This window comes from Bidens hawaiensis, unplaced genomic scaffold (genome assembly GCF_021521415.1).
Source record: "Bidens hawaiensis isolate Kalapana, Puna unplaced genomic scaffold, B.hawaiensis_p1.1 tig00008933_1, whole genome shotgun sequence".
NCBI lineage: Eukaryota > Viridiplantae > Streptophyta > Magnoliopsida > Asterales > Asteraceae > Bidens > Bidens hawaiensis.
Window position 1 is genome coordinate 91,172 of NW_027491648.1, and position 71,659 is coordinate 162,830.

The following is a 71,659-nucleotide window of genomic DNA, read 5'->3' on the forward strand; positions in this document are numbered from 1 at the left end:
GGTAAAAAGAGGTTGGGTCAGACCTGCACCAAAAAGAGACTACGCTGGTGTTTTTAATGAAACGTCTGCGATAAAACAAACACTCTGCTGAAGCTCTTGTATGCGTGATGTAGGCAGAAAAGCTCCTGCAAATCTTTTTTCAGAAAACAAACACCACCTAAGGCATTACATTTGATTAAAGTAACTGCTAACTAGCATATAAATGAAACAATGAAATATTAATTTCGGTCAAAATAGCCAGCAATCTTTATACTCGTCGTTATTATTATGATTATTGTTTCTGTTGATTTGTAATAATTATATAACTTTCTATATGTAACAACACATTAGCATTTAAATGGTGATTACAAATTACAAGCACCAACCATGGTGCTTTGCCACTAGAAAAAGCTACCAAATTACAAGCACCAACCATGGTGCTTTGCCACTAGAAAAAGCTACCAAGGACATTTGTAGGTAGAATAAAAATATTGGAATGTGAGTTTTTACCAGCAGCCATGTTACAAGTTGATAAACAAATTATGTACCCGTACTATTGTAGGTCCGGTTCAATATTTGCTTGAAAAAAGAATTTTGCAAGCTTTATGATATAGTGTCCAGTTACATGTGTAGTGATCAAATTCGACCTCGTGTTCTTGGTTAATAATTTACATGATGTATGTATGTCACTTGTTTTAGTTGTGGGATCGGTCGATTGAAAACCGCTATGACAAACTTAAAATAATTTGATGGAAGAATTTATATAGGGGTGTGGAATTGGAATCTGAAGTTTATTGCTTGACTAGCAAAACTGACTTTGACAAAAGCTTTAATATTATTACATAAATATATAAAAGAATGTAACCAACCAACCATGCATGCTTTGAACAATTACCAAATGTTAAGATTTTGCAAAAAGGAAAACTTGGTAAATATTAAATAAATAACAAACCAGGTCCTGCATCTCTTACTCTCTAGTCAAAATTTTAAGTTGACTTTGATTAGTCAAATCATTGACCAACTTTTCTAGAGGTCAACTTATCTCCATACAGTGTAATCTTCCAACAATCAACTTGCAGCATAAACACAGAAATCTTCTTCAACACAACTAAATATATGTATAAAAACATTAGTACAACAATGGTTTTTAACTGAGCCCAATAAGTAAATGTTTATAAAACAAATGATTGTTACCTTTAAATTTATTATCTTTTGTGATTATCCCAAACGTCTCAGCGGTTTCACGGATCATGATTCCACTCACACCCTTAAAGACAGCCATTTTACAATCCACAACTGCAACAAACAAAGATAACAAACCACAGATTAATGTAACATAAAGAAAAGTAAATGTATATCCATACATAGAGATAAAATACTATGAATTTAACCTAGAATATGTGCACCATGAAGATCCGCACCAAGAATACATTGAAGCATTTGGCTTTTCCTGCAAGATTCATCATAATTACAAAAAGATTCAAACTTTCTTGAATAAACACTAAAATCTAAATAAAACCAAAAAACAGAATTCTTACCCGACACTTTTTAAAAGTTTGGCCATGTAATCTTTCCACATATCATGCATCGGTTGAAACATTTCAAACCTGTAACAAAACACAAACAAAAATGTTTTAGAAGACCTGAAACAACAAAAGGAGGGAAAATATAACTGTCATTTTGATATTTTACTTATGATGATCTTGAGGCAAATCTAATGATCCGATTTTCTTGTGTTGCTTCATCGACATGTGTTTTTTAGATCTCTTTGAATGGCTTTGTAAAACTTTTGAAAGTTCCATTTTGTGTTCTTGCACTTTATTATCGAGATTGATCCTATTATCAATTTTCATTTTTCTGGAGCCTTGCATGTAATTTTGCGCAATATCGCCATTTTGCAAAAGTTCATGTAACATCTTGTCCATCACATTTACCTGCATATGTTTATAGCATACTGAAATAATCGGTTAACTCAAACTATATAATAAACATGATAAAATAAAGTAAAAGATATAAAACCTCAAGATTTGGCATTGCTAATTTCTCATGTACAGGGTGAGAGAGTGGAAGATATATAGGATGATCTGGTTCTGCATCTGTATAATTGAATAATAATAATAATAATAATAATAATAATAAATGTATGTTTTATTACAATAGATACATAACACTGTTGTTTGTTTGAAGGACAGTTAAGCTTGTAATTTGTAAATGAACCAAAGGAACACGAAAGGGGCATGTACGTGTTCATTTGTTCAACTCTAACCGAACAAACGATCAAACACGAACAATAACGAAAGTAGTTTCTTGTTCGTTTTCATTTGTTCAACTTTAACCGAACAAACGATCAAACACGAACAATAACGAAAGGAGTTTCTTCTTCGTGTTCATTCGTTCAACTATAACCGAACAAACGATCAAACACGAACAATAACGAAAGGAGTTTCTTCTTCGTGTTCATTCGTTCAACTATAACCGAACAAACGATCAAACACGAACAATAACGAAAGGAGTTTCTTGTTCGTGTTCATTCGTTCAACTTTAACCAAACAAACGATCAAACACGAACAATAACGAAAGGAGTTTCTTGTTCGTGTTCATTCGTTCAACTTTAACCGAACAAACGATCAAACACGAACAATAACCAAAGGAGTTTCTTGTTCGTGTTCATTCGTTCAACTTTAACCGAACAAACGATCAAACACGAACAATAACGAAAGGAGTTTCTTGTTCGTGCTCATTCGTTAAGAAAACGAGTGTGTTCATGTTCATTTATGTTCGTTCGTTAATGGAATAAACGCACGGTTCATGAACAAACATAACTTAACATAGATGAATGAATATCATTATGTTAAACCTAAAAAAAGTTTATAAAATTAGACTAAAATGTAACTGGTGATATTTTAATTGCATAAATCTATAAAAATTGTAAGATTGTAACAGGCCTATAAATATGAATCGATATGTAAACAAACATTAATGAACGTAAACGAACAAACATAAGCAAACAAACATAAACGAACATGTGTTCTTGTTCATCCGTTTAACTAAATGAACCAAAAGATTTGTTCATGTTCTTTCGTTTATTAGATAAACGAACTTCCCGCCGAATGGTTTACTGAACGCTAGGTTCATTTACATGTCTAAAAGCAATAAACAAGATCCATACCTCGTGCAGCAGTTTGCCCTGTGAAAGAGTATTTGCCTGCAAATGCCAAAAGCACCATCATTTACAAAACGTTTGATTAACACGATCATCTTTACTATTCAACCAGTTAATCATTAATGTACATCATATAGCCAAAGGTAAAGCTTAAAATACGAATAAACTAGATATAAAACAATGTAAATAAAAAAGGGTTAGCTCAAAACACCTTTCTTAGATGGAGTACTCGCAAAATCTTCAGCTCGGGTTTTTTCAAGAAACCTTTTATTATTTTTGTTTTTCTGTTGTAGCTGAAGCTCGTGTGCTTCTCTCCGTGCAATCGCCTCAAAAGCAAGATTGGTTGTCATCGCAGCATACAAATATATTTAGTGTATCTACATACAGCAACACTACATAATCAAATCATATGCTCCTACAATAACTTAATTCATATAACATCAAGAGGGTTGGTTGGATGTTGGATAAAGATAGTATTTTTGCGGTGAATAACCATATAAACCTCTGATAAGATTTAACAAAGAACAAACAATTAATTATATAGATTATTGAAACTTTAAATCCCTAACCCAAATAGGATTGGTGATTTACCTTCAGAAATTTTCGATTTTGATTTCAATCGCGTATGTGAATTTACCCTAGTCCCTGCAAATTAGGGTTTTTAGAATCGGGAGCGGACCTAGATAGTGTGAGTCGGTAGGTTCGAGGTATTACGGGTCTCATGCATACAACATGATTTTGGTGTGATGACATCAAAACCGGTTAGTTTGAAATTTATTACAGTTGAAAACCGATTAAACGTCAGACCGAACCGGGTTTCAAAACCAAACTGGATTATTATCTTTAATAATCGGGTTTAATCTAAACCGGATTGGACTGGTTCTGTTAACTTTCTTTGACTCGAAACAAATTAATTTAACCCAAAAACCGATTTAGGGGGGGTTTGGGTCAACTTATAACTTATAAACTTTTTGAAAAGTTAATAAGGTGTATAACGTATGGATTTTAATTTATGGTGAAGGCAAAATAGAGGGGTTTTGAAAAGTTAGGAATATGTAACTTATTAACTTAATGAGTTTAATTTACCTATTACACATCTCTCAAACCCCGTTACACTCCTTTTAAAAAAGAGTGTCAATTTTGGTTTTCCCCAACATATAAGCTAATCCAAACATTCTTTTAAAAACCTTTTTTCAAAATTTCATATTTATAAGTCCTTTTAATCAAAAGTCCTTTTTCACTTAAATAAGCAATTCCAAACACACCCTTATAAGTTCATAATATTGACTTGCCCAGGCCCAAATTTAGAATTAGACTTTATTGTTACTTGGCATCCAACAAATTTATCTTCATTGTTACTCGTTGACATCATAAAAGTACGAGTCTAACCCGAGTCGAGCCAGGGTGAGTTCGAGCTCAAGCTCGAAATTAATCAACGCAGCTCAACTAGGCTCAAGCTTGATTTTGATGCTAAACAAGCTTGGGATGAGATTGGCTCGGCTAGAACAATGAACAAACTCAACTCAGTTTGTTTCAAATCAAGTCTTTTAACTAATTTTATTCGAGCGGACTACAAGCTTTTTGAACAACTCTACGTGAAACTTATATTTAGACTACACTGTGTTCTACCCTGGAACATGTAGATTCTTACAATTCAATTTTTTGTGTTGATGATACTTCACATCAATATTGTATTTCTAAATAAAAAAGGCCACATTATCTTAATAGACTATAACTTTGAAAAATGATTTTCTTTTCCATATAGACTATAATTGTCATTTAAATACAATAACTTTTTTCTAAATCTCTAATCAAAACAAAATCTCAAAATCCAGCAAGTCCAAATTACACAACTATATCAATGGTCAAGAACAACATAGTTACACCTTCTGCATACTGCATTTCAACTTCTCGGCTTCAAGCTCTTGTTTTAACGTCTCAACTCGTTCCAACAAGTTTATATTCTCCTGATACAAGAATCACCAATCAGCTCTGTTATATTAATATCACACAAAAAAGTTTTACAAATATATAGAACGATAAAGTATATATACCTTTTGCAGCATATCTAGCCTTTGGATCATATTATTATCCCCAACATTCTCCTTAACCTGTTAACAATACCACCAGGTTAATCATTTCAAATAACCTAACATGTGTTTTTAATGAAAATGTACATACTCTTTTTAGCTCATTCGTACACTTGGTTGCACGTTCTTCCGCTTCATCAAATCTGAGTCTCCATTCTGCAGATTCATCAACTGCTTCCCTGTTTGCAAGATCAAACTGCATTCTGCAATAATTCAACAAACAATCTTGATTGCTATATGAAATCGATCGGATTTGGGATTATGAATGTTACTATTAGCTTCATTGATCAATCATATCCAGTAAGTATATGAAGCAGTCAAACAACAATGTTAATTGCACAAAGAAAGTTACTCGTTTCTATTAAGAGTGTCGTAAAACTCGCTACGCGCTAGGGGGACAAAATGTGATTTTACATGATCTTAATAGTTTAGGTAATTAGAACTTTAAAACATATAGTGCAATCCTTCAACTCATATTGTAAGCTATAAAGCAACTTCCCTCCATGGTTTTTAAATGACCATACCTTTTTCATACGTTAATAATTTTTTTATTAAAAATTACACCATAAAACGAGGATATTGTTCTCTTTAATTTGAGAAAGGTTATGCTAGTATGATAGTTTCTTTTTTAATTCAAAAATTAACATGTTACATGATTACTTGTGTTTACAGTGTTTGTGTTCCCTGCCGCATTGCGTGGCATTAGGGTTGTAAACCAACCGAACATTCAGCAAACAGTTCGTGAACCACTCGGCAGGAAGTTCGTTTTCATTCATTCGTTTAATAAATGAACGCACACGAACAAGAAATTTGTCCGTTTAATTAAAGGAGCAAACAGAGGTTGCGTTCGTTCATTTGTGTCCGTGAGCGTTCGGTAACATGTTCATTTATGTTCGTTAGTTAAAGGTCTGTTTTATATTTCGTTTAAATTTTATAAATTAGTTGTTTATGTTTAGTTCGTTTCGTTTATGGTTTGTTTTTATAAAGTCTTGGTTTACCTAACAACAAATCTAACTTGTGCTTCGCTGACGTTATCAGAATAAAACCGCCGATTGGGGGATGATTATGATTATGTTTTTGTAAACCCTAATTTCCAGATTCAAAATATCAATACAATCGAACAATGACAAGTAATTACTAATTAATTACCTCAGTAATTCAGTTTCATTGGAAGTAATTTGGTAATCAATGGTCCAAAGCCTCAAGTAGACGGAGATCCCAAGGGCCATGACGATTAAGACACCGATTAACAACGGCCTTCTGGTTATCATCATAGATAGATTGAGATCCAATTGCAGCTTCAAACAAGTGCTAACATGAGTGGTTAGATTAGACGACGGCTAACGGCGGAAGGAAGAATGATAACATCACGGCTGATGTTTGGGTAGTAGTAGTAGTAGAGGAAGCAGACATGACATCCCACCAACAAATCCTTACGCTTTGTTCCCTAGTAAATAATTATTTTATTATATGATTTTTCATTAATCTCGTCTATCATCTTCCTTATCGTGTTTCTATTTTTTAACATCTGTTTACACTGGTTCGTGACTAGTAGAATGTTAACGTTATTATTACTTGTATGTCGGAAAAAACGCTTTTGATCGGAAAAGTCACGTTATATTGCTAGAAAACTCAACCGGAACACCGTCACCACCACTTGATCACCACCTACAGATTTCGACGATAATTCTAGTGTTCTGGTGACCTCAATAATTTGAGGTTTTACTATAAAAGGGTTTCTAAATGTCCTATTCAAGGTTACAAAGATTTTATGACGAAAATTTTGAGTTTTATTATAAAAAATGTGAGTTTTCCGGCAAAAAACGTTTTTCCGACAATCTGCAATTAACGGCGTTGTTTTGTTAGTCGCGGGCTGTTGGAAACAAATACGTTTAAATATGGGACCGTCAGCAACTAATTCGTTAGTTAGGAACAACATTGACCAAAAATTGATAGTTCAAATTAAATAAAGCCAATATACTTTTTTTTTCTCTTAGGTAATTTCATTAAAAATTTAGGATAAAGTTAATTTTATAACCAATTTTGTTTTAATTTATGTTAATGCATTTGAATTATGAATTATAATATTAGTTAAACAAGTCAGATAAGTGCAGTTTTTCCAAATTTTTAAATATTATGATGTTTGGGCCCTTGGGGTGAAGCTTCTATCGAATAGAGCATCCTCGCCCCTTGGCCAGGTCTATAGGTCAATTGCAATAGCAAGGTCCAAGGGATGCAAATTTTGATAGGTTCCAATGATAGAGCTTTGGTTATTGTGACTCAAGTCATAAATCCTAAATCAAAATAGGGGTTAAGAATTAATTAAAAAATGAATTTTCATTGTCACATAGTAAATCCTAAGTCCAAATGGATAACTATAGTTTGACCATTTCCAACCTTAAATTCCACTTATACGTTCTTATAGTCACTTTGGTTGATACCATAGTTCAAAAGTCGCTCTCATTCATCATAAAATTCTTGTCTTGTCTAAGTTTTATCAGACTGCTTGTTTGAAAAACCATAAAATAATTTTAATATGAAAGTTACGATTATCAGATTATCCAGGCTTTTAAAACAAACTTCCCCAACATTAATATATTCATATTTTGTATTGACATGCCTGCATTATACTAGTAAATTAAAAAGTTGTTTGAATCAGGGCCAATCAAGAGCCGAGTCAAGGCTGTAGAAGTTATAACCCGGCTTGGTTTAAAACCAAACCGGCTCAGCTCGATTTTGAAACCGAGTTGAAAATCGGAGCTCGAGCTCGACTCGGTTTAATAAATAAATTTATTATGAATACTAGGTTAAATACCCGTGTACAACACGGGTTTAACAAATTTAATTTCATATGTCCAAAATATCAATAACAAAAAGCCATGATAAATAATTTTGCTTATTAGACTATATGGTATGAATGCATCCTTGCTTCCCATTTTAAAAAGTCATTTCATCACTATATCATATCCACTCCACTCCACTCACTTTCACAATACGAAGAAAATAATCATTAATTCACCACTTCTCTCTCGTTTCAAATAAAATATTATTATTTATGTAACTAAAATTAAATTAAAATTTAGCATAACTAAACCAATGCCACATAAAATATTACCGATTAATTAAAATTTGCATTGATTTATGTAAACATTTAATTAATAAAAAAAAGGTGAATTGGCTTCAAATATTACCGGTTATTCTTCTTATTACTACTACTACTATGATTTGTAATTAATGACAACTCATTGTTCCCGTCAGTTGGTTAAAAGACACATCAGGGGCCACATCACTAAAAACGAACGGCTTGTTAAAACGAACGGATTATTTTTTGCCATTTCAATAGCTGAGACATATCATTGCCAATCGAACATAGTTTGAATTATTTGAAACCAATTCTAAAAAAAGTTACAATTAACCTAGAAGTTCCAACACACAAATAGAAAATAAAAATCATAGAGTATTGAAATTAAATGTTTTTTCCGTATGAACATATAGGCTACCCACTAACAGATTACCGCTCAAAATAAATAAATCTCGAAATACCATTCAAAATAAATAAATATCTAAACATAGTATTTCATGTCTTACAATACCTTTCGAATATGGTATTCAGTTCAACATTAAGGGATGACAATTTAAATAAAAACATTGATTATAATATAAGAGAAATTTAAATAAATAACATGTATATCAAGAAGATTAAGAAAATAATAATCAAATTTAAAAAAGCAAGAAAGTTGATTGAAATAGATTACTTGAATCTAGTCTCCATTATCCACGAATAATTTAGGTGCTGCAATAACATCTTCATATTCATCAATTGGAAGTAGATAAGGGACTAACACCTGCATATAATTTTTCATCTACTCATTAAAACCAACATCACATATTGAATCACAAAGATATAAATAGGCCAGTTTGTTTCTCATTATTTCCGAACTCCTTTTGTAAAGAAGAATCAAGAAGCTATCATGGCGAATCAATAAAACGCATTACAAATATTTGTTAATTTCATCTAAGAAATTAGGGAAATTACAATCTGTTTTACGTTCAGATTGATAAAAACTGAACAATATTATGAAACCACGGAAAATATTACTCAGATTTAAGCAATTTATTGATCATGTAAGAAAATCAATCAGAGGCATGGGCACGAACAGATTCATGGTTTATAATACAAATAATATTCAAATTTAAAATTAATAATCTTCCAGAATCTACATCTCTTCAGGGTATATAAACCAAGATATTCAAGTTTAAAATTATAACTATGGCTTATTAATTTAAAATTTTGAACTGATTTCACTCAAATCCCAATCCAACGCCGTAAAACATACACTTAGGGTTCCACAACCCAAATTTCCAACTAATTTATTCTCCAATCATGAGTTATCACACACATCTCATAGTCATAATTCCAGAATCCGGATGTAACATCGATATTAAAAAACTAATTATTATTAGTAATGAAATTTGGGAGTGATGTTTTGGTTAAACAGTATGTTGAAATGGGTTGCAGTTTGACATTATGGTATATGGTATGTTTTCTAAATCCTAATTATACTTTAATAACAATATATGTAATTTTACAATAACAATCAATCTAGAAGTTGAACACAATAACTAATGAATTTGATAATTTCCTGTAAGCTTCAGAATATCAATTGTTTAGATTAGCAATTGCATCATCAAGTTGAGCATCAATATTTAACTTCAAGAAACAAAAGTATATAAAACATCACTTCAAAATAAACCAGTACAATGATGTTTAGAAACAAAAATCACTAAAGCATGTACGATTACTAATGCATTTAATAATTTACCTGAACAATTTGACTTTTGAGGATACCAATTGTTTCATCAAGTTGACCGCGATACTCATTTTCAAAAAATAAAAATAATCAATCAAGAGCATAGAGATGAGAAAAATAACAAAAACTTGACTGTTATGATTCAGGCACTATTCTATATAAAAAAATACATATTTGTATACACAGCTAAACCAATAATGATCGTTACACAGTCCTTTAAGGTTTATACAATAGATTAAATTAACTAATTCAGAAATACAACGAATCAAATAATTTTTAGTTATAATGGTAGAAAAAAGGTCAAACGTGATCCAAAACACCATCCCGATGTCACACGCTTAATCGTAAGTCCGTGCTTAGTAATTAAGTACCTCAATGTAGAACTGAGATTTACAAATTAGCAAGAGTAGTAAACAGATACTTATATTGCATAATTTTTTTAAATGATCAATAATTTTACAATTTAAGAATATGTTCCAAATACAATGCCAGATCACTACCCTTTCTCTAATTTCGTCCTTAACATCACAAGCCAAGCAATAAACCAAAAAAGAAACACTCAAAACATAATTTTCAGGAAGGTATTTAAAAGAATATTAACAATAAATCTGATGAATATAGAGACTGATTGAATTTACTTAACTATACATAACACCAAACATCAATTCAATCTCCATCGAACAACTTCAAAACACAAAATCACTAAGCAAAATATCCAAAATTAATAACAAACTAACAAAAATTGAAAACACATATGTAAACAACCTTAGAACATAGAGGTAAATAACAAAAAAAATTGATTGTTATAATTCAAGTACTATTATATATTGAAAAATACATATTGTGAACATACAGTAATCCAAATTGGCTAAACCAATAATGATTGTTACACAATCGTTTTAAGAGTTTATACAATTAATTAAATTATACAATTCAGAATTAATCGAAGACTCTAATTAGCAACATACCGTCTGAAATAAAAGATTTCGATTGAATAGTCACCGATGGCGAGGAGCATGTACTTCGACGGAGACGGAGATGAAACTGGAAAACTTGGTCGCCGGTGATTTTAGAGTTTAGGAATGAGGTTTGACAGATCTGAAACATTAGGAAAGAGGCACAATTGATTTAGGGTTTTGCAAACATTGATGAATCTAATTGTTTGGGTGATAACATCATATTCGGGTTGGATAAGGGATCCGAACCGGCGCTGTGAAAGGAGAATTGTGGGAGGCGGGAATTAGAGAGCGAGGATAGGCCAGATACAGGACACTTAGCAAAAACAAACTTTTATTTATTTAATAGTAGAGATTCAAACACAGTTTAATTGAAATTGAGATATTTAAACACTCGATTTGTAACTTTAAACTGCAATATGTTAATTGAATCAACTAGTATCATCTCGGTCTTCCGATCACTCTTCTCCTCCGCCACCATCCGCCGGTTTCTCATCAGACGAAGAGCTCTCGCTCAGGATTTTCCGGTGGTTGTGACATCAGCACGTTTATGTTGTACGATACTGGCGTTGTTTTGCCGGTCGTGGATTCCGGTGTCTGATGAGATTAGGTTCATTTTGCTCTTATAAATTATGTTGTTTGACCTAATTATTATTATTATCATTATTATTATTATTCTACTAATTGGAGTGAATTTTGTTATGGAAGGTTTAGGTTATGCGATTATTTATTGATTAGAGATCATAGATGATGCTAATTGCTATGAAGCTTTTTAGATGTTAATTAATTGACTTATGTTACTCATTTTATTGTGAGATATGACTGACTTACAAGTTTTGCTTATGTTTTATAGGATGTATGTATTGCAGTAGTTTTTCTAAGCACCATGTAATTACAAAATCGTACACCGAGGCTTATAGATCAGTTCTTAATTGAGAGGCATTTCATTATAGTTCAAGTGGCTGAGGTGCACGTTTACTTAATCCTCATTGTTGATCTTTGTTTGGAGAAAGTTTTGTTCATTAAGATATGCATTTCTCATTCATTTGCCACTTGACTATTTGATAACTTACTTGTTTGATTTTGGGATATATCATTTTTTTAAAAAGGTTTTCTTGTTCACTTTTTCAAATCTGCGGTTTGAACCTACTTTCTTCTCTTCAAGATTGTTATGAACTCTGCCTTGGAGCCATATCCTCTATAATAACAAATTTCTGGAATTGTAAATTAGTAGAATTTAGAACATGACAATTATAAAATTAAGTTAGGAATTAGCGAAATAGAGTATTTTTCAATCTCTCTTTCTTATCGATGAAATGAATAGTTTACGGTTTTCACCATTTCAGTATTTTCTAATCTCTAATTTACTTAATTTTCTATTTCCAGGGGCATCTTGATCGTCGTTCATGGACTGAACGAGCATAGGTTAGCGATCGCCTATTTCAACACTGAACTATTATGTGAACATATAGTAAAGTATAATCATATGCATAATTGGTCATGTGATGCATATTTACAGTGGGAGATTTTGCAAGGCAACTTAATTCACATAACTTTGGGGTATGTGCAATGGACTGGATAGGTAGGTATGTTGTGATATATTTTTCTTATCCGATCGCAACAATTTAAATAAAAATATAAATTTGTCTATCATGTAGGTCATGGAGGTAGTGATGGATTGCATGGATACGTGCCTTCACTTGATCATGTTGTAGCAGATACTGTAAGTCGACTTCTTCTTGCTATACCTTTATAATATGCATTATACATACACGTGTATGTATATTGTTTATACACATGTTTTGATTCATTTATCTTTCTGGTTGTTAGGGATCTTTATTGTAGAAGGTTAAGTCAGACCACCCGGGAACACCGTGCTTTCTTTATGGGCACTCGACAGGTGGAGCTGTGGTTTTAAAGTTTTGCTTATGAAGGTCAAAGTTTGACTTTAGTTTGACTTATGAAGGTCAAAGTTTGATCTTTATTGTAGAAGGTTAAGTCAGACCACCCGGGAACACCGTGCTTTCTTTATGGGCACTCGACAGGTGGAGCTGTGGTTTTAAAGTTTTGCTTATGAAGGTCAAAGTTTGACTTTAGTTTGACCAATTATGAATGAGACATTTGTTCATGTTAGATTGTTTATTAAATAAATGAAACATACTAACATGTTTAAAGGCCTATGAAATTTGGTCAACGGTCGACCCAGGACGTACACTTATTCACTCTTTTGGTCTGTTACTTCTCAGTATCTTTCAAAGTGTATGTTTTATTTTTATTCTTTTTTGTGTTTTCAGGTTTATAACAAATATAGTTTTGGTTCATTTACAGCCCTAAGAAAAATGATTCTGAAATCTGAATGATGAATTTCAGGTCGAGGCTTTCGATAAGAACCACTGGTGGGGAAAAATGGAGGAAATGAAGAGGGGAGGAGATACAGAACTGATAATAAAGCATTTCTTCAGTAGAAATGATCAACAAAATGTTTCTGATATGGGCATATCAGCTAGGGCTTTTATTGTAAGTGCCACATTTATTTTCTTCAAATGATCAACAAACTGTTACACCATTGATGTATTTATATTCTCTTTGTGGAAAGAAAGCCATGCATATAATAAAGGGAAGGCACTTGTGGTGAGCAAAGTCCCATTACCAAATTACCGAGCAGATCTTGATGATCGTCATGGTTCTGCACAAAAAAAGGTATAACAAGCTGGTTTTTGTTTGCATTTGGTATTTTGACTAATGCAAGATTACATGCTAGTCTTATTTATGAATTTATATCATGTTTTCTAGATACACATGCCTTCAGAAACTGAGAGAAGAGTTGAAAATCTGTTGGATAGTTCATCAGGGACACAAAAAGTTGGCAAATTTTCTGGTACATCCGCTCAGAGTGCTATACAGTTATCTCAAGAATCAGACAAGACGGCTGGCGTGTCGGTTCTGGAGACGGATAGTGCCAAGAAGGCACTTAGTGTTGAGCTAAAAGAAAGGCAGGATAAGCAGAAGGTACCTATATTGTAGAGGTGATAAGATGGTCAGACTGGGTGGGTCAGGTGACGGTTCAAAATGGGTTCAGGTTGATACGGGCCATTTCTAAGGCCTGTAAACGAACCGAATGTTCAATGAGCTTTTCGTGAACTGTTTAGTGGGAAGTTTGTTTATTTTATAAACAAACGGACAAGAACAACTTTTTTTCACATTATCTTTAACTGGTTTTAGCTCAGTTATGCTCTTTCATCTATGTTCAGTCATGTTTATTCATTTACGTTTGTGAACCACTCCTTTGTACTGTTAAGAAACAAACACAAACACACATGAGCTTAACGGACGAACATGGACAAGAAAAACATGTTCGTTTAATTTTTCGTGTTTGATCATTTGTTCAGTTGAAGTTAGATAAACATGCTCTGTTCGTGTTCATACGGTTCGTTTACAAGCGTACATTTCTTAATACGTTTCAAAACGAGTCAGGTCCAGTTGACCTGACTTGTAAACACTTATTATGTTTTTATTTTATTTTTCCTAAATAATCAATGCTCTTGTTAAAATTACAAAAACTATATTTTCACCAATAATAATTTGTGTACACAAATAACAATTAAGGAAACTAGACTTTGGAGATGAACACCCATCTGACCCATATTGTGATTTGACCCATCTGATTAGCCCATTCAGAATTTATCACTAATGCTATATTGTATCGTGTTCTCAACATTCTGGTCATGTTTAATAATTTACAACCTTGTAGGAATCTGATGCTGTTAAAGGCCATGTGTTCGTTCAGAGAGAAACTTCCTGCAAACAAAATGAAATCCGAGTTTTTAAAAGCTGTTGCTGCGAACCAGGTTCTTATAATCTTATCAACTTGTTGGCTTGCATTATTATATAAGAAAATTACAATCTATTGAAGTTGTTTATATTTTTGTAAATTACGATACAGGTATTAGTGGTTTCTGGAGAAACAGGGTGTGGCAAAACTACACAGCTTCCTCAGTTCATATTAGAGGAACAGATATCATCTTTACGTGGGTCCCACTGCAATATTATATGTACCCAACCCCGCCGTATATCTGCAATATTTGTTGCTGCTCGTATATCTAATGATACACAAGGGGTAAATCCGTAAAAAAACTTCCACCTTCATCACTCTCACACTCTCTTTGCCAAAGTCGTCTTCTCTCAAAATTGACTCCAAATCAAATCTCACACAGCACACTAAAACGCCGTCGTTTATTAATGGCGGTTGCCGTTGATAATCTCAACAACAAGCCTACGCCGCCGGTATCTTCAACTCTACAGTTCGCATTCGGTAATGTTCTCGTGTTCATTTTGTTGTTAATCGGAGTCCTTGCGTTCTCGATCCGTTTATTTTCGGTACGTTTTTACTGGATCTATATATCGGTTGATGCGTGTATGATAACTGATGTGTTTTGGTGTGGTTTTGTTGTTGCAGGTTATTAAGTATGAGAGTGTGATTCATGAATTCGATCCGTATTTCAATTACATAGTCACTCAGGTTTGATTCTATTCTAGCTTTTGTTGATTGATTTAGTTATAGTTAATTTATTAGGGATGATATTAACATGCTTGATGTTAGGGATGATATTTTGTTAGGTTATTGTTTCAGTTTAACAATTTAGGCCAGTAGTTTCATGTATTTCGATTGAGGCATACTATCAGTTACATGAGAATTTGAATTACACTGGATTTGAGTTATTGAGTATTCAATGGTGTGATGTTTGCATGCTTGATGTTAGGGATGCTATTTTTTAGGCTATTGTTTCAGTTCAGTAATTTAGGGCAGTAGTTTCATATATTGAGATTGCGGCTAATAGTATTTGTAGGTTATGTTCAAGGATGTGATATTTACATGCATGATGCTAGGGATGATATTTGTTAGTTTATTATTTAAGTTTGATAATCTAGGGCAGTACTTTCATATATTTGGATTGCTGCATGTCATTGTTGTTATTTGGTATGAGAGTGTTATTCATGAATTAGATCCGTATTTTAATTACAGAGTCGCTCAGGTCTGGAGTTTAGGTTTTGTAGACTGATTTGGTTAATTCATGTTTTGCCTGTTATGATTCACTACTTTGCTGCAATTTGAAGGATGTAATTTGTACATTCAGGATGTTAGAATTGATTTTTGTTAGGTTATTATTTCAGTTAAATCAGAATTTGAATCATACTTTAGTGCAGAGACAATAACTGTAGAACAAGAATAGACAGATTTGGTTAGGAATTCCTTGGAGGGGCTAATTGTAGGTTATGTTCATGACCACACTAGTTGAATTTTAAAGACAAAACATGGTCTATGACATATTTTGTCTTATAGTGCAAATGAGAGTAAATGGTGATGTGAAATTCATGTAGTTTAGTGGTTTTCTCTTTCTTTCATGTTTCTCATTTGGTACCTCTTGTAGCCACATAACTTGTGCATTTTTTTAAGGTTTTCCATGATTAAAAGCTTCTTCGTTAGGGTTTGTATAGAACCACAACTGTGACCATGATGTGAGTTTGGGGAAAATAAGTTTCTGAGGTTTCAAATTTCCAATCTGTGTGATCCTGGAAGTTATTTTGAAACATTTTGATGTAACTAGTGATTTGAAACATTGAAATGCGTTGTTCTTGTTCAGTTATTGATTTTATTAATCACCTTCCATGACTTTTGAATTTTCTTTACATACCCCTTGTATTTGTTTATATGATGCATGTTTCTATGTCATGTTCATGACTCTTTTTATCTTGCAGTTTCTTACAAAGAATGGGATATATGACTTCTGGAATTGGTTTGATGATCGTACTTGGTATGCGGATAGTTTTTTGTTTCCTTTTATGTTATTATGACTCGTTAAAGTAATTGACACAATGCCTTTTACCTATCCTAAGGTATCCTCTTGGACGAGTCATTGGTGGAACCGTTTACCCTGGGTTGACTTTGACGGCCAGAACAATATGGAAGTGCGTATTCAAGAACATATTTTGTTTTTAGTTATCAATATTACAGTTAATTTAGAAACAGTTCTTATATTCAGGGTGCTTCAATCCTTGAATATTCCCCTGTCTGTAGAAACTGTGTGTTACAGCCCCAGTATTCTCTGCCTTTGCTTCATGGGCAGCCTATTTTTTGACTAAGGTTTTTTTCTATATGACTGCTAGTTTGATTTTATGTAAAAATAATTGGTTCTGGATTCATTTTTGGTCTTAAATAGTACTGGAATCTCTCAATCATTGTCACTTTCTTTTATTCAGGAAGTTAAGGGAACGGGCGCTGGATTGACTGCTGCAGTTCTTCTTGCCATGGTAATCATATAACGGGTATTTGTAATTGTTTATTTGTTCCTTTTTATGATTTTTATGCGTTGATGTATGCTGTAAGCTCCATGTTATTGACTTGTATAGAAGTTTGAGACAGAATTCCCAGAATTTTCTGTTCCTTTCACCTTTTCTTTCTGGATGATAATCTTGTTTCTTTCCAACCCTACCCTTTTTTATACTTTTCTATTTAAAAAAAATCAGGTAGCAACTGACATAAGATGCAAGTCAATGACATATTGATCAGTATTCGTTTACCTTTATTACTAATTAAACATGTAAAATGTAGCCCAAAGTAGCATTGCATGATATTCTTTCCATGTAAGATGTAGCCCAAAGTAGCGTTGCTTGTTACTCTTTCCCTTGAGTTTGCTGAAGTGCATCTCCTTATCTCATACAATCATATACTTATTTCTTGAAACCCTTTTTCATCTATATCGAGTGTACAATAAACTAAAGGTTTGGTGGAGTGATATGAGTTCATTATTGACAAACTAAACTACTAAGTTATTTTGTTTCACATTTTCATACGCTTATGTAGAAATACAGGTAGACTTAGAAACATGATATAAAGTCGCAAGAGAAGTAAGATTATAAAGTCTTTGAAAATCCAGCAAAGCTATACTTAGAAACATGATGTTCAATTTAAGATTCAAAATAAGATGCAATGCTAGCTTTGTGCGTCTTATTGTATAATTTGGCAAGTTTAAATCACTAAGAGGAAATTTTCCATTATCGTTCGTTACACAGATTTTTGACTCGTTTTTTGTTGTATGTGATTTTGTTAATGACCCTTTATTTGTGTTTTATTCTAAATCCTACAGGTGCCATCCTACATATCTAGATCAGTGGCCGGGAACTATGACAATGAAGCTGTTGCTATCTTTGCTTTAATCTTTACCTTCTACCTCTATGTTAAGGTTGGTTATTAATACAATTATTCAACTTCACATTTTCCTCTGTAATGAAAAGATGAGTGTCAACTCTTTTAACACTTGGGTATTGCTCATGCTGCTTGAGTATAATTGGAACACAGTGATGCGTATGTTAAAGCTAATTCCTAACTTTATTTGCAGACTTTGAACACATGATCCCTCTTCTATGCAACATTAAATTCCATTGCATACTTCTACATGGTAGACTTAGAATTCTTTCTTTAAAAAAAATGATCTGCTTTTCAACTATCCTATTTTTTATTTTGCATATTTTCAGGTCTGCTCTTGGGGAGGGTACACTTTTATCATTAATCTCATACCAATGCATGTGCTTCTTTGCATTGTGGCCGGTCGCTATTCGTCTCGGTTATACATCGCCTATGCTCCGCTTGTAAGTATATGCTTATTTATTCTTATGCTTATGCTTATGTTTATAAATGCTTATGCTTATGTATTATTATGCTTATGCTTATGCTTATATAACCATAAGCATATATATAATTATAAGCATAAACATAATCTTATGCTTATTTATATAAGCATAAGCATAAGCATAAATATAATCTTATGCTTATGCTTATAATTATATATATGTTTATGCTTATATATTCTTATGCTTATGCTTATGTTTATATATGCTTATGCTTATGTTTATATATGTTTATGCTTATATATTCTTATGCTTATGCTTATGTTTATATATGCTTATGCTTATGTTTATATATGCTTATGCTATGCTTATACTTATGTTTATATATGCTTATGCTTATGTTTATATATGTTTATGCTTATATATGCTTATGCTTATGCTTATATATGCTTATGCTTATATATTCTTATGCTTATATATGCTTATGTTTATATATTCTTATGCTTATGCTTATGTTTATATATGATTATGCTTATATATTCTTATGCTTATGCTTATGTTTATGTTTATAGGGTGTGGTTAAAATAAGAAGTGGAGTTTATCTAAGAAGTGTAAGAAGTAATCTGGTGCGTTAGATATGTTGATCTGACGGTGGATATGGATAGTGTGTTTTTTGTTCGGTGTGTTTTATTTTAGTTGTGGTGTGTTTTTTGTTCGGTGTGTTTTAATAGATATAGTGGTGAAAACACACTTTCTACACTTCTTAGGATAAATCTACCTCTTATTTTAACCTTGCTCTATGTTTATATATGCTTATGCTTATGTTTATATATGCTTATGCTTATGTATTTTTATGCTTATGGTTATGTTTGTATATGCTTATGCTTATGTTTATATATGCTTATGCTTATGTATTGTTATGCTTATGCTTATGTTTATATATGCTTATGCTTATGCTTATGCTTATGCTTATGCTTATGCTTATGCTTATGCTTATGCTTATGCTTATGTTTATATATGTTTATGCTTATATATTCTTATGCTTATCTTTATGTTTATATATGCTTATGCGTATATATTCTTATGTTTATGTTTATATATGCTTATGCTTATATACTCTTATGCTTATGCTTATGTTTATATATGCTTATGTTAATATCAGGTCACACGAAATGGGATTGCCTGAACCGTCCTAGAAGTCAGCCACCTCCTCGACCAAAAGCTTGCTTGGCTACCACCGGTGAGAATTCAGATCCGATCGCCACTCCAGTTTATATATTTTTATGCTTATGCTTATGTTTATATATGCTTATGTATTATTATGCTTATGCTTATATAAGCATAAGCATAAGCATAATCTTATACTTATGCTTATGTTTAAATAAATTATGTTTATTTAAACATAAGCAAAAACATATATAAACATCAGCATACGCATAAAAATACATAAGCATAAACATATATAAAATAAGCATAAACATAAAAATACATAAGCATAAGCATATATGAACATAAGCATAAGCATAAAAATACATAAGCATAAGCATAAAAATATATAAGCATAAGCATATATAAACATAAGCATAAGCATAAAAATCCATAAGCATAAGCATATATAAACATAACCATAAGCATAAAAATACATAAGCATAAGCATTTATAAACATAAGCATAAGCATAAAAATACATAAGCATAAGCATATATAAACATAAGCATAAGCATAAAAATACATAAGCATAAGCATATATAAACATAAGCATAACCATAAAAATACATAAGCATAAGCATTTATAAAAATACATGAGCATAAGTATAAAAATACATGAGCATAAGCATATATAAACATAAGCATAAGCATAAAAATATATAAGCATAAGCATATATAAACATATGCATATGCATAAAAATACATAAGCATAAACATAAAAATACATAAGCATAAGCATATATGAACATAAGCATAAGCATAAAATTACATAAGCATAAGCATAAAAAAATACAAGCGTACGCATGAAAATACATAAGCATAAGCATAAAAATACATAAGCATAAGCATATATAAACATAAGCATAAGCATAAAAATACATAAGCATAAGCATTTATAAACATAAGCATAAGCATAAAAATACATAAGCATAAGCATATATAAACATAAGCATAAGCATAAGCATAAGCATAAAAATAAATAAGCATAAGCATAAAAATACATAAGCATATATAAACATAAGCATGAAAATACATAAGCATAAGTATATGTAAACATAAGCATAAGCATAAAAATAAATAAGCATAAACATATATAAACATAACCATAAGCATAAAAATACATAAGCATAAACATATATTAACATAAGCATAAGAATAAAAATACATTAGCATAAGCATATATAAAAATAAGCATAAGCATAAAAATACATAAGCATAAGCATATATAAACATAAGCATAAGCATAAAAATACATAAGCATATATAAACATAAGCATAAGTATAAAAATATATAAGCATAAACATAAGCATAAAAATATACATAAGCATAAGCATTTATAAACATGAGCATAAAAATACATAAGCATAAGCATTTATAACATAAGCATAAGCATATATAAACATAAGCATAAGCAAAAAAATACATAGCATAAGCTTATATTAACATAAGCATAAGCATATATGAACATAAGCATAAGCATAAAAATACATAAACATATATAAACATAAGCGTAAGCATAAAAATACATAGCATAAGCATATATAAACATAAGCATAAGCATAAGCATTTATAAACATAACCATAAGCATAAAAATAAATAAGCATAAGCATATATTAACATAAGCATAAGCATAAGCATAAGCATAAAATACATCAGCATAAGCATATATAAAAATAAGCATAAGCATAAGAATAAAAATACATAAGCATAAGCATATATAAACATAAGCATAAGCATAAAAATACATAAGCATAAGCATTTATAAACATAAGCATACGCATAAAAATACATAAGCATAAGTATATTTAAAAATAAGCATATATAAACATAAGAATAAGCATATATAAAAATAAGCATAAGCATATATAAACATAAGCATAATCATATATAAACATAAGCACAAGCATAACAATACATAAGCATAAATATAAAAATGTATAAGCATAAGCATAAGCTTAAAAATACATAATCATAAGCATTTATAAACATAAGCATAAGCATATATAAACATAAACATAAGCATAAAAATAAATAAGCATATATAAACATAAGAATAAGCATAAGCATAAAAATATATAAGCATAAGCATAAGTATATACAAACATAAGCATAAGCATAAGCATAAAAATACATAAGCATATATAAACATAAGAATAAGAATAAGCATATATAAACATAAGCATAAGCATAAAAATACATAAGCTTAAGCATATATAAACATAAGCATAAGCATAAAAATACATATGCATAAGCATATATAAACATAAGCATAAGCATAAAAATACATAAGCATAAGCATATATAAACATAAGCATAAGCATAAAAATACATAAGTATAAGCATATATAAACATAAGTTGTAAGGCCCCGTTCCCGGTGCCTCACTTTAGCGTCGGATTTATTCATAAACACAGTTCTACAAATCAGCGTTTATTAAAACTTTCGCGGAATATAAAATTTTAACCGTTTATTACAAAACATTTAATCTTTTCTTTAAAACCAACTTAAAACGTTATATTTAAAACATAATTTCTTCTTTCTTCAGATGCCAGCCACTCAATCCATGCCATGTGCAATCCTCATACTAGCTCTATAATCAGTTCACCTGCGTGCATACTAAAAGTCAGCTATGCTGAGTGAGTTCTAGTTAATCAGGCGACACACAATACATACGTATATCATACATACATTCATATCCGAAGATACATATCCATATTTAATTAGTTACCCTACTACCATACATACATACATATTTACGATCACTAACCTCAGACTACCGAGAGTACGTTCATAGTCCGCCGTCTATACCTGTACTCAAGGTCGTGAACACGTAAAAGGTCCACAGTCCTTACCTTTGTTCACCAATTATGGTACGTGCAAGGTCCAAAGTCCTTCCCTGTACCATCCTATATTGACAACACGTACAAGGTCCTCAGTCTTTCCCTTTGTTGCAACCTAAACCATAGCACGTACGAAGTCCGCAATCCTCCCCTATGCTACCACAACACAAATATAGCACGTATAAGGTCCACAGTCCTTTCCTGTGCTGACGCCTATCTACAATACGTATACGGTCCGCAGTCCTTATCTACGTTGACGTCTATACCTATAACACGTATAAGGCCCACTGTCCCTATCTACGTTTACATCTATCATCTATATCACGTATAAGGCCCACAGTCCTTAACTACGCCATCACCCGCCAAGTCTATGTCCAACAGAAGTTAGAGGGATTCGCCATCCTAACTTGCTACGTCGGACGTAGAACTCCCATACCAATCCTGTACCTGCATACACATACTCCACATATACAATTTATAGCATAAGAACACTCTAGGCGTTCTTTACATCATTCTTTTAACAACCATACCCCTTGTCGATACATGCAATATCTGAAGATCGTTCACGCCCCGACAAGTGTTCATTTGTAATGTTCATGCGTCTTCCATATATAATATTTATACCTTTATTTATAACCTGACAGTACGCGCAATATCCGAAGATCGTTCGCGTACCGACAAGCAATCATTCATATCTATCACATATATCACATATGGCATACAATTATCACTTAGGATAAATGTATTAACAAACACATCGAGTATGCACACAACCCCGAAAAACATAACAAGGAATGGGGCTAGAAACTCACTTGGATCCTGTTTCTTTCTTAGTTAATAGTTAATCCTTTCTTTAGTTGAGCTCTGCTAACAGTATATAAGTTACACGTATCAATACTCGTCTGATCTAATCTAGTGGCCTAGTATTAGCTTACTTCTACTTAGCATTATTACGGTTTTTCCTTTATTTTAACATTCATGTATTTTATCTCCTTAGGTCCTTACGATGCATGCCATCAAGTGTATACACGTATATGTATACATTTACAAGTCGCCAGGTATCCGTGTCTCAATATAAGCGAACTTGTATATATAAGCGAACTTGTTATCAGGCGAACTTATATGTGGCGAACTTAACCAACAAGCGAACTTAACGTGCATCAGCTACTGGTTTGATTTTAACAACATTCAAACCTTGATATGATGTTAACCATTCCCGTAAACGTTCCCACATCCATTTCCGGATAAGTCTTAACCCGGGGAACCATAAAGTTTGGACCTTTAGGCTGTTCAATACTAGATCTAAAGTTTATTTTAAGCGAGCCGTTCATAACCATGAGTTCGTTAAGTCCATTTTAATCTTCAAGTTTGCAACTTTACGATTTGTCTAGACCCGATCTATCATCCTACCGATTTTCATGTAAATCCGTTCATGAAAAGTAAACATTTTTAACAAAAACGTACCTTTTGAGGTTTTTGTTTGAAATCACTCGAGATGCTCAAAACCATATCAAACGAACTCGGATTTGAGTGATTCAAGCGGCCACAGAATACTCTCGCCCCGATCTACAAACCCATCAGCTCACCTTTGCCGGAACCCGCCGCTACAGTCGTCAGAATAGTGTAACAGTGGACGGAAATCTTCATTTTGAGCTGCTACGGTTTTGCTGATAAAAACCGTATTAATTCTCTACTAACTCAAGCAAACTTTTCTATTATAAACAAATAATATATTAAATATTATTTTTAGAAATTTCGGGATGTTACATAAGCATAAGCATATATAAACATAAGCATATATAAACGTAAGCATAAACATAAGAATATACAAGCATAAGCATATATAAACATAAGCATAAGCATTATATACATGTTTATGCTTACTTATATGCTTATGTTTATATGTGCTTATGATTATATATTCTTATGCTTATATATGCTTATGTTCATGTTTGATTGTTTGTTTGGATAAAGTTAAACAAGCTTTGTTTGGTTCATTTACAAGTTCTCTCTGATTTTATTTTCAGGTTCAAGACCTGAGTTTAACAGGTGCCAAGTCTTTTATTAGTTGATGAAATCCATGAAAGAGGAATGAACGAGGACTTTCTTTTAATTATTTTGCGGGATCTTCTTCCTAAACGTCCCGATTTGCGATTATTATTAGTGACTACTACAATTAAAGCCGACTTGTTCTCCAAATACTTTGAAAACGCCTCGACTATTCATATCTCGGTACTAATATTGTCATGTGAAATATACTTAACCTTTGTTATTTGGTAAATTGCAATCAAACTATTATATTTATATTACCAGGGTTTGACTTTTCCTGTGCAAGAGATGTTTCTTGAAGATGTGCTCGGGAAGACTCGCTATGCAATATAATCCGAGGCTGATAATTTTCAGGGTTATTCAAGGAGGAAGAGGAGATAACAGGAAACTAAAAAATTGACCCCATAACTGACAAATTTAAGGTATTATATATATATATATTGTAACATCCTGTTTTCTGATTTCGGTTAATAAACGAAATATGAGTTATTATGAGTCGGGCTAGCGTTGGGTAAATGGATATGGGTTATGGACTTGGGTTATAAAAGAAGGAAAAAGACCATGGGCTTAAGCCCCTGATCCCTAAATATATAAACCATAATCACCATTTATTTCCTCATTTACACATATCTCTTACACCACCTAAAACACACACTTAAGCTCTCTCTCTAGTCTCTCTCTCTCTCTAGCCGAAATCACCAAGGAAACCGATTCCGATCCAAGGTAATGATAGTATGTTATTGTATGAGCTTTAAACCGTTAGATTTAAACACGAAACGACGAGCCGACACCGTTAAACCGTTTACGTCACGAGATCCGGGTGGAACCGGGTATAAACCGAACCTAAGACGAGCTTAGGGATCACCCTAGCTTAGATCTGGATCGAACGGGACGAAAAACGGTGAAAAACGAGTTAAAACTCGTTTTTCCGGCGACAACGTCGGAAAGGCGGCGCCGGAAAAGGGGAATACGAGGTAAGAATGTCAGGGAATGTTCTGACATTCTCTGACCTAACCCTAGTTCGCTAATGGAAACCTAATGAATTAAAATGCATTTCGTCAGCTGATTCGCTAAGGAAATATTAACGAACTAGCTGTAGTTCGTATCCAATTCGTTAAGGGAATAAGATAACGAATTACCCTTGATTCGTTACAGTCATTCGTTAACAGTGATAACGAATTAGAAGGACTGGTTCGCTACTTGGACTGGTTCGCTGCATGGACTGATTCGTTAAGGGTCTAATTCGCTACAGGGACCAGTTCGCTAAAATAACCAATTCGTTAAAGAACCAAGTAACGAACTAGAAATCTTATGAAATGACAGAACAGTCTCTGGACTTATAAAAGAATGGTTTAATTACAAAGAAGCCCTTGGACTTTTTAAGTTAGTAAATTTAGTGATGATTCAAAATTCTAATGGAAAATGTGTTAGCTCGACCCCAGCCAGGGGCTCTGCCCCTTGGACCCTACTAGGGGCTGCCGCCCTAGACCCCGCTGCCAGGGGCGCTGCCCCTGTACCCCCGTTATTTGAGGGTTATAATTGGACTAGAAATACGATATGGATAGTAATAGTAATTAATACGCGTAATTGTTATACAGTTAGTCGTGCACGGCTAAAGAGGGGAATAACTGTAAACGGTGAACGCAACCGCACTGAGGTGAGTTTCTAGCCCCACTTCCTTGTTATGTTTTCGTGGCTGTGTGCATACTCTATGTGATAGTTAATACACTTACCTTAAGTGGTAGGTGTATGCCTTATATGATTTATGTATGATGGTTGCTTGACGGTGTGAACGATTTTCGGATATTGCATGTACCGTTAGGTGGTAGATAAAGATATGATTGATATGTATGATGTAAGATATGATGTATGTATGAATATATATGATGTATGTATAATGTATGTATGATATGTTGATGGTATATGAACACTCTTTGGAGATTGCACGTATTGTCAAGGAAAGTATGTAAGAACAGGTATGGTACGCCTGCATGAAACAAAGGGACCAGACCCTAATAATATCTGTGATGATAGGGACCGGACCCTAATAATATCTGTGATGTTTGGGACCAGACCCTTTATAATATCTGTGATGTTAGGGACCAGACTCTTATAATATCTGTGAGGTTATAGGGCGGGAGGCTCTTTAAATAGGAATGGATAGTTATATATGAAGAGTAAGTATGATTAATGTACACCCCTTCGGGCACGTGTGCAAGTATGAGAACAGATTGTATGTTGTATGATTAACTAGAACTCACTCAGCGTAGCTGACTTTTATTATGCACGCATGTAAGTAGATTGAGGCAGCTTGCATAAGAGAAAGCTCATGGCATGAACTTGAAGAAGCTGGCATCTCAAGAAATGTTATTTTAAAGACAATGTTTTATGTTTTATGTTTAAGACGAGAAAGGATGGTTATGTAACATAATGGTTTGAATGTTTTAATATTCCGCGAATGTTTTTATTAACTCTGATATTTATGAACTGTGTTTATGAGTAAATCCAACACCAAAGTAGGGCTACCGGTAACGGGGCCTTATATATATATATATATATATATATATATATATATATATATAGGATCGGGTTCATTTAAGAAGTTTTCTTAGTGCGAGAAGTGCGAGAAGTGATGACAACCAATCATATTTTTTCTTTTTATTTTACATTTAAATTATAAATAAGGGCACATTGGTAATCTATCTTAAATTTATATATGGTAACTATTAATTGTTGGAGTTTCAATTATTTTTTATTACTTTGTTTAGTTATATTCTGTTTATCTCAGATCAACTAAACAAGAACACAAAAACATCCACGTTCACAGTCCCAATTTTCTAGCACTACCATCGTTATTTCGATATACAGTGGAAGATTAGTATAAAATGAAAGATGTCTAATTCGGTATTGATTTCAGCACTAGTCGATTATGCCTAATCTTTTTATGCCCTAATTCAAGATCGTAATCTTATTTTATCCCTAATTCAAGCTCGGATTTGCCTAATTGAGTATGCCCTACTTTTATCAGGCTAATGATACATCGAATCAATCTCAGCAAAATCAAGTTTAATTCAATTCCTTTACATCAATTTCAGTTTTGTAAACATTCGTTTTTGGCTCAATAGGTTGATTATGTTCACATGTATAACAATCTGGTTATTATTGCATTACCATTAATTTGATTTTTATTCAAGATTATAATTTAAAAAGACATTTAATGTGAATTCTTTTTACTTTTCTTTTTGATTTGTATTGAATTTCCCATTGATTTCTATTCAAATTTTTAAGTTTGATAATACCGAAATCAAGATTCATAGATTCGTTAAAGTTATTATTACCCAATTCCATATAGTCGCAACTTCAATTTCATGGTAATTCAAGCGGGATATTAAGTTTCACCTTATATTTTTATGTCTAATATTGTGTAGTTTATTGTAGTTTTTTATTCCATTGTCATGTTTATTCTATATTTACACCATTGATGTTATTTTCATATTAAATATTGTAGGAAGTTAGTTATGTTGTGTAGGATATATATATATACACACACACACGTTGTCTATGTGTTTCTATTATATTCTGTTAACTAATATAGTTAGTTGTATTGTTTATGAAATTAATCTATAGTTGGTTAGAATTTTTTGTTCAGTATGCATGTTCTTTATGACTTTCAACCATGTTAATTAAGTAGCTATGTAACTGGTTATTGTATCTCATGTAGGATATATTTAACATATATTATGCTTGTAATAAGTTCTGTTATACATAACACTTGTATATACAAGAATTGTTTCTTTTATCTTAGCGTGTATTTGGTATGTTATTTTGAGTAAGTAGTTTTATTATTCATGAGAATAAATATTTATTTGTGTCGTATGTTTTCAACAGATGCAAGCATGAATCTAGTAAATTGTGTATGTATTTTTGTTTATTGTGTATGATGTGCATCTAGGACTTTTGACCATGTTAACTAAGATGCAGTTTATGGCTTATTGTATGTTGTGTAGGATTTGCGAAAGTTCAAGGACAAAGTATATTAGAAGATACCGAATGAACAAGCATATAACAAGTCAAATGTTATTCTAGATTTGTTTTCACCCTAAACAAGAAACAATCACAGTTGTTGCACCAAAAGGAATACAATGTAGAGGTTTTCGGTGCATGTCGTCGCATGATTGGCCTGGCGAAAAAGCTACAGAGAGAAGCAAGAAATCAAAAACGTTTTATCAAACATGCAATCAATATACAAATGATCATTACACTCGCAAATGCAAGAAAAAAGGAAAGAGACGAAACTGATTATCCATCAGAATAATTATAGTTTTAACTTTTCATACTTATGACATTAACTTACTATCAACTGTTTTTTGGGTTTTTGTTTGTGTGTGCATATGCCTTTTTGTTTTGAGTATTATTTGTTTCTAAATATATGACATTTATGCCATACCATCATATTATGTAGTATTTTTCAATTATACTTGAATTCATTGATTTCATATTGTATAATCGTATATAAATCAAATAAAAAACAGAGAAAACAGTGTTAAAGTTAATGGTCAAACTTTGTAGGTGTAAGACCAAATTGCAGTAAGAATTATTTTGTAAAGTGAATAATTTGGGTACTATTAAGTTAGGATAAAATGCAGAAGTATGTATTTCAGCTGAAAATTACCCAGGTGAATTGTAGGATATCTTACACATAAAAAAAATATACCCTACATAGTCTAACACAGATTATAGGTGCAATTAGGTAGTAAATATTGTTGCAGTGCAGGAACAATTTGTTGCAGTGTAGGAAAATATGTTACGGGAAATGAACCTACCCTACCAGAATGCATTATTTTGATGCATTAATAAACACAATACGTAGACACAAACTTTGCAGTAATAGTATGAATCCATCGCATTAGAAAAATAACTTTCAAACAAAATATAAAGTGCACACTTTATCAAAGTTCTATAAACAGGCCATAAACAATTGACTATGTAGTTTAACATAAACAAAAAGATGATTTAAATATACCGGGAATAAAAAATAATATCAAAATGTTCTTAGTCTCATTCTTTTTTTATCGCCTTTCACCATGAATAAAATCGTGTTTCTAACCAAAACCTCCCCCTCTCTAGTTTGGCATGCTTTCAAATACCAAATGTCTTCAAATCTGTTTTTAAGGCAAAACAAAACAAATTAATTCACTATACAACTTTAATTCAACAACCTACACATAAAGACGACATAGTAACTCAACTGAACACAAATGTATTTTTGCCTATATTTTTAAAAACACAATTTAACTATATCAACATACCACTTACACAAATTACTGTCCACTTCAACAATAGTACAAAATAACCCACATCTTTAGAAGACCACAAAAACAATTTCTAATATTCCCTACATAGATAATAATGACCTAAACCAAAGAAGAGTCAGATTATTCATATGTTTAGATTACATAACAAAAGAACATATTTTCCTACACAAATTAGAACAATTAGGAATCTATAAAACACCTACACAGAGCATCATAGGCAACTAACAAATTATTATTCTACACAGCCAACTGTAATATGCATACATAATACCGACACAGGAAACTGTAATGTATAACCAATTTTCATCTATAAACGTATGTCGGTACGTATGTACCTACATACGTACGCCGTACACTTCATGAATGCATACTCATCATCAGCAACAACCTAATCATCCTATGCATCATTCAATTCAATCAGCCACTTAAAACACTAGCCTTTTCATATCACGCTTTCGCCTATTCAAAAAGGGCTTCAAATTTTGAAAAATAAATCAACTTTAAAAATTTAACCTAAATTTAATGACCATTTTTTTTACAATTGCATGTTAAATTCAGCTTCAATGACAAGATGATTGATTCCCACGAAGCGATATTAATGGCGAACAGTTATGTATGTACGCGAAGCGTACATGCATGACTGTTCGTATGTAGGTACATAGGTCTGTATGTTCATTTGATGTTCGCATGTAGGTACTTATGCACACATGAATGTTCGTATGTAGGTGCGTATGTGAGTATTTAATGTACATGGTATGAACGTGGATACGTAGGCTTGTAGGTGCGTACGGACATAGGGATGTCCGTACAAAACAAAAAAAAATTAATAAAAAAATTAACTGTTTAACATACATTACAAACACTAAATTTCAACATATAAATCAACTTACTATGACCTGCAGAGCACAATCAATGTTTAAATGCTTGGTGTAAGAACCAACAAACACACAATATAATGCCATGTATAGTCTTACACAGAATGCAAACCGTGTGTATGGGTTGAAATAAATACAACACTCCCAAATATTGTATTAATACTAACTACACAAAAACACACACACACACACACACACACAGATGTTTTGACTTTGTAAAATGAACTAAAACATGACATCCAAAGGAAAGAGTAGAGAATTACTCAACTGCGAAGCATAAACAACACTTATTGCTATCAAAATAGAGGCTTGACCAACTACGCCAACACCTACTACTCAAATAATACCTACACAATCTAACAGTACGTGTACCCTTTGTCTAACCATGATTTAATACTAACCCATACAATAAGATGTATAGACCATGAATATAAACAAAATACATGACCTATAAATAATACTAAAGCGTCAACTAGTTACATTACACCACATGCATGTTCTTCAAAAATTAAGCAACCACAACATACATTACTTACAACACATACATATTTTCAAACTTTTAAAAACAACACATGAACCTACTTACAATCATGTTTTCACTTTGTATTTTATCAAAAATAAAGCTAGCTTCAAGAAACACAAGATAATTATACCGTTTTTATGTGTAGGGTGCTATGATGAATTACAACTAAATTAGATCAATGTGTATGCGATATTTACTTTATATGCTACATTTATTCAAGAAAACAACACAATTTATTCAACATACCTTTAATTTCTTGTGTAGGGTTCGGTGGTCGAAATAACCCCAATTAAGCTTCATAATCCAGTTTGTACACAACAAAGATGAATGATTGCTTCTTATAAACAGCTAAAGGAAATCAATCGATTTTAAACTCCTCAATTTGGGGTAACAATTTCATATGGGAAGAGGATTTCACACCGAGTAGTTATGTCGATCAGTTTTGGAGTGAAAGCAGGATGGTCAGCCGTTTCATATTATAAGCTACACAAAACTGACTTTTTTACCCTTTTTAGCATAAAGTATCTGCTCAAATGTTCAAATTATTTACAAAAATGCCATCGTGTAACATAAACCATTGATTTGTGTAATGAATGGTTGAGATTCACTTCTCGCACTTCTCGCTATTATATTACTTCTCGCATGAACCATCCCCTATATATATATATATATATATATATATATATATTATCTTATTAGTGTTAAGACTGATATCAAGCTAATTTTGGTGTTGTAGGATGCTGACATCAGCTCAGTATACAAAGACTATAGTGCAAGTACCAGACAGTCACTTGAAGCTTGGTCGGTTCACAAACAGACTTGGGCCTTGTATGTGTTATGCAAATACATGCGTTTATACTTTATAGTTAGATACACATATTGATGTATGCATATATATAGACACATATGAGTTCATTTTATTGAAGCTTTTGTTTTTCCAAAACTTTTATACATGTAGAAGCAACTATTGAGTATATCGAAGGTCCAGGGGCAATACTGGTATTTCTTACAGGATGGGATGAAATTTCAAAGCTGTTTGACAGTGTCAAAACCAACAATTTTATTGGCGATCCTACAAAATTTCTTGTTCTTCCTTTTCATGGTTCAATGCCTACTATCAACCAACGTGAAATCTTTGACCGACCTCCTTCTGCATGAGGTTTGACTTTCCTACTATTATGATTATTTTATAAATTTTTTTTATTTAAACTATTGTTCACTCACTTAAAATATCTTTTTTTTATAGGAAAATTGTTTTGGCGACTAACATTGCTGAGAGTAGCATAACCATAGATGATATGGTTTATGTGATCGATTGCGGGAAAGCAAAAGAGACTAGTTATGATGCTTAAACAAACTCGCATGTATGCTAGCTACCATCATGGATATCAATAGCTTCAGCACATCAGGTATCTACCTATAAACGAACCGAGCGGACAGGAACGAAAGTTCACGTCTTGTTCGTTCATTAAAATTTGCTTATGTTGGTTTGTTTATGCTCGTTAGCTTGCGTTTGTTTAAGTTGGTTTGTAGATATATTTATTTTAATTTATTAGGCCTGTTATATTTTAGTCTAGTTTAATGAAATAAAAATATCACTCGAAATTTTGTTTAATTATATTAATTGTTTACTCTCAAACGATTTTTGTTCTCGTTTACTTACAATTGGTGTTTGCTTAGTTGTATTCTTTCATCTAGGTTCGTTTGTTTACTTATAATTGGTGTTTGCTTTCATAAGCGAAAATAAACGGGTCGAGATTGTCACTCTTGTTTCTCATGTTATTATCTGGTGGTATTGACAGAGAAGGTGTCGTGCGGGGCGAGTACAACCTGGAATATATATATTATATCCAAGAATGGTTCATGATGCAATGCTTCAATATGAGTCACTTGAAATTCTTAGAACACCTTTGCAAGAACCGTGCTTACAGATCAAAAGCTTGCAACTTGGAGCCATTGCGTCCTTCTTGTCCAAAGCACTTCAGCCCCCAGATGCACTCTCACTTCAAAATGCTGTTGAACTTCTCAAAACCATTGGAGCTCTAGATGATGCAGAAGAGCTCACTCCACTTGGTATGATGTTCAATATTTGTCATGTTCATTTGTCACCACTAGTGGTGGTAGATTCATCGGGTTGGGTAACAGGTCAAACTGGTAAAATCTGATGTCTAGTTGGGTTGACCCGGAACACTTTTTTGCTTAAACTTTCTATTTATGTACATTATTTCTAATAAAATTACAGATTTACAGGTGTTGTGTGTCGTTAGTCGTCCTTTTTTTTAATAAAATGATAAGAAAGTTTTGTAGAAGGGGGGGGGGGGGAGCTAATCGTGTCGGGCTTGGGTTGATGATTTGGTTTCTTCTAAGGGTGCCGAGTGTGCATGAGTTGATTTGGGTCCGTTTTGGGCTTTTGGTTATTTTGGTTGTGTCAGTTGTGCTATAAATTTTTGGGTAAAAAATTGGACCACAATAATGAATTTGGACTTTTGGTTTTGTCGTTTTGTTTTGTTTTTGGTATATGCAAAACTGAAACTGAACCAGAAATTTAGTTTTTGAAAAAAACTCAAAACCAAACCATCGGTTTAGTGTTGGGTTACACTAGGTTATTTCAGTTTGGTTATGTCGGTTATGTCGGTTATACTCACTTACCGGGTAAAGGTAGTTTGTTTTGGTGTCATGCACATAATAACATCTGGCCTTAACAATCTAAAAATCTACCCGTTCCAGTAGTCTCTTTTATGAGCAATTTTTTATTAACCTTTTTTACTTTTTAAAGATAAAAAACAACCCAATTTTGACCCATTTCTAGTAAATGTGTCGAAATTGCTTCACCAAGGTATTTGGTTTATTAATTAAAAAATTTATATACATGAACATGACGCCATTTGTGCACTCTGCAAGTGGAGCAAATATCGGGAAAATGCTTCTTATGGGTTCGATTTTCCAATGCGTTAATCCCGCATTAACAATCGCCGCCACACTTGCATCTCGCAACCCTTTTGTTCTTCCAATTAACCGGAAAGAGGAGGCTGATGAAGCAAAAAGATTCTTTGCTGGTGATTCATGCAGGTCAGAATCTTCTAGAACCATCTGATCATACAAGTCCTTATCATTCTAGAACATTTGGTTTCATTTTGTGTTTTCTGCGGTTTATGCAATAACCACATTGCCCTTCTTAAAGCATTTGAAGGGTGAAAAGATAACTAATATGTAATCTTTAAATAACTAATATCCCACATTGCCCTTCTTTGTGATTCTTTATTATTTAAATGACAATCTTTATTATTCTTTAAGAATAACTAATATGTTTATATATGCTTATGCTTATATATATATATGCTTATGCTTATGTTTATATATGCTTATTGGATGGTTAAGATGATCATTCTCTCATTTTAGTTTTATTGGCCACACATATTATCATTTTTTCATTTTCAACTTCCATTTTTTCATTTTAAAATTTTCGCTTTCTCTTTCACTAAACGGGGCTAGCAACGACTTATGCGGTTTTGGTTTTCCATTGGCGTGACTAGTTGTGATCCGTGGAATTATTAAGCAGGTGAATCTCTCATTCTACCATCAATATAGTGAAAAAAATATTAATCATCGCGTTCTTATAAAAATTCTAATTTACATGATACACATGTGTACTGTAACTCGCAACTGTTAAAAATAATAAATAAATTAAGAGTTAGTTGAATTTATTATTTTATATTGGGCCTAAAAGGGGATTGTTGGATGGTTAAGATGATCATTCTCTCATTTTAGTTTTGTTGGCCACGCATGTTATCATTTTTTCATTTTCAACTTCCATTTTTTCATTTCAAAATTTTCGTTTTCTCTTTCACTAAACGGGGCTAGCAACGACTTATGTGATTTTGGTTTTTCATTCGCGTGACTAGTTGTGAACCGTGGAATGATTAAGTAGTTGAATCTCTCATTTATACTCAATATAGTCAAAAAAATATCAATCATCGTGTTATTATAAAAATTCTAATTTACATGATACACATGTGTACTATAACTCGCAACTGTTAAAACATAATAAATAAATTAAGAGTTAGTTGAATTTATTATTTTATATTAGGCCTAAAAGGGGCATGTTGGATGATTAAGATGACCATTCTCTCATTTTAGTTTTGTTGGCCACACATGTTACAATTTTTTCATTTTCAACTTCCATTTTTTCATTTTAAAATTTTCGCTTTCTCTTTCATTAAACGAGGCTAGCAACGACTTATGCGATTTTGGTTTTTCATTGGCGTGACTAGTTGTGAACTGTGGAATGATTAAGTAGTTGAATCTCTCATTTATACTCAATATAGTCAAAAAAAATATCAATTATCTCGTTTATATAAAAATTCTAATTTACATGATACACATGTGTACTATAACTCGCAACTGTTAAAAAATAATAAATAATAAATAATAAATAAATTAAGAGTTAGTTGAATTTGTTATTTTATATTGGGCCTAAAAGGGGTATGTTGGATGGTTAAGATGATCATTCTCTCATTTTAGTTTTGTTGGCCACACATGTTACCATTTTTTCATTTTCAACTTCCATTTTTTCATTTTAAAATTTTCGCTTTCTCTTTCACTAAACGGGGCTAGCAACGACTTATGCGATTTTGGTTTTTCATTGGCGTGACTAGTTGTGAACCGTGGAATGATTAAGCAGTTAAATCTTTCATTCTACCCTCAATATAGTGAAAAAAAATACCAATCATCGCGTTTTTATAAATATTCTAATTTGCATGATACACATGTGTACTATAACTCGCAACTGTTAAAAAATAATAATTAATAAATAAATTAAGAGTTAGTTGAATTTATTATTTTATATTGGGCCTAATAGAGGCCTGTTGGATGGTTAAGATTACAGGTGGCAAATGGGTTGGGTTGGGTCGAAACGGGTCATGGGTCGGAACGGGTTAGGGTTGAAACGGGTTAGTGTCGAAACGGGTTAGGGTCGAAACGGGTCACTTAGAAAAAGGGTTGTTTTGGTTCGGGTCGGAACGGGTTAGGGTCAACAGGTTCGGGTTGGAACGCGTCAAGGTTGGAACGGGTCAAAACGGGTTTGGGTCAAAACTCGTTTAAGTGATTTTTCACTTCGTTTCAGCACGTAACAGCTCATTTAAGCGATTTTTCAGTTCGTTTCAGCGGTTAACAGCTCGTTTAAGCGATTTTTCAGTTCGTTTCAGCGCGTAACAGCTCATTTAAGCGATTTTCCAGTTCGTTTCAGCGCGTAACAGCTCGTTTAAGCAATTTTCAGTTCGTTTCAGCGTGTAACAGCTCGTTTAAGCGATTTTTCAGTTCGTTTCAATCCGTAACAGCTCGTTTAAGTGATTTTTCAGTTCGTTTCAGCGCATAACAGCTCGTTTAAGCGATTTTTCAGTGCGTATCAGCGCGTAACAGCTCGCTTAAGCGATTTTTCAGTTCGTTTCAGCGTGTAACAGCTCGTTTAAGCGATTTGTTAGTTCGTTTCAGCGCGTAACAGCTCGTTTAAGCGATTTTCCAGTTCGTTTCATCGCGTAACAGCTCGTTTCAGCACGTAACAGCCCGTTTAAGCGATTTTCAGTTCGTTTCAGCACGTAACAGCCCGTTTAAGCGATTTTTCAGTTCGTTTCAGCGCGTAACAGCTCGTTTAAGCAATTTTTCAGTTCGTTTTAGCATCTAATAGCTCGTTTAAGCGATTTTTTAGTTCATTTCATTACGTAACAGCTCGTTTAAGCGATATTTCAATTCCTTTCATCACTTAACAGCTTGTTTCAGCATGTTTTTGTTTCGTTTTTGTCGACTATTCAGTTGCGGTTAATTTGTCGATTTTTTTTAACGAGGACAACGGACGAAACGTTTTAGTTTTTTTACATTTTTTGTCTTTGTTTTATTTTTTTAGCTATGATTTTTTTATTATTTTTTTTGAATATTTTTTGATGGTTTCTACTTTCTATTAAGATCAAAATCCCACAAAAAAAATTCAAAAAAAACAAATAAAAAATCATAACTCAAAATATAAACGAATAACGAAAAAAGTAAAAAACTAAAATATTTTCGCCGTTATTCTCGTTCATAAAAAAAAACCGACAAATTAACCGAAACCGAAATGTCGACGAAAACGAATCAAAAACCTTAATCGACACGTCTAGTGCGAAAACTCGAAAGAAACCAAAACCCAACCCGTCCAGTGCTAAACCTCTTGTCGGCACGAAAGCTGATCCGAGCCGAAACATAAACCGATATCGTTCCAATCTAAAACCCGTTTCAACCCAAACATGTCATTTTTCCTTAAGAGTCTAAGACACCACATCGACCCATGTAATTAAATTTGTCAACCCATTTTGACCCAAAAATAAGAATGTGAAATTTCAAGTGACCCATTTTGACCCATTTAATTAAAACCTATGACCCAAATCAACCCATTTAAATTTTAAAACAACCCAAATTGACCCATTTGGAATGGTTTGGGTCAAGGTTGCCACCCGTAGTTAAGATGATCATTCTCTCATTTTAGTTTTGTTGGACACACATATTACCAGTTTTTCATTTTCAACTTCCATTTATTCATTTTAAAATTTTCGCTTTCTCTTTCACTAAACGGAGCTAGCAACGACTTAGGCGGATTTTGGTTTTTGAATATTTTTTGATGGTTTCTACTTTTTATTAAGATCAAAATCCCTCAAAAAAAAATTCAAAAAAAACAAATAAAAAATCATAACTCAAAATATAAACGAATAACGAAAAAAGTAAAAAAACTAAAATATTTTCGCCGTTATTCTCGTTCATAAAAAAAACGGCAAATTAACCGAAACCGAAATGTCGACGAAAACGAATCAAAAACCTTAATCGACCTGTCTAGTGCGAAAACTCGAAAGAAACCGAAACCCAACCCGTCCAGTGCTAAACCTCATGTCGGCACGAAAGCCGATCCGAGCCGAAACCTAAACCGATATCGTTCAAATCTAAAACCCGTTTCAACCCAAACATATCATTTTTCCTTAAGAGTCTAAGACACTAACCCACATCGACCCATGTAATTAAATTTGTCAACCCATTTTGACCCAAAAATAAGAATGTGAAATTTCAAGTGACCTATTTTGACCCATTTAATTAAAACCTATGACCCAAATCAACCCATTTAAATTTTAAACAACCCAAATTGACCCATTTGGAATGGTTTGGGTCAAGGTTGCCACCCCTAGTTAAGTGATCTATTTTGACCCATTTAATTAAAACCTATGACCCAAATCAACCCATTTAAATTTTAAACAACCCAAATTGACTCATTTGAAATGGTTTGGGTCAAGGTTGTCACCCCTAGTTAAGATGATCATTCTCTCATTTTAGTTTTGTTGGACACACATATTACCATTTTTTCATTTTCAACTTCCATTTTTTCATTTTAAAATTTTCGCTTTCTCTTTCACTAAACGGGGCTAGCAACGACTTATGCGATTTTGGTTTTTCATTGGCGTGACTAGTTGTGAACCGTGGAATGATTAAGCAGTTAAATCTCTCATTCTACCCTCAATATAGTGAAAAAAAATATCAATCATCGCGTTTTTATAAAAATTCTAATTTGCATGATACACATGTGTACTATAACTCGCAACTGTTAAAAAATAATAATTAATAAATAAATTAAGAGTTAGTTGAATTTATTATTTTATATTGGGCCTAATAGTGGCCTGTTGGATAGTTAAGATGATCATTTTTTCATTTTAGTTTTGTTGGCCACATAGTTTACCATTTTTTCATTTTCAACTTCCATTTTTTTATTTTAAAATTTTTGTTTTCTCTTTCACTAAACGGGGCTAGCAACGACTTATGCGATTTTGGTTTTTTATTGGCTTGACTAGTTGTGAACCATGGAATAACTAAGCAGTTAAATCTATCATTCTACCCTCAATATAATGAAAAAAATATCAATCATCGTGTTTTTATAAAAATTATAATTTACATGATACACATGTGAACTATAACTCGCAACTGTCAAAAAAAAATAATAAATAATAAATAAATTAAGAGTTAGTTGAATTTATTATTTTATATTGACCAAGGGGCCAGTTGGATCATTAATATAGTCATTCTCTCATAATGATTTTATTTTTACAACCGTGGTTACCAATTTTTAATTTAAAAATATAATTTGTTTATTTTAAAAGTGTCTCTTTCTTTTTCACTAAACGTGGATAACAGCGACTTGTGTGTTTTTGGTTTTTACTTGACGTGACTATCTGCGAATCGTGGAATGATTTGGCAGGTGAATCTCTCATTCTACCATCAATATAGTGAAAAAAATATCAATCATCGCGATTTTATAAAAATTCTAATTTTCAAGATACTTCTAAGGGTGTCGGGTGTGCATGAGTTGATTTGGGTCGGTTTTGGGTTCAAACCGAACCACAAAATTGAAAATTCGATTAAACGGCTTTTTATTATCGTTCGATTTTGGGTTTTAATTTTTGATTTTCATGATGGGTTTGGTTCGGTTTTGGACTTCTGGTTATTTTGGTTTGTTAGTTGTGCTAAAAATTTTTGGACAAAAAATTGGCCCAGAATAATGAATTTGGGCCTCAAATGTTAGCCTAATTTTTTTTATATTGTTAATTAATGGTTGGTTATTACACGTTTGTGGCAATAAATTTTCAGGCTACACCATTTATTAACTTTTTTTTATAAATTACTTTAACATTTCAAAAATAAAAACATGATTTGTAAATTCAATACCAGAAGTCGTTAGGGATGGCAATGGGTCGGGTTTGGGTATTCCCAAACCCATACCCAGTTATTAAAGTCCATCCTAAACCTTTCAGGTTTTAATTAGGTAATTACCCGTCGGGTCTCGGGTTTTCCCATCGGGTTTTGGGTTTTATATCGGGTTTTGATAAAATACCTGTCGGGTAAACACGCTTGTGTAGGGGGAAACACAAGAAGGAAGATCCTCAAGAAAAAAGTTAATAAGGAAGCCCCGTAAACATTCTTACGGATCCTCAAGAAGGAAGATCTACATTACGACCGGCCGATATACTTGTTTTTGGGTGTAGGGGGAAACACGCTTGTGTCGACCTCACAGGAGTGTCCCCTCTTGTTGGGATTAGGGACACTGGATTTGTAGCAGGCCAGGCAGCATTGAAGGCGGCATCGGGCAAGGTTGCTAAACACGAGAGAGCTTGTTTGGAGAATCAACACGTGTTTATCCCCTTCGCCTTTGACACTTTTGGTTTCTTAGCTCCGGATGCCGTGGACCTTTTGAATAGGGTTTAGAAAGTTGTGTATAGTAACGTATCAGCCAATAAGAATCAAAACTTTGTTTTTAGTCGGATTGAGTTTGCTATCCAAAAGGGGGTTGCGGCGCAGCTTGTTGCCCGCTTACCTGCCACTTCATTGTAAATCATTTGGATGTTTCTATGAAATATATTTGTTTTATCTTTCTTTTTTTAGTTTTGGTCCCTACATTTTTCATAGTTTACAAATATATGTCACAAAATATTTTTTAGTTTTAGTCACTAACATTTTTCCACTTTCAACTTTGGTCTCGTATACTTGTCATCTTTTACATTTTTTTTGTTTCAACTTTACGTCTAAATTTAATTAGTTAACATGCTACAACGCATGTGTCTGGTTCAACGTTTTTTATGTATTTTCTCCGTTTAACGGCCCCGTCGCAACGAGCATGTGTGGATCAACGTTTTTACATCTACTTTTTGTTCAGTTTCTTAATGGTTAATGTTAATTGCTGGCTACGGGAGAGGGGATGGCTAACAAAGGCGATGGTGGTGGTAACTTTATGCTTTTGAGTGTAGTGGATATGTAAATACACGGTTTACACCCCCTCCGCTCAGGGCGGCGGGTGTTAGTACTAGTTTATAATAATTTAGCAAATAGTGCTAACTTTTTTTTGAACTAAATATTGTTATATATTATGGGGAATGAACCCTTGATCACCAAATTCACATCTAAGCCACCTTACTACCTCATCAAAATGGGAATTACATCAAATAGTGCTAACTAAATATTCTGTGCCAACTTTTTTTTCCCAAAAATTTGAAGCCCAAAAGGTAATCCAAAAAAGCAAAACCAAACGAAAACCAATAAAACCAAAACTGAACCCAAACAAAATCCGAAAGAACTAAAACCACATGTGTAAAAAAACTCAACCAAATTTTTGGGTTTTGGTTCGACTTTAACATAAACCAACCCATAAACATCTTTAGGTTATCAAATTTAACCCATTTAATATATATATATATATATATATATATATATATATATATATTTATATATATATATATATGTTGTCTTTAGGTTGACTTTTTTATTAAATGGGCCACGTGCAGTTCACTATTAGCTCTTTTAGTTAAACAAGTTGATCAACTATTTTGTTTAATTAATTATACAAGTTGACTCACCAACCTATCTAACTCATTTTTTACAACCCAACAACCCGAGTAACACAAATATCTTGATTAGCACGAGCCAGTCGGTTTTAAACATTTATATAATGAGTTAAGGGTTTCTAGTCATGTTACACTGTTATAACTTTGTTAAGGTTAGGACTTAGGATCGATATTTTACTAATGATTAAGGATAATCCAAGGGACAAAATGTAGTGTGGTGGACGGTGGTGTTATAGCCATGAATTATTTTTAATGTTAAGTACTAATTAAATGATTTGTTGGGTTAGCAGAAAAATACTTGTTACCAACTGAGCACTGATTTGGCTAGTGGAATAAAGAATATTTTTAGGATGATCAAAAATAAATGGACGGTGGTAAGTGAGAATGATGAGGTTCACATATGTACAAACTAAATCATCATATCCAACTCAAAATAATAAGGATTTTGAATAATATGCAAATGTTACATTATTAATAATCGAATATGCAATTTTGAATATGCATATAAATTGCCTTCTTCTCTTCTCATTATCCACCGATCAAATACTCCTAACTTCTCCAACACTAAGCTTTAGAAGAGTAATTAAGTAATGGGCAAAGACGTTGAGGTTGGCGGCCATGACTACGGCGCAAGAGACTACCAAGACCCTCCACCGGCTGACCTATTTGACGCTGAGGAGCTAACCAAATGGTCCTTTTATCGAGCCATTGCTGAATTCGTTGCCACCCTTCTCTTCCTTTATATCACTGTCTTGACTGTTATTGGCTACAAGTCACAAACCGACCCTGCCCACAGCTCTGACCAATGTGGTGGTGTTGGCATCCTTGGCATTGTTTGGGCCTTTGGCGGCTTGATCTTCGTGCTCGTCTATTGCACTGCTGGCATCTCAGGTCAATAACTAAATTATTCATAATAATGAAAAGACGTAAAATATTTATTTATACTGGTTAACTATTTATAGGAGTACATTATAAACAATAATCACATCGTCTATGGTAACGATATTAAAGAAAACCCATAGTTTATAACTTTATATATATTCGTTAGATTAAAATTTCTCCCCCGCATTTAGCTAGTTAATTTGATACTAATGTTCTAATGGATATATTGTGACGATAAACGATAAATTCACTTTGCAGGAGGACACATTAACCCTGCGGTGACATTTGGGTTGTTTTTGGCTAGGAAGGTAACACTTCCCAGGGCGTTCTTGTACATAGTGGCACAATGCTTGGGTGCCATTTGTGGGTGCGGTCTGGTTAAAGCTTTCCAAAAGACTTACTACAATACTTATGGAGGTAGTGCCAACGAGCTTGCAGATGGGTATAGTAAACGCACCGGCTTGGGTGCTGAGATCATCGGCACATTTGTCCTTGTATACACAGTATTCTCAGCCACCGATCCCAAAAGAAATGCACGCGATTCCCATGTCCCAGTATGTACTACTAATTACTCTACATGGTACAATATTTATTATTTTTGTATGTGACGTATTTACATGTGTTTTGATTTAAGGTTTTGGCACCTCTTCCCATTGGATTTGCCGTATTCATGGTTCACTTGGCCACCATTCCAATCACTGGTACTGGAATCAACCCGGCTCGTAGTTTTGGTGCAGCCGTCATGTACGGTAAAGACAAAGCTTGGGATGATCAAGTAAGTTTTATTATTTATATCATGAACTACACCATCTGATAAGTAAGTTCAAATATGCTAACCGTGTTAACTTTTGTGTAGTGGTTATTTTGGGTCGGACCGATGATAGGAGCCGCCATCGCCGCCTTCTACCACCAGTACGTACTAAGAGCAAGTGCAACTAAAGGTCTTGGATCCTTCTCGAGCAATGCTTAAGCTATGAGTGCTTTAGGAAGAAATTGTATAAATGTGTCTTGTTTGATGAGTGTGAATTGTGGTCTTGGGGCACTTGGTTTTTTAAAGTGTCCAAAAGACTTAATTTCAAGTCCTTTTTTTTTTTTTTTGAATTTCATTTTCATTACCTTCTGTTTGTTGTATTTACGGATGGGTGTTTTTCCAACCCTCAAGTAACGGTGAATAAATAAATAAAATCAAATTTGATACTTTTGCAGTTTTGTTTAAACATTTAAGTTATGTATACATGCTAACTTTTTAGATCATGAGTTTGATCAACTACATCAAGAAGACAATGACTAAAAGATTAATGCAAAAACCATAAATCATTGCCAAATAGATAAATTGATTTATTGATCCTACATTTAAAGGAAACATGACTTATTTCAGGCCATTGTTCCTTTCTAGACCTTCGATAAAGATTTATAAAAACGCCTCCAAGGCTACGTACAAACATGCTCATTCAACGACCATGTAATCAATGCATTCATCGTTACAATCTCTTATATTTTGTGTGTTCTAAGACCACACGTAGTGGCTTAATTGTGTGAGGAAAACGAGCTCCACAATTTTAGACAATGAAATACGGAAAACAATTCCGTTTACATTGCATGAAAAACGGTAAAAAAATTAAATGTTACCCCTAAGATTTTAGTTTAGATACGTCACTGTGATTATGGGCATTCAAATCGAAGGCCGGTAGTTGTGGAGGGGCGCCAAACGCCACCTCACCCTTTTTAAAGCCTAAGCTACCGTCAAAGCAAAACACCACCATTACCCATGCCGGTGCCTAATGCTCTGCCCTCCTTTTGATAGGTGGGGTTCACTCTTCTCTATCAATCATACGCAAACACGTAAAACACGAACACAATATCTTTTTTTTTTAGTTTTATTCAAATTTTAGTTAAAGCACAACATACTTGTTAAAATTTCATCACAAACGTAATAATGACATGACACTTTTACTAGCATTTTCAAGTTTAGCAAACAACAAATTGCCTAATAAAGAGACAAATTCTTGCGATTGTATTATATAATATATTGTTCCCGGTAGATGTAACCAATATTTGGAGAGATCCTGGCCATTTAAGCTCTCCAACTTTTAATCCTGGCCGTAGAAACTTGGAAAAATTCTTCTAGAAGGGGAAGTTATGGACAGTTTTGATTCCTCCCTTATTTTCTCACCCACGGAAAACTCTCCAACCGCGTTTTCTCAACCTACACATGATCTCTCATCCCCACTGCTTCACAATTGCAATTTACAAATAGCAAAGAATCATGACGATGATGGCTTGAAACCCAAATTTATCAAGCCCTCAAATCAGGTCTCCTTGTCGTCTCCTCTGGCTCCTTACCGCGAATCAACCACTTCGTCAGCGGCGGCGGTTCCTCTCGCCTTCGCGAGTCGTATCTTTCAGTCCATGAATTAAGGGAATGTTCACCAATCCTAGGGTTTCAGGTATCAATTATGCTACAGTATAAGGGTTTTAAATCCACTGTAATTAGTTATACCCGTTGTTATGGGTTTCTGAATGAATAAACTTGATTTGATAAAAACATAAGTAAATAAGTAATGTGAGATATGTGTTTTCCTACTTGCAGCCTGCTGATTATGAGCCCCCATTCTTCAGAGGCCACATAAACGAACAAGCCCGAAACCAGTGGATATAAAACAGAAGCTGGGAATGTCATCAAAAAGCATTTTGTATTATCTCATAGTCATAAGGCCAGTAAGGAATTATTATCGCAATAAAAAAAACCATATTTATGATCCAATTAATTAATTTGTAAATTTTTTTGATAGTTACAGGTTGAATTCCATGACTGAGCCTGTTGTTCAGCTTGATGTTGTTACATATACATCAACTATTAAGGTTCAATCTTTATTACTTATTGCGCGTTTAATATATGTGAAAAGAAATAAAAATGTGGCAGGTTTTAAGCATCTCTGATTACAAATGATTTTATCTACAGGTTTGTGTAAAACACTGGGATTGAACTTGGCATTTTTGTTATTTGCAGAGATGAAAAATATATAAATATGGTAACAATACTTGAGTTATATTTTTGTCAAGTACAAATGAATTTATTCAAGTTTATAGATTTAGTTGTACAAACCGCTAAATATAAATATGTTTATATGTGTAGGTTCAAACCCAGAGATTTTTATCTCGACAACTAATAGAGTAATAGTGTGAAAGGATGATACAAGATAATCATCGGTTGCAAGGATGGCTTAAAAGTAACAGCAAAAGGGATTCAGGTGGACCCCATGGTTTACTAGCTTCTTGAGAAAACCGCATCCTTTGTAAACGAATACTCAATCTATAGTTGATAATAGATGTTGATTTTGAGGCCTCACAAAGGTAATGCATGATTATACAGAATATGATTTCATAATAATTTAAGTTTGGTGAATAGATATTGTTCTACATAATGTATTCATTAGGTTTAAGTACGTATTTCTAATTACATACATATTTACATGTTTATGTAGCATTTTTTTGTTGTAGGTGAATTTAGGAGAGATGACATGTTATTGTTCATAATATAATGAGTCCAAGAAGTTGGTGCAGCTGTAGATAAAAATGAATTTGATGTGTAAAAAAGGAGTCATGAGAAAGAACTTGAAAACAAAAAAGGGAAAAGTTAGACAAAGTTTAAAATTGCTGATAAAACACAGGTTTGAGGTTGTGAAGTTGAGTTAATACAATTTATTTTATGCATTGACTAGAAAAAAACCAGACTACAAGGCATGAGCAGAAGCCAAAATACGTAGTGGAAAATGCTCGAAGTCAATTTTAAGGTGAAGCTGATGCAGATGAGAGACGAATAAGAGAAGCAACTTGGCAAGCATTACCAAAGGTACCTTAAACTTACATTTTTATGTAATTATGAGAATTAATAATAAATATTATTGTGAGAAGGGATCATATGATTATGTGTTAACATAGGAAAACAAGGTTGAGATTGACGAGGCATCTTGGTTCCTGAAAGACTTGGAAATGCTTAGGATCGCAGACCCTGAACAACCACTGCCAAGTTACTGAGATGAAATAAGTCACGAGAGTCGCAAGACGGGTTAGGCAGTTTCAACTTTGGGATTTGGTGGTAAATAATGATGTGGAAGATGGTGAAATCGAGTGTGTGCTTTTGTAACATTATAAATTATGAAAGTTAGGAAGAACTTTTGGCATGAATGATGTTTGTTGTATGCATGATGTGATAAATCTTAAATGAAGAAGAGATGCATGATTATGAACACCAAATTGACTTAAATATATACTACAATCGCTTCCAGTCTTGCTTTGTCCGGCTACATATTTTAAATTATTTCAAATATATAAGGTTTTGTTTAAAATATAGACGTAAAGTATTATGTCACTAATATTCCTGTCCACCGGACGGGTATAAAACTAGTTACGGTGGACGGTGGTCTTATAACAATGAAGTGAAAGATAATGCTAATAATTACTTATTAATTAGATGACTGGTTGGATTAGCAAAACAATTCTCAGTTACCAACTCTAAGCACTGATTGGCTAGTGGAATCCAGGTGGCATAAAGATTAGTTGTTGCATGATCGAAAATGAATGGACGGTTTAACATATGTACAAACTCAATATGCAATTATTTGTTACATAATTAATAATCGCATATAAATTGCTTTCTCCTCTTCTCATTATCCACCACTCAAATACTTCAATCTCTCTTAACACTAAGCTTAAGAAGAGTAATTAAGTAATGGGCAAAGACGTTGAGGTTGGCGGCCATGACTACGGCGCAAAGGACTACCAAGACCCTCCACCGGCTGACCTATTTGATCCCGAGGAGCTAACCAAATGGTCCTTTTATCGAGCCATCATTGCTGAATTTGTCGCCACGCTCCTCTTCCTTTACATCACCGTCTTGACTGTCATTGGTTACAAGTCACAAACCGACCCTGCCCACAGCTCTGACCAATGTGGTGGTGTTGGCATCCTTGGCATCGCTTGGGCCTTTGGTGGCATGATCTTTGTGCTCGTCTATTGCACTGCTGGCATCTCAGGTCAATAACTAAATTATTCATAATAATGAAAAGACGTAAAGTATTTGTTTATATTGGTTAACTATTTATACGAGTACAATGGAAACAATAATCACATCGTCTATGGTAACGATATTACAGACTAGTTTATAACTAGTTAACTTGATACTAATGTTCTAGTGGATATACCGTGACGATAAATTCAATTTGCAGGAGGACACATTAACCCTGCGGTGACATTTGGGTTGTTTTTGGCTAGGAAGGTGACGCTCCCCAGGGCGTTCATGTACATAGTGGCACAATGCTTGGGTGCCATTTGTGGGTGCGGTCTGGTTAAAGCTTTCCAAAAGTCTTACTACAATACCTATGGTGGCGGCGCCAATGAGCTTGCAGATGGCTACAGCAAAGGCACTGGCTTGGGCGCTGAAATCATCGGCACATTTGTCCTCGTTTACACTGTCTTCTCGGCCACTGACCCCAAGAGAAATGCGCGTGATTCCCATGTCCCTGTAAGTACTGCTAATCACACTTCATTATAATTTACACCTACACACACATACACTCATATACATTTGACTCAATACTCGACAATATATAAGGATATTAATATATTACATCTAACGTTATATATATACAATTGTTTTGATTTAAGGTTTTGGCACCTCTCCCTATTGGATTTGCTGTATTTATGGTTCACTTGGCCACTATCCCAATCACCGGCACCGGAATCAACCCAGCCCGTAGTTTTGGTGCAGCAGTGATGTACGGTAAAGAAAAGGCCTGGGACGATCAAGTAAGTTTTGTTTTTCATATCATGTATAACTTTTCTTGATCAAGTCTAAATATAATGACTTTGTGAACTTGGTGTAGTGGTTATTTCGGGTTGGACCGATGATTGGAGCCGCTATCGCAGCCTTGTACCATCAATATGTATTGAGAGCAGGCGTAGCCAAAGGTCTTGGTTCCTTCAGTAGCAACGCTTAAGCTTTGAGTGCTTTAAAAAAAAGTGTACCATCAATATGTATTTATGGTCTTGGGGCACTTGTTTTTTTAATGTGTCCAAAAGACTTTACTTTCCAATCTCTCTTGTTTGTTGTAATTGATGAATGAGGATAATAAATGTCATCTTTGATGCTTTCACTTCTAGATTATATACGTTAGGGTGTACACGGTATGGGTTAGTCGGTTTTGAAGGAACTTATGAACCGAATCATTAAGTTTAATTTTTGGAAAACTACATTGAACCAACTAGGTTGAGTGAGTTGTCATGACTAGCCGAAACGATACAGTTTTGATGGTTTTTTGTAAAAGAAAATCAAACCCTGCATTTTGAGCATTAAAATTTTATCGAAAAAGTGAAAAATATTACTAGAGCATTAAAAATTTCCATATGGTTCGTAATCGAAAAATCTCCCATGAGACCTTATATATGTTGAATCACGAAAACTCTCATCTAGCTAGTTCAACATATATATCACCACTATAACATCATGTGAATGAATCATGCATGAACAAAATTAACATCCTTATAGTTCAATCACTTAAAGATACACTACTAATTACTAAATTCACACGTAAAATCACATGGCTATGCACCTATATTAGTTGCACAGGGACTAGACATTCACACTCTTTAATTAACCAAACAAATGTGGACAATCTCTTCAAACAAACATGAAAATTACTTGATGCTCTCAATACTAGGTGTTGCTCCTGAAGGACGCGAGAACCTTGAGTGCGCCTGCTCGCAATACATACTGGTGGTAGAAGGCGGCAATGGCAGACCCGATCATCGGTCCCACCCAGTATATCCACTGCAAAAGGCTCACATAGTCAGCAACTCAGCATATTTAAACTTACTTGACTAACATATATGGTGCAACACATAATATTAATAATATATAGCTTACTTGATCGTCCCAAGCTTTATCTTTCCCATATATGACGGCTGCACCAAAAGTACGAGCCGGGTTGATTCCGCTACCAGTGATTGGGATTGTGGCCAAGTGAACCACGAATACAGCAAATCCAATAGGAAGAGGTGCCAAAACCTTTAATCAAAACATATATAAATACACATAGAAATAAGATATAATGTAGAGTAAGTTGGAGTACTTACGGGGACATGTGAATCTCGCGCATTTCTCTTGGGATCAGTGGCTGAGAATACGGTGTATACAAGGACAAATGTGCCGATGATTTCAGCACCTAAGCCGGTGCCTTTGCTGTAGCCATCTGAGAGTGTGTTGGTACCACCACCATAAGCGTTATAGTAAGTCTTTTGGAAAGATTTAGCCAAACCACACCCGCATATGGAACCCAAGCATTGAGCCACCATGTACATGAACGCCCTTGGGAGTGTCAACTTCCTAGCCAAAAACAGCCCAAATGTCACTGCAGGGTTGATGTGTCCTCCTGCAAGTTCAATTTATCGTCACAACGTAACCAATAGAGCGTTAGACCGTTAGTATCAAATTAATTAAGTTCAATGAAGGGGGGAGTTTTCTAGATTGAAGATATATAAATCAAGGTTTACTGTAATACTATTATCATAATTAGACAATATTGAGTTTAAACATAAAAAAAAACTTTGGATATCTCATCAAGTGTGTGTTTTACTATATTATCATTATGTATTTTAACTACAACTTTACAAGGTTAAGTTGGTCATTAGAATTACGGCATGAACGATTAGAGTTGTCATGAGTTGAAGCAGTGCGTCCTTTCAAGGTGCCATACGTTTTATGTTGGTTAAATAGCGTTGATGTGAAACAACTGGTCAGTCTTTTTGTACATTTGTAATCTATTGTTCGATAATTGGTCGAAGTGCGCTACTATCTTTATTCTTAATCTTTGTTCATATTAGTTTGAACTGCGGACACACACACACACACTTTAATCCACTCCTAAAATCTGCCTAATGCATACTTTGTGAGACTCGAAGTCAGTCCCGCTACTAGGATGAGCATAAACACCTTATGCCACTAGGCAAGGAGGCCATCGACAAGCGATAAATTATTATTTGATTTGTTTTTCTTTCTTTGTTCTCATTGTAATTCTTTAAAGTTGGTATCTCATAAAACTAAGTTATTAGGGTTTAATGCAATATCGCTTTTATTATTAGACAACATGATTTGTTTTGATTTCTTTGTTATTGTACTTATATATATAGTTGATCAATAATATACATGATATTTTACGAAGATTTTTATTATTCTATAAAATTAAGTTACTAACCTGATATGCCAGCGGTGCAATAGATGAGGACAAAGATCATGCCACCGAATGCCCATGAGATGCCAAGAAGGCCAACACCACCACATTGGTCAGCACCATGGGCGGGGTCAGTTTGGGACTTGTAGCCAATAACAGTCAGGACACCGATGTAAAGAAAGAGAAGGGTGGCAATGAATTCAGCAATGATAGCTCTATAAAACGACCATTTGGTGAGTTCCTCGGGGTCAAAGAAGGCGGCGGGTGGAGGATCACGGTAATCTTTTGCACGGTGCCCATGGTCGGCCGCCTCAACGTCGTTGCTCATTAGCTACTCTTCTTGAAGCTTGCTTGTTTTCGTGAGAGAGATTGGATGATGAGAGTGGAAACTAAGTAGAATTACTTATATGGGTACGAGTGTGAAATTGAGACTATGATGTATGAGTGTGAAATTGAGACTATAAAAGTATCAATGTTTCGATGATTTTGGTCAAAATCATGTAACTCATTAATATTAAATAAATCTATTATTTAATGGAGTGGTTATTTGTATAACGTGTGATGTGGATTATTTTCTTGCAAAACCAGATGATTATCAATATTAAACAAATTATAATTTTTGTCTCATTTAAACAAACAAAAACGCTTTTTCTAATAAAGAATTATATTTAATAGCATGTGGGTAAAGAGAATTCATTTGTTAAAATATTATATGTATAAATCAATTAAAGATAATATTATAACAGGAAAAGTTAAGTTTAGAGACAAATAAGGCGGCTATCTTAATATGAATCAGTAATTTATCTTAATTAATTAATTATGTGTGATAGGATGATTAAGAAAAGGAAATAATAATAAAAGTAAAAGACAGAAAAAACTATTGATTGGTAAAAAGTAATACAAATATATTAATTTTTATAATGATTAATGTAAAATTTATATGAAATCATGTGAATGATTTGACGGTTGATGTAAACTGAAATCTATGACCACCTCTAATGAAAAGGGTATATATATAAATATATATATTTTCTAATGTTAAATTCGGATCACTAACTTATATGCTTATCTTCATTCTACTCTTAAAAAGAAACTCATCTATAGATAAGAAAACCCCTAGTTCAACTTGAACTCCCTATATATAGTCACACCTATATATTATCTCACTTATTGAACCATGGTTTTCCTCTCATATATATGCTTATATGTTAAGTGACTTGAGCATCCAGAGTCATCGGGGCTTCGGCCCCGTGATCATCTTGTCAAGAATGATATATTTTATTAAAATAAAATAAATAATAACCAATTAGTTCATATGTCACGCGATTGAGCAAACTAATGATTACAAAGAACAAAGATGAATGATTAGATAAGATAAAATCCGACTTATATAGTAGACTCATCATTGATTATGCGGAAGAGATTTATGATTAATTGTGTTAACAATATTGATATTGAGATTCAAGTCATTCGTTGTCCGCTTAACTAACCAAAGTTGAAAAAATCATCATCAAAATTATTTGGTATACTTGTACTTTTCCCGGCTCAGAGCTAATTGACGGTACATCTTCAATATTCATTGAGTTGTTAGGCTATGTGTAGTGGATGAGTTACGAAATGGGGCGTTTCATGTCATGCGACGCCTAGTTAGCAAATAGTGAGTTTTTGTTTAAGAGGTGTAGTGGTATTGTAGCCATATATATATATATATATATATATATATATATATATATATATATATATATGTACCACACACAACACAATATAGTAATAATATTATTAAAAAATCTCAAGCGACAAAATACACTCTCCTCCCCCTATCGCCCCATTTATCGCCTGGGGGGTGTTCACCCACAAAATCACCCAGTTTGTGAGCATTTGTCGCCCCACTACAAGTGGCCTTAGTGGTTTTAGAAATCTTCAAATGTGCCTCATGTACATTAGTTTATGTACAGAAGTAATCTTACTTAATCAAAGATTCCATCTTTTGGCTCTATGAAATGTTTTTAGACACAGAGTCATCAGGTTCAACACATAAAACCTATAAGCCTTGAAATGTGATCTTAACTAATGAATATACAATATGTACCTCTTTCACCCAAAGTTATCTTTCGTGATTCAGTAAGTCTTACAACATCTCTACGTCCCCAAACTGTAAGATAACTTAAGTTTGGTGGCTTATTGTACAAAAGTTCATATGCGGTAGTTTTGTCCCTATTATTTGGAACTCTATTTAAAAGATAGCATGTTAACATAGTCTTATCTTAACTTGGCACACGCTAGCGAATTTCTTTGTGGGTTAGGCCCCCATACTTTTCTAATTTTGGAGAGCCATGTTGCCCCACTTCGGCCAACTATGTTATTTTTTAACCGGGCTCACACTAACTTCAGAGTTTGGCTTGGGCGTTCCACGGGAAACCATACCGGCCGGCTGCCACTTGATAGTCGTTGTGTCACCACAAGAACAAGGCCTAGCTCAAATCATTTATTGTCAATATCTATCCAAAGAGACACAAGTGAAAATCAAACTTGAATTTTCACTGGAGAACCCGAGCCTTCCTACCACTTGGGTCTCCACAAAGATTTTTTTATCAACCAATTTGATGTAACTCTACCTTTTGTTAATATATTTAATAATTATCAAGAGGTTCATCTTTAGCATGTAAACAATAGACCATAAAGGTAATTACATATTTTTTTATTTTCTAGTTATGGTGTAGGTAATTACATACTTTTTATTTTCTGGTTATGGTGTACCGTGGTAATCACAAAATTAAATCACTATGAATCAATTATCAATTCTAATCCTTTGGTTTCCTGGTTAACATCTTAAAATGTTTCTAGATATATTAGATAAGTCACATGTGTTGCACTTTTCATTAATAATGTCAAAACCAGGTATCGAACTCATTTTAGACATGCATTTTAATCTTTTACAGTGAACATGTCCTAATTTGCATGCTACAGTTTATATTTATTTTAAATTCCACTAGAATTTGTAGAAGGCATGTAAACATATTCATTTTAAAAGAGACATCGAAATTTAACTTAAACATGCCATTACATAAATAACCAAAACCCCATTACATGAATAACCGAAACCAAAAGCACCATGTCTTGACAAAATAAATTTGTCACTTTCCAACACGTATATGTAGCCGCTGAAGGATTAATCTTGAATATTAATAAGGTTAAGGGTTTATTATGTTATATTTATTTTACTTAATTGAATTGTAGTAGGTTTAAGAAAGGTATGTCTTGGACAACAAGTTTAGTGGATCTATATATAGGGGTCTAGATTATTAGTTTTATTAGAGAGAGTTGAGAGAGGGTTAAGAGAGAGTCAATGAGTCTCATCTCCATGTACGTTTGATAAGTTCGTGAAGTTCGTTTGTTAAGTTCGTTTGATTATATGAAAAGAGTCGAGTGTTGTCACCCTAATATCTCGTGTTCGTTTGTATGATAAGTTTGTTTGATTCGATTGTTTATTCCGTCTGGGCCAACAATTGGTATCAGAGCCTAGGCTCGAATGAGAGGTTGATTAATAATATTTTCGTTCAATCAACTAGCTTCAGTTTGTTTGCTGTTTGCGAGAGGAAAAGAACACGTAGTGTGAATTAATATATAACACAGTTGTGTTTGTGGTTGGGAATATCACAACCGACATCACACGTAATATTATTTGTGTTTGATTTATTTTCTTTTCTTGCTTAGAAAGCCATTGTCACCAACTTATTATATTGATTATTTGGTGTTGAATTATTCTGCTACCTTTTATTGGCATCATAAACGAAGTAGAAAAAAGGATTCAAAGTTAGTGGATACTTTGAATTATTATTCATTGTGAATCTTGAATTGAGAATTAAAGTGAAGCCCGTGGAAGGTTTAGACTTGTTGGTGAATTATTTTCGAGACACATATTCAAGCAGGTTAATTAAATCAAGAAAACAAGTAATCATGTTAATATAATAGCAAAGGGCGATCGAAGAAAAAAGTATCTTGAAGGCAAGCAACAAGTTTATTTCGGGTTGAAGAATCTGTGAGCAAGGAGGAACCGGGTTTACAAGATTGTTTCCGGGTGAGTAGGTAATCAAGATATTTTCTTGATAAACTAAGAAAAGTTTGTGGTGTTTGGTTATTATTGGAGATTGGTTTCGAGATCGGGAATCAATTCCAACTGAAAGAGCGAACATGATTAAAAAGTAAAGATAGGAAAGAAACGATGAAGATTGGAGGACTTCCAGTATTGACGAAATCGAACTACAAAGTATGGATGACCAAGATGGAGGGATTTATGAAAGAGTACGGTTTTTAGGACGTTATTGAACCTACAGTCGGTGTAGTTGTAGATGAACGAAAGATGTATACAGCGTTAGGGTTCATATGTCAAACCCTACCGGAAGACATCTTGGTACAAGTTGGCATACTTATGAATGCTAAGGAAGTATGGCGTGCTTTGAAGATTCGATTTCTAGGAATTGATTATGTACGAAAAGTAGAAGATGAAAAAGCAGCTCAAGAAGCCGCTGAGAACAAAAGATTGGATGAGATCGTTAAGAAGGAAAGGTTGGATGATATTGTTCAAGAAGAACAAGCACGTAATAATGAAGCTCGGGAAGCTGTAGAGAAAGAAGAAGCTTTGCAAGCTGTTTTGAGAGGTGAAGGAAAAGAAAGGTTGAATGAAGAAAAAGAAAGAATTTCTTCTTCAGAAGAAGAAGAGAAGATGGAGAATCTTAATGTATGTTTTTATAACTCAAACAACCTTGATGATGAGAAAATTGATAAGATAAGTGAGCAGAAAGGAAACAAGAAATCTGCTACTGATGATGATAAGAGGGAGGATATTGTATTGAATGAAAGGAATGATGCAGCTAACAAGTTTGCAGATTTAGAAGTGTATGTGAAAGCCAACAATCGACATTTGTTGATGAAAAGTCAAAACCGAATGAAAGGTTGAGAAGAATTACCAGAATGGAAGGTTCAGTAGGGTCTGATAAAGAAGGAATGAATAGCCCATCTGCAAGTTTTGATGAGCAAAGAATGAAAAGAAAAGTGAAAAAGAAGAATGTGGAGAATGAAGTGGTATGTGAGATCAATGTGGATGGTTTTGAACGATGAACGTGAAGAATTTGTTAAACAAGTTTGTTACAAGCAACTGAAAAGAAAGGGTAAAGATGAACAATTGATTAAAATTGAAGAGATAAGAGTACTATTGGGAACTCAAGACCTTGGTAGTACAAAAGAGATAATTCAAGATTAAGGGGGTGAATGAAGGATTAATCTTTAATATTAATAAGGTTAAGGGTTTATTATGTTATATTTATTTTACTTAATTGAATTGTAGTAGGTTTAAAAAAGGTATGTCTTGGAGAGCAAGTTTAGTGGATCTATATATAGAGTCTAGATTATTAGTTTTTATTAGAGAGTTGAGAGGGTTAAGAGAGAGTCAATGTGTCTCATCTACATGTACGTTTGATAAGTTCGTGAAGTTCGTTTGTTAAGTTCGTTTGATTATATGAAAAGAGTCGAGTGTTGTCACCCCAATATCTCGTGTTCGTTTGTATGATAAGTTTGTTTGATTCGATTGTTTGTTCCGTCTGGGCCAACAGCCGCAATTATTCAACACAATACCAAACGATAAATTCTTTCGAACTAAGATGTTAACAAGCAAACCGTATTTTGACTCGTCCATCTTTGCAAGATCGCTAATTACAAGATCGTTAATTCAAGCAAAACATCTCGAATAGAAACATAGGATATTAACTAGCATTATTATGTTATATCAAAATTGTCTGTATCATCATCTACATACATTATTATTTATTCTTTATATGTGTTAGCATCAAAACTAGACATTAATGACTAAACTAACCATCAAAAACTTTTAGTAGAATTTTTCTTATCAAGTTTAACATTCATAAGATCAGCCAAGAACCCCAGTTTGGAAATCGTCACTCCTTCCACACTCGTTTCATCACTTAACATCTTAATGACTATAGACATTCGAGGCCTAAGCTTTGTGGCTTCTTGAACACATAGTAACCCAACCTTCATGAAACGCATTGTTTCGTCTCTTAGCCTCTCATCGTCACCTTTCAACAACACCGGGTCCACTAGCTCCACCAAACGGTCACAATTATACATATCCCATGCCTACATGTCACAAACATATTTGCATAAATCATAAAAACATTGAGCACATTAATTTAAACCAAAATTTGAGCTTACCTTATCAACCAAGAAATGTTCTCCGCGCTCTATATCAAACTCAACAATTGACCGCCCGGTTATTATTTCTAGAAGCAGTACTCCAAAACTATAAACATCGGATTTTCTAGTCAAACGCCCAGTAATAGCATACTCTGGTGATAGATACCCTTTTGAAACAACATACGTTAGTGACATTGTACAAGAAACAAAAAAAAAAAGAACAAGACATGTATATTTAGGACTTACAATGTACCCGCAACACGCGTGCTAATATGAGACGTGTCATCATGAAATAATCTTGCAAGTCCGAAATCCGCAACTTTGGGATTGAAATTGTGATCAAGAAGCACATTGCTTGCTTTGATATCTCTATGAACTATATGAGGGGTTTTCTCTTCATGAAGATATGCTAATGCTTTAGCCACTCCTAATGAAACATTCTTCCTCCTTGTCCAACTAAAACTATTTCTATTTTGGTCACAACCTATACATCAAACAAACAAAAGTAATCAATTATTAACTGTCACACTTCAACATAAAGAACATGTTTTACATTGGTAATTCATACCTAGAAAGCGGTATGCAAGGCTGTTGTTTTCCATATAATCGTATACCAAACATCTTTTGGCTCCTTCAACGCAACACCCGTGAAGATTTACAAGATTTTCATGTTGAACATCGCATAATGCCGCGATTTCAGATATAAATTCGCGTTCGCCTCTCATTGATTCGAGTTCAATGGATAGCACTTTTATCGCCACGATTGTCCCGTCATTGAGTCGGCCCTGTAAGTTGTCAAGACAGATTAAAACTATAAGTTATAAAGTAACTCGTTTGTAACAGGGAGCTTGATTTATGCTATACACAAAATTAAGTCATACATAAATTTCTTAAAGACTTATGGTACAACTCGTGAAGATATCATTCCTATGCCAAAACCCAATGGAGATTTTAGAACCGATTCAGATAACGAATTGATTGCTTTACTAGTTGAACCGGATAATGTCATAAATTACTTAAAATCTATATATAGATAACATATTATACAAATATTTGGTGTGGATTTACAATTTTAATTAAACATTAAAACGTAAATAAATAAATATGAAGTTCCGAGTGATATCAGATCATAAAATGAGATTTTGAAGAAAAAAGATTAAAAAAAGTTGTAAGTTTAGTCTAACCATCCAGTCTGGTTTAATCAATTCACATGCTCGATCAAGAAACCCACCCGCTTTAATAAGCTCACATGTCCAACCAATAAACTCGTTGGTATAAATGGGAAATGGTTAAATAGGCTTAACCATATCGGCTCCTTGCCCAATTCTTGGTCTGATATTCGTCTATCCAGTCCGATTGTGAAAGTAGTGTTAATGTGTAAGACCATCTTTGATGAGACTTTTGAAGCCCACAAATGTAGGAGTGGAAGAGAGTGGCGGATATGGTCCATGTGGAGGAGGGGGGAGAAAGTGATCGTCGTCTTTTAGGTAAAAAGATAAAAGTAACTATTCTTGTGGTTGTTAGTAGTTACTAGGGGCTTTTGACCCTCTTGCTTTGTAGACACCCTAACTAATGAGTAGTGTACGACTCAATGATGTAGTGGACCACTTCCCTTCAAGCACTCTTAAGGAGATCGATCTCTATAAAAGTCGGTCTTGGGCACCTTTCGATGGACACAAAGGACGTGATGAGAAGAGATAATGGAAAGTTTGCGGTCATGGCCATAAAAAAACTCATATAAAAGTCGGTCTTGGGCACCTTTCTGCCATTTTTTTTACTTTTATTTCTTGACTATTGTCATTTCATATTATTGTATGTAATTACTTGCATATATATTAACAAATACAAAAACAAAATTTAAAATTGTTCGTATCAACTTAAATAAAACATGAGTAGAAACAATAGATACAAAATATATGCAAAAAGTAATTTAATACTACTACCAGATTCATAAAATAAAACAAAATTTTGAAAACATAAAAGCTAGATACAATCATACAATAGCAAAAGAAGATAGATTTAACATAGTTCACGTATAAAATAATAAAGCAAACAGAATATTTGAGTTGAATCTTAGAAAAATAAATGTAAAATATCGTTATTAAAAAAATAATAACTTAATGGATGTGTCAGGATTAATTTGTTGGTAACAAAAAATCAAATTGGATTTTAGCTTTAAAAAAACAGGATTTTGACAAGTGAATCATATATGGGAAATGAATTAAAGTGACCTTGTAAACAGCCCCAAAGCCTCCTTCTCCAACTTTGTTCTTGGAACTGAAACCATCACTAGCAGTCATCAACTCATGATATGAAAATAGGCTGAATTTTGTAGCATTTCTCCACCTATAATATTTCACAATTACATCATTCATAACCATAATCATTCATCTTGATTCAAGAAAAAAAATAATATGAAACTAATGCTACTCACCTTTATCATTCCTATGATCACCAACTTGTCATTTGAATTCGAGCGGAAACATTGCGAACAAGTAAATAAAAACTTCATGAGTATATGCCTTAAGTTTACCACCAATTTTGACAGGCTCTTGATGATCAAAAATATGTTTGGATTGTAAGTGTTGCAAGAAAGACAAGATGATATAAAGGTGTCAAAGAATAGTGATTGACCCCCTGAGAAGACTTTGAATAAAGAAAAATAAATTGGTAGAACGTATTTGGCTGCATATCATAGCTGACCAAGCAACCAATTGATTATGATTTAAGTTTATTCATTATTTAATACAAGTTGCTTAAGTTAATACGCATTTAATTGGTGTCTCCCATTGTTTGACTTTTATTTATAAGAGAATATTAAGTAAATCAAAGCCCTTTTTATGTTGTGTGAAAATAAGAAATTAATAAGAAGGTTTAAAGGGAAAAACATCAAGTGTGTTATTTGAGTATCAAATGCATATATTCCGCATAAGGGTAAAAGGTTGGGTAACTTGTCACTTCTTTGCCTAGTTAAGAAAGTCGTGCTTAACTCGTTAGTGTTTTAAGTTCTTTGCATAGAACGAAAAGAAAAGTGGTTGGCCACCTCATTACGAAAGCTATATTTGAATTAGACTTGAAAAACTAAAAAAATATATTCAATATTCAATATTCAAATTTCAATATTGAACCAATTAGCCATCTCCCTGCAATATTATGAACATTTTTTTTATAGATGGTACCTCAATGAAAAAGACGAAAATGCTATTATTGGACTTCGTAGCTTTCTATATGATTAAGATAATTGTAGGAAACTAAGAATAATATTGCTTCATAATGATCATGGTCATCTAACAATGGTGAGATTGAGGGGCGGTCACGATGTTTCGACTACTGCTATAACTATTGGCATGATCATTCTAACAATTTCTTGTAAATGATTAGAATGATCCATGTTTGAATCTAAGCCTAAATTTGGATCCAGATCAAACCACCATTTACAAATAAGATATTACTATTCTTAATAACTGTCATTTATGCATGGTTTTCGACTTTTAGTTATGTAACTTCATTTTTCATCATATGTTACTAAAATACGTTATATACTAATAAAATAAACCTTTGTTTCTATGGGTTTCTAAGGCTGATGTATGTGTTTCCTTAATCATAAACGTATAAACAAATCCCCAATTATTAGTTAGATTATCATCAATCTTAATATCTTATGTTGGGACCCGTCAACAACCATGTAATAAATTCGTTTTAATCTTGTTTTTCCAACGGGCCATGGCAAATGGCGTATGTAATACGGTCACACTCACTCTAAAGTCAAATGAAAGTAAGGCCCCACACAACACATGTATTGCATTTCTTGGTTAAGCCCTTTAATTTGAATAAATTGTAAATATCTTCCGTCAATAATTGCTCATTCTTATACTCTTCATCTACCTACTTCTTAAGTTTTCTCATTTTTCAAACTAGTATAATACCGAATTCACGGTGTTACTCAAATGGCTTAGGAACAATTGATTATATTCAAGCAACCCAAACTGAATGATTTAGTCGGCAAGCTTCTCGCTTAAACCTTTCTTTTTTAAAACATAAATCAGCTGATTCTAAACAATCCTAGCTAGCAACTTTATTTATACTAAACAATGAAAAAATAAACTAAAAAATAATTAAAATAAGAATTTGAAATTTAAAATAATAATAAAAGATACTTTCTTGGTCTTGTATAAGAGAACCATTCATTGATTCCAATCTTCCATTTTCATTTTCATTCTTTGCCATCTCAAATGTCGTACAAATAATATTTCAAAGAGTTTAATATAATATAAATTCTCATTTGTCTCAAATAACACAATGTAGCATTGGAATACTATAGAACAATTAAAAGGTGTTATTTTTTATGTATGAGTCATGTGTTAGCATAAAAACTAAATAAAACAAGTTAAAATATTGATTTGACACGGCAATATGTTTTTTTATATTTTTTATTTAAAAGTATCGGTAAAATAACTAAAAGTAACAAATAATTAAAGAAAATAACATATTATCATGTCAATTTAACATTATGACATGCTAACCAACTATCAAGTTTCATGTCATATTGCTATCACATAAGATATAGAGGATAAACAACCATATTTTAATAAACATGTGAGAAAATGTCAAAAGCATATTTTAAATTAACAAACTAACGTCCATATGGTACTATGATGGAAAGACATGTAAGTACTAAAATACCTACAAGTTGATTCAAGAAATGCAATTATTTCTGGGAGATTCATAATTTAAATTTACCTACTTATATCTTAACAATAGTTATAATATTTTCTCTTTCAAAAAATAATATATGTTACATAGGTAAGCATATGATTATCAACCACATATATTCCCACTGATTTATACAACTTTACATGATGATAACTAAGTTCTTCAAGTGTCTCACTAAAGTCGGTAGATATTTTATGTTGCTTTAAATTACTCATTTTTCATGAGTCGCGTAAATCTTGTATATCTTTTTTGTAATTGGTTTTCTTTCTTTCTTTCTTTGTTTTTTTTGTTAAAAAGGAAACGAAACATACATAAATTTAGTTTTTTTTTCTAGTTTGACTGAAGTTGAATAGTTATAAAAGTATATTATTATTTAGTTAAAAAAAATCTTACCTAAAAGATAATCACAAATAGTATTCAAAATATTTTAAGTTACTTTAAAAAATAATCATAAATAGTAATCAATAATTTACATGTGTTTTATTTACCTCATTTATTTTTTACAAAAACTAACATTTAAAAGTAATCACACAAGATTGAAACACTTAACAAAAGTTAAAGTCATTTTAGAGAAAAAACAAACCTTAAGTGAATTTAGTAAAATATTTAAAAACTTGTGCTATTAATGTATTATTGAGAGAAGTATTCCCTTATATGTGTTATTATAAAAATCAAAACAGAAAATAGTTAATTAAATAAAAAAATAATACAAATATTATTGCTACAAAAGATGTCCTGGTTGGACGTGAGTGATTCGTAACGATGGAGAATCGGAAGAATGTCGGTTCAAAATCTTTTTGGAATGTTTCAGAAAAAAACAGTTGTTAACCTCGTCATAGCGAGAGGATGTTCTTCATATGACCGGACTCTGTCGTGTGAATATGTATTGACTTTTGAGATATTAAGCACATTAGTATTATAGTCAAAGTATAGATAATAAGATGTCTTTTGAACTTTTCTATCAACGAGTATTTATAGTCAAAGTATAGATAATAAGAGGTTTTTTGAACTTTTTAATCAACGTGGCATGTTGTCACATAGACTGTTATTATTTACTAGCTGATATTTTATGCCAAACAACTGGATACCATGTCGAAGCTTGTAACTGACATGCATTATTGATCGATGATAATGGTTATCCTTGTTCGCTACTTGTCAATGTCAGGTCATAATGTATTGTTTGTCAACTTGAGTTAGTGCTGATATCTGAAGCTCATGACTCCCGATATATTTTCATACGATCCAAACCTCTTGGTTTCATATACTGAAGTACTGAACCATGGTTCATTGCGCCAGAGTTGTTTTGGAGAGCCGAAACTCATGATTCCACGTGACGATTTAGGGGCTACCCTTCCAATTCCAAACTGCTTCATAAGTGGCAGTATTATCAATCAAAGTAAAGAATATGGTTGAAGACAATACCAGAGGGACTAGTTTTGTAGTTTAGCCGTTTTAGTTCTACTGAAAGACGAATGGGTCAAGTCTAAGGGGACCAAATTGTAAATAAAAGCCGCCGCAGCCCTGTTTGGTGTTTACTTTGATTCTATTCCATTTTTTTTGTTTTTCTTTTTCATTATGAACAGTAATGATCTATCGCTTTTATTTGGAATATAAATCAAAATGTCAACTCTTTACGAATCTTTTAAATGAGTTACTGAATAAATTTATTATATTTGGATACATTTGTCTTTTAATTCGAGGAAAATTCTTACCTAAGACTAACGTCCTTGAATACCCGTCTGAAGGCATGACAGTGCGGTGAGATAAAACCCGTTCAATTCAAGAATTCAACTAGTAAATGTCACATACTCGCATAGTCTCTCATTATCATATGGTGCCGCCGAAACTAAATGGTGGCGGACATTAGTTGAACCTGAGTTTTATGGAATACAAAATTTCTTCCGTATCACTCCACCACTAGCTAATTAAAAATTAAAAGGTCAACTATCATTTGATTTTTTTAGTTTACAATAATTGATTAACAGTATACTCATGTAAGATGATTATATATTTAGTTTACAATAATTGATCATAAAGATCTATTATATATTTTAAAAAATAAGCTATTGATGTTATAATATAATAAATATGATTTTTGGAGATCATAAAGATCTATTATATATTTTAAAAAATAAGCTATTTGTGTTATAATATAATAAATACTTTTGTATGGTTAATCAAACATGAAATGACATATTGATTAAGACTTTTTATTGTCATCAATAACCATTGTTTTTGCTTTTTTTTCTTTTAACTTAGACCAAAAAAAAGTAAAGTATCTTTATCGACAAGTAATGAAGTATCACTGGGGTTGGCATTCCATTGACAAAGGGCAAAGCCTCGAGGAGCCCGCATGAAGCCATTGACATGTGAAATAGATTAACCTGAAAATCGACCTCTAAGTTACTTTCCTTGTTAGTTTCGGGTTTTTAGTGTAATTCCTAAGCATGCATATTATCACATGCCCGTGAAATCAATAATAATTTATTCTATAATGAACTCACACTCCCTTTAAAAACAAAAGATGATGGCGATGACGATATCAGCATTATCTACTTAAGGCAGCTAAACAATTCAACAAAATCAGTAAAAATTAATTTTAAAGTCTTACCAAGATTGCATCCCGTGGGTTAAATATTATTATTGTTATCCGCATGCTGCATACATACAAAAATCAATTGGTTACAATTCTATATTTATATGTTAGTGAAGACACACAGTCACACACTCCCCACATTATTTGAAGCACTCATTATTTTAATAACAATAAAAAAATGTATGAGCATTTAATACAAATGGTTCATATAAATTACTCATATGTTCATAGTTATTAGAGTTGTTACTAAGAAGATGTCCATATGGCCGAAACATCAAAGCAAAAATGCTAACAAATCATGGACAAAACAACTATGGTTGATGTTATTGGCGTACCATGCGTGATTCGACCGTTTGAAGAGTCGAACAATAGGACTATCGTGGATAAAATTACATATATTTAAATAAGCTGATCACCACTTAAAATGACTAAGTTATTTATAAAAACATCTTTCATAATCCAAACCAAAGCCTAGCATAATTGGTTGTGTAGACGGTGGTTGATATTTGGATCACGTGTTCATATTCTTCTTGTGTTCCTAGAAACCTTCTGTGACATCTGCCCCGATCCGACCCGACCCAGGTACCCGTTTCTCTGATCCGATCTCTTTCTTTTATGATTTAATATTTATTTATACTTATATTTTACTTTTAATAATAATATATTTTCCTTCCCGCCTCTTTCTCTCTCTTCTTTCCGCCGTCCCGTCCCTCTTCTTCTCTCTTTCCGCCTTCTTTTCCCTCTTGTCGTCGTCCCGCCCTTATGTCTTGAACCCCTGTCCTTTGTTCCTTCCCGCCTAAGGTTGTCTGCGCAGCTCCACGCGCCAGACTCCTTACAAGGAAGCCTGCGTGAAGACCACCTGTTACTGCGATACGCGAGACGAACTGTCCCCGCAGCGCGCTAAGGATTTTAGTTCTTCCCGCGGCGCGCTATGGATACCGTTCTTCCCGCGACGCGCTAAGGATTATAGTTCTTCCCGCCACGCGCTTAGAATTGAAGTTCTTCCCGCGGCGCGCTTAGAATTGTAGTTCTTCCCGCGGCGCGCTAAGGTTGGTTCTGTCTGCCTTCGCGCTCGCGCTCTCTTGACCTTCTGTGTCTGCCTTCGCGCTCGCGCGCTCCAGCCTTCTCGCGCTATGTCTTGAGTATTTTCTTCTGTTTAATCCAGCCGTTTACTTTTGTGTTGTCTTATCTTTTGTGCTGTTGACCTAACCTGACCTATCTTATGTCTGAAAAGCCACTTTTGGCGCAGCATGCGCACCAACCCCATTGGTTGACAGAAAAAGTGACTGACATTATCTTTTGAGATCTGCTTTTCCATGCTTGACCAGTACCTTTATCTGACCCTCCCATGCTTTTTTTTACTGTTACCTGTCAGCTTTTCCTTTGCCCCTGCAGCTGCCATATCTTTTGATATCTTTTGCTTTTGGAATCTTTTACTTTTTAGAGATCTTTTCCCCTTTTTTTAGGGATTGTGTTCCCTAGGGTTTCTCTATAAATAATAATGTTATTTCCCTAACACTACACACACAAAGCACTTAAACTCTCCTATTCTCTCTTGCTCCTTGCTCTCTCTGCCGTCTTCCTTCCTGTTCTGCCCTGCTTTTCCGGTAATATATATTATATATAATAATTTACTTATTAATTATGCTAACTTGTAATCAAGACTTAAAACAAATCATTAAAACAATAATCTTATTTATAGGCTAACTTGTGCTTGTTTAAAGTTGGTTCTTGCTTTATCTTACACCGCACCGTTTATCAAGTGAGTAATCTCGTACCTAATCCCTTTTATTTTTAATGTTTTGGGATGTTCATGTGTTCGTACAAACTTAGAGTCTTAAACTTGTTTATGAACTTTAGTCGCGCAGTATCCCATGTGTTGAGGACGTTTACTTGGCTGTTTATTTGTATGTGTGTATCATTAACCGCTTTGTTCGGCCTATTCCGAAGTTTTCATGGATCCATTAGATGAACACGGGAGACCTATCGTTTACGGTTTTCTTTGTTTACACTTGCACAGATGTTTTCTTGTTTTTGTGCTCATTTGGGAGCACGGATTGAACTATGAACTATGATCTATTTAGGCTTGATCACAATCTGATTACACCCTTGTTAAACACCAGACATACACGTGTTGCGCGCAGATTTATTGTTATCTATGTATTGTATTAAACTTGATTTCTCACCAACACGCAAGTGTTTGACGTTTTATTTTAACACATGTTCAGGTTTGCTGTAGCTGTTTTTGGAGCTTGTGGACACGTAAGACGTTTTTACTTTTGGACCTAGATTAAAATGTATCAAGACAAGTTATTGTTGTTCGAATATTTTGCCTTATAATATATTGATTTATGTTGATTTATGTTATCTTGTGTTTACGTTGCGCGTGCATGAATGAATGTATTTATTAAATATTGACACCCAATAGTGTCACGAGTAATGAAACAATATGTGGCGCCCCGATGTATAATCCGCCTTTGGTCTGGGTGTTACAGATTGGTATCAGAGCTCGTTGACTTTAGGATAGGTGGTTAGACGTAACGGCCTAGAATACCTAAGAGTCCCTTCTCGCGCATGAGAGGAATCTCATGTTTGCGCGCTTATTGTTAATTACTCGTTATTTATAAATATGCTTGCGCAGACGCAGTATATGATTTTATGTTTTATTCCGCGGTATTTCGATTTTTGTTGAATTTCGATTTTTATTGATTTTACTTACATATTCGTTTGTTGGACTTGAAAATCCGAAAAGTCATGGTGATACATGAATAGTTGATTTTCAATTTCCATTTACGATTATGTTCTGAGGTTGGAGACTTGAAAAGTCATGGTGATACATGAATTGTCAACCTCCAATACTCATTTTCTTGTATATTTTATATTGAAGATTGAAAAGTCATGGTGATACATGAATCGTCAATCTCCAATACTCGTTTGCTCGTGTATTTTAAATTGGGAATTCGAAAAGTCATGGTGATACATGAATTGTCGATTCTTGATTCGAATTTGTTACCTTTATTAAGTCTGCATTTAGGGTCATTTATTTTACTTTAACTTTTGACAGTAACTGACTCCGCGAAACCAAGCTTTTCGAGGTTATACTTTGCGCTGAAACCAAGATATTAACTAAAATTAAAACTTTTATAGAATGCCTCCGCTATCTCGCCGCCATCAGAGGAGAGAAGCCTCGCGCAGACGCAGGCAGCAACGTTCCCAGGAAATGGCCGCCGCAATAGCCCAAGCTTTGAGCCAAAACAATACCAACACCTCTGGTTACAACATTAAGTCCTTTAACGCGGGTAACCCTCCAAAGTTCACAGGGCTTGAAGGAGCCACCGTGATGCTCCAATGGCTCGAGAAGATTGAAAACACTTTCCTCCATACCCAATGCCCTCCTGACAGACGAACCCTATATGCCTCCAGTGTCCTGGAATCCAGAGCGCTTACATGGTGGAATGGAGTAGCTCATGCGCGTGGCGCAGAAGCTGCTTCTAGCATGCTCTGGGAGGAATTTAAGGAAATTCTGACGCGAGAATTCTGCCCTCCCAACGAAGTTAAGCGTCTGGAGGAGGAATTTTGGAATCTTAAGCAATACAGCGGTGAAGCGCGCGAGTACGCGACGCGTTTCCATGAACTAAGCCTGCTTGTCCCTCACCTTGTTACCCCTTCCCGCCGAGCCATCGAGAAATTCCTTGGGGGTCTCCCCATGGAAATTCAAGATTCTGTATGGGCCATGAACCCAGTAACCCTCTCTGACGCCATCGAGTTGGCCGCTGTGCTCAGCAACAACCATGTCAGAGCAGGAACCCTGTTCCTGCGGGGATCTGAGAAGACCAAACTCACCAAGACTGTCCCTGAACCAACAGAAACCAAACCAGAACCCTCAAACCGTAACAACCTCAAGCGCAGGCGCAAAGCCTATGCGCTTACCAACCCGCCCATTGTCCAGCAACCCATCTACCAACCTCCAGTTTACGCGCCTAACCCACTGTCAACCTACCCAACACCTCCTGTAGCCCATAACTATGCCTTAACCAATCCCGCACTCCCTGCCCCGCCACCTAAGAAACCTTACACAGGAACCCAACCCTTTTGCCCAACCTGTAGACTTCACCACCCAACCCAAACCCCGTGTCGACAATGTAACCGATGTGGCCGCGTTGGTCACTCTGCCGAATACTGTAGAGTCCCTCTCGCCAACCCAATTGCGCCAACACCACCAGTCTACCCGCAGAACCCACAACCAACCTACCAAAACCCACGACCCAGGTCGTGCTTTAACTGCGGTGATCCCAGTCATTTCCGGAACGCGTGCCCAAGGCTACAAGTTCAGATTACGCAAGCGAATCCGGTGAACCAGATTTCGAACCAAGTGACACGCGGACGAGCTTTTAACATAACCGCGCACCAAGCGCAAGCGAATAATGACGTAGTTAATGGTACATTTTTGCTTAACGGATTTTATGCTTCTGTACTTTTTGATACTGGCGCCGATCGAAGTTTTATCTCTCGCGCGTTTGAGCAGAAGCTTGCGCGACCGCGCAACGATTTAAAAGAAAATTTTTTAGTTGAATTGGCTAATGGCGAAACTGTTTTAATTAACTCAGTGATTAAGGATTGCACGCTTAACCTTAACGAAAACGATTTTCTAATCGACCTCATCCCCATGCCTCTTGGAAGCTTTGATGTTATCATTGGTATGGACTGGCTTACGCATAATCGCGCCGAAGTTATTTGCGCCAAGAAGATGATTCGCATACCTCGAGAAAACGGTGATCTTCACATCTACGGCAAGAAACCCTCCCGCGGTCTTAAACTTATGTCTTGCGCCGAAGCCCGAAGGCTCATGCGGAAAAGGTGTATTGCATTCTTAGCCCATGTGGTTAAACCTGCTGAAGAAAAGAAGAAGCTTCGCGATATCCCTGTTGTGCGTGATTTCCCTGAAGTTTTTCCTGATGATCTTCCTGGTATCCCTCCCGCTCGTGAAGTCGAGTTCCGTATTGATCTTGTCCCTGGTGCTTCCCCCGTAGCTAAATCTCCTTACCGTCTTGCGCCCGCTAAGATGCAAGAATTGGCAAGCCAACTTCAAGAGTTGACTGCTAAAGGATTCATCCGCCCTAGCTCTTCGCCCTGGGGTGCTCCGGTGTTGTTCGTTAAAAAGAAAGATGGATCGTTTCGCATGTGTATTGATTACCGCGAGTTGAACAAACTCACCATTAAAAACCGGTATCCCTTACCGCGCATTGACGACCTCTTTGATCAACTCCATGGTGCCTCTTGTTTCTCCAAGATCGATCTCCGCTCTGGCTATCACCAGTTGCGCATCCGCGATGAAGATGTTCCGAATACTGCTTTTCGAACTCGTTATGGCCATTTTGAATTCTTGGTCATGTCCTTCGGTTTAACCAACGCACCCGCCGTTTTCATGGATCTAATGAATCGGGTGTGTAGGCCTTTCTTGGATAAATTCGTGATTGTGTTTATCGATGACGTTCTGATTTATTCTAAGACCAAGGCCGAGCATGAGCAACATCTTCGGTCGGTGTTGCAAAAGCTTAGAGCCGAGCAGCTATTTGCCAAGCTTTCCAAGTGTGAATTCTGGTCTGATGAAGTACAGTTTCTTGGTCATGTTGTAAACAAGGTGGGTATTCATGTCGACCCATCCAAAATTGAAGCAATCAAGAACTGGATTACGCCGACCACTCCTTCCGAGATCCGTTCCTTTCTGGGCTTAGCTGGTTATTACCGGCGCTTCATTTCGAACTTCTCGAAGATCGCTTTGCCTTTAACAGCTCTAACGCACAAAGGTAAGCCGTATATTTGGGGCTCGAAGCAAGAAGATGCCTTTCTAACGCTCAAGCGTTTGTTGTGTGAAGCTCCTGTCCTTGCGCTACCTGAGGGTAATGATGATTTTGTCGTGTATTGCGATGCATCCAACCAAGGTCTCGGTTGTGTTCTTATGCAACGAGGCAAGGTTATCGCTTACGCATCAAGGCAACTCAAGGTTCACGAGAAGAATTATACAACTCACGACCTCGAACTTGGTGCAGTTGTTATTGCCTTGAAAATCTGGAGACACTACCTTTATGGTACTAAGTGTATCCTCTACACTGACCATAAAAGCCTTCAGCATATCTTTGATCAGAAGGAACTTAACATGAGGCAACGCCGATGGAACGAACTCATCAGCGATTACGATTGTGAGATCCGGTATCATCCTGGTAAGGCTAATGTGGTAGCCGATGCGCTCAGCCGAAAACCCTGCCAACTTAACTGTATCTTGCCGCGCACCCAGCTTCACTTCGCGCCGATTCAAAGCAACCTTGAATCGCGTATTCGTGACGCACAGCGCGCATCCATCAGTAATGGTAACCTTCGCGCCGAGTTAGCGTGTGGCGCGGAAGCTCATTTTGTCCCTAATCTGAGTGGAATTCTCTGCTATCTTAATCGCATCTGGATTCCCTTTGATGAGAATCTTCGCGCTGATATCCTGAGTGAAGCGCATAAATCTCGATATTCTATTCATCCTGGCGCTGATAAGATGTACAAGGATTTGCGCATTACTTATTGGTGGCCCGGTATGAAAAAGGATAATGCTGTGTTCGTAGCTAAATGCCTGACTTGTTCTAAGGTAAAAGCTGAACACCAGCGCCCATCTGGTTTGCTCGAACAACCAGAAATTCCTACGTGGAAATGGGAATGTGTAGCGATGGACTTTATTACCAAGTTACCTTTGACAGCAAGCAAACATGATAGCATTTGGGTAATAGTGGATCGTTTGACTAAGTCTGCTCACTTTCTGCCCATTCGTGAAAACTACCGTGTTGAGCAACTCGCGCAGCTTTATGTCAAGGAAATTGTCTGCCGCCATGGTACTCCTTTGAGCATCATATCCGATCGCGATGGCCGTTTTATATCTCGCTTTTGGAAATCTCTCCAATCTGCGCTAGGAACTCGCTTGGACATGAGTACGGCATATCATCCTCAGACTGACGGTCAGTCTGAGCGAACTATTCAAACTCTTGAGGATATGCTCCGATCTTGTGTTCTTGATTTTGGAGGTAATTGGGATTCACACCTGCCTTTGATTGAGTTCTCTTATAATAACAGCTATCATTCCAGTATCGGTATGGCCCCATTTGAAGCACTTTACGGTCGTAAGTGCCGCTCCCCGATCTGTTGGAGCGAAGTGGG

The 71,659-nt window shown here is 34.2% G+C and overlaps 7 protein-coding genes and 1 pseudogene across 7 annotated transcripts; 4 read left to right on the forward strand and 4 right to left on the reverse strand.

Moving 5' to 3' along the window:
* Positions 1–926: 926 nt before the first annotated feature.
* On the reverse strand, positions 927–3,524 carry LOC143530336 (ribonuclease MRP protein subunit POP4-like). The gene is made up of 8 exons (XM_077025893.1): positions 3,354–3,524; positions 3,149–3,184; positions 1,999–2,075; positions 1,672–1,913; positions 1,518–1,586; positions 1,371–1,429; positions 1,174–1,275; positions 927–1,087 (listed from the first exon to the last, which is right to left on the reverse strand). The coding sequence occupies exons 1-8, from the start codon at positions 3,490–3,492 to the stop codon at positions 990–992; spliced, it is 822 nt and encodes a 273-aa protein (XP_076882008.1). The 5' UTR covers positions 3,493–3,524; the 3' UTR covers positions 927–989.
* A 1,370-nt stretch (positions 3,525–4,894) lies between these two features.
* Positions 4,895–6,634, reverse strand: LOC143530338 (uncharacterized). The gene is made up of 4 exons (XM_077025894.1): positions 6,382–6,634; positions 5,324–5,435; positions 5,197–5,253; positions 4,895–5,109 (listed from the first exon to the last, which is right to left on the reverse strand). The coding sequence occupies exons 1-4, from the start codon at positions 6,504–6,506 to the stop codon at positions 5,023–5,025; spliced, it is 381 nt and encodes a 126-aa protein (XP_076882009.1). The 5' UTR covers positions 6,507–6,634; the 3' UTR covers positions 4,895–5,022.
* Positions 6,635–11,441: 4,807 nt separating this feature from the next.
* On the forward strand, positions 11,442–18,616 carry LOC143530361 (DExH-box ATP-dependent RNA helicase DExH1-like). The gene is made up of 17 exons (XM_077025913.1): positions 11,442–11,609; positions 12,386–12,424; positions 12,519–12,581; positions 12,658–12,722; positions 12,830–12,899; positions 13,370–13,516; positions 13,793–14,008; positions 14,751–14,847; positions 14,943–15,376; positions 15,456–15,518; positions 16,757–16,812; positions 16,895–16,966; positions 17,041–17,141; positions 17,258–17,308; positions 18,145–18,240; positions 18,397–18,456; positions 18,533–18,616. Exons 5-9 carry the CDS (start codon positions 12,885–12,887, stop codon positions 15,101–15,103), a joined length of 636 nt encoding a protein of 211 aa, XP_076882028.1. The 5' UTR covers positions 11,442–11,609; positions 12,386–12,424; positions 12,519–12,581; positions 12,658–12,722; positions 12,830–12,884; the 3' UTR covers positions 15,104–15,376; positions 15,456–15,518; positions 16,757–16,812; positions 16,895–16,966; positions 17,041–17,141; positions 17,258–17,308; positions 18,145–18,240; positions 18,397–18,456; positions 18,533–18,616.
* On the forward strand, positions 15,239–34,643 carry LOC143530354 (DExH-box ATP-dependent RNA helicase DExH1-like; annotated as a pseudogene).
* Positions 34,644–42,426: 7,783 nt separating this feature from the next.
* LOC143530364 (aquaporin PIP2-4-like) lies at positions 42,427–44,128 on the forward strand. Its single transcript, XM_077025915.1, has 4 exons — positions 42,427–42,727; positions 42,977–43,272; positions 43,353–43,493; positions 43,575–44,128. Exons 1-4 carry the CDS (start codon positions 42,427–42,429, stop codon positions 43,686–43,688), a joined length of 852 nt encoding a protein of 283 aa, XP_076882030.1. The 3' UTR covers positions 43,689–44,128.
* Positions 44,129–47,388: 3,260 nt separating this feature from the next.
* Positions 47,389–48,717, forward strand: LOC143530362 (aquaporin PIP2-4-like). The gene is made up of 4 exons (XM_077025914.1): positions 47,389–47,754; positions 47,947–48,242; positions 48,386–48,526; positions 48,604–48,717. The coding sequence occupies exons 1-4, from the start codon at positions 47,451–47,453 to the stop codon at positions 48,715–48,717; spliced, it is 855 nt and encodes a 284-aa protein (XP_076882029.1). The 5' UTR covers positions 47,389–47,450.
* Positions 48,718–49,404: 687 nt separating this feature from the next.
* Positions 49,405–51,351, reverse strand: LOC143530339 (aquaporin PIP2-2-like). Its single transcript, XM_077025895.1, has 4 exons — positions 50,971–51,351; positions 49,853–50,148; positions 49,644–49,784; positions 49,405–49,547 (listed from the first exon to the last, which is right to left on the reverse strand). Exons 1-4 carry the CDS (start codon positions 51,272–51,274, stop codon positions 49,434–49,436), a joined length of 855 nt encoding a protein of 284 aa, XP_076882010.1. The 5' UTR covers positions 51,275–51,351; the 3' UTR covers positions 49,405–49,433.
* Positions 51,352–56,791: 5,440 nt separating this feature from the next.
* On the reverse strand, positions 56,792–59,622 carry LOC143530355 (putative serine/threonine-protein kinase). The gene is made up of 6 exons (XM_077025909.1): positions 59,612–59,622; positions 59,388–59,502; positions 57,725–57,941; positions 57,403–57,640; positions 57,175–57,325; positions 56,792–57,099 (listed from the first exon to the last, which is right to left on the reverse strand). The coding sequence occupies exons 1-6, from the start codon at positions 59,620–59,622 to the stop codon at positions 56,821–56,823; spliced, it is 1,011 nt and encodes a 336-aa protein (XP_076882024.1). The 3' UTR covers positions 56,792–56,820.
* Positions 59,623–71,659: the final 12,037 nt, after the last annotated feature.

What these genes read in the sequence shown, in the direction of transcription:
- LOC143530336 (XM_077025893.1), bottom strand. Translation starts at nt 3,492, where the DNA reads ATGACAACCAATCTTGCTTTTGAGGCGATTGCACGGAGAGAAGCACAC. An exon ending in AGGGCAAACTGCTGCACGAG is followed by an intron (nt 2,076 to 3,148) that starts GTATGGATCTTG and finishes TCAATTATACAG; the next exon opens with ATGCAGAACCAGATCATCCT. An exon ending in AAACTTTTAAAAAGTGTCGG is followed by an intron (nt 1,430 to 1,517) that starts GTAAGAATTCTG and finishes TGAATCTTGCAG; the next exon opens with GAAAAGCCAAATGCTTCAAT.
- LOC143530338 (XM_077025894.1), bottom strand. Translation starts at nt 6,506, where the DNA reads ATGATGATAACCAGAAGGCCGTTGTTAATCGGTGTCTTAATCGTCATG. An exon ending in AATGAAACTGAATTACTGAG is followed by an intron (nt 5,436 to 6,381) that starts GTAATTAATTAG and finishes GAATTATTGCAG; the next exon opens with AATGCAGTTTGATCTTGCAA. An exon ending in GGCTAGATATGCTGCAAAAG is followed by an intron (nt 5,110 to 5,196) that starts GTATATATACTT and finishes TTCTTGTATCAG; the next exon opens with GAGAATATAAACTTGTTGGA.
- LOC143530361 (XM_077025913.1), top strand. An exon ending in AAAGGCAGGATAAGCAGAAG is followed by an intron (nt 14,009 to 14,750) that starts GTACCTATATTG and finishes ACAACCTTGTAG; the next exon opens with GAATCTGATGCTGTTAAAGG. An exon ending in AAGCTGTTGCTGCGAACCAG is followed by an intron (nt 14,848 to 14,942) that starts GTTCTTATAATC and finishes ATTACGATACAG; the next exon opens with GTATTAGTGGTTTCTGGAGA.
- LOC143530364 (XM_077025915.1), top strand. Translation starts at nt 42,427, where the DNA reads ATGGGCAAAGACGTTGAGGTTGGCGGCCATGACTACGGCGCAAGAGAC. An exon ending in TTGCACTGCTGGCATCTCAG is followed by an intron (nt 42,728 to 42,976) that starts GTCAATAACTAA and finishes TTCACTTTGCAG; the next exon opens with GAGGACACATTAACCCTGCG. An exon ending in CACGCGATTCCCATGTCCCA is followed by an intron (nt 43,273 to 43,352) that starts GTATGTACTACT and finishes TTTTGATTTAAG; the next exon opens with GTTTTGGCACCTCTTCCCAT.
- LOC143530362 (XM_077025914.1), top strand. Translation starts at nt 47,451, where the DNA reads ATGGGCAAAGACGTTGAGGTTGGCGGCCATGACTACGGCGCAAAGGAC. An exon ending in TTGCACTGCTGGCATCTCAG is followed by an intron (nt 47,755 to 47,946) that starts GTCAATAACTAA and finishes TTCAATTTGCAG; the next exon opens with GAGGACACATTAACCCTGCG. An exon ending in CGCGTGATTCCCATGTCCCT is followed by an intron (nt 48,243 to 48,385) that starts GTAAGTACTGCT and finishes TTTTGATTTAAG; the next exon opens with GTTTTGGCACCTCTCCCTAT.
- LOC143530339 (XM_077025895.1), bottom strand. Translation starts at nt 51,274, where the DNA reads ATGAGCAACGACGTTGAGGCGGCCGACCATGGGCACCGTGCAAAAGAT. An exon ending in TTGCACCGCTGGCATATCAG is followed by an intron (nt 50,149 to 50,970) that starts GTTAGTAACTTA and finishes TTGAACTTGCAG; the next exon opens with GAGGACACATCAACCCTGCA. An exon ending in ATAAAGCTTGGGACGATCAA is followed by an intron (nt 49,548 to 49,643) that starts GTAAGCTATATA and finishes AGCCTTTTGCAG; the next exon opens with TGGATATACTGGGTGGGACC.
- LOC143530355 (XM_077025909.1), bottom strand. An exon ending in ACGCGTGTTGCGGGTACATT is followed by an intron (nt 57,326 to 57,402) that starts GTAAGTCCTAAA and finishes TGTTGTTTCAAA; the next exon opens with AGGGTATCTATCACCAGAGT. An exon ending in AACATTTCTTGGTTGATAAG is followed by an intron (nt 57,100 to 57,174) that starts GTAAGCTCAAAT and finishes TGTGACATGTAG; the next exon opens with GCATGGGATATGTATAATTG.